General features: G+C 45.5%; 1 long non-coding RNA gene across 2 annotated transcripts; it reads right to left on the bottom strand.

Annotated features, from left to right (window-relative positions):
- Positions 1-45250: 45250 nt before the first annotated feature.
- Positions 45251-55279, bottom strand: LOC123058295 (uncharacterized). 2 transcript variants are annotated; one of them, XR_006427127.1, is made up of 3 exons: positions 53739-55279; positions 53417-53592; positions 45251-45311 (listed from the first exon to the last, which is right to left on the bottom strand). It is a non-coding gene; the product is annotated as an uncharacterized lncRNA (long non-coding RNA). The 2 variants fall into 2 exon arrangements; XR_006427126.1 differs by lacking the exon at positions 45251-45311 and having other exon boundaries at positions 53243-53592.
- Between the last annotated feature and the right edge of the window lie 16810 nt (positions 55280-72089).

Here is a 72089-nt window from a genome sequence, read left to right as displayed (position 1 = left end):
GAGGAGAACTGCTGTGGACTACAGGTTTCACACTAAGGAATAGCAGGACTTCTATGAGACAGTGTTGCTTGACAAGAATCCCATTGTATGTGACATGAAATGGGTGGACTGGGAATACATCTAGAAGAATGAAGATCACTATCCTGGAGTGTATGAAAGCTTTAAGGCATGTGGAGTTGATGAATTCGTTGCACAAAAGCTCACCAAGTGGAATGATGAGCTGATCATGCAGTTCTACTCCACTTCCCATTTCTATCCAGATGGGAAGATCATTTGGATGTCTGAGGGTACCAGGTACCAGTCGACTGTTGATGAATGGGCTCAGCTGATCAATGCCCCTACTAAGCATGAGGATGACTTGGATGTATATGCTGAGAAGAAGAAAGACCACAACACTATGGCCAACATGTACAAAGAGATCCCAGATGCTGCTTTGGATACACATAAGTTTGGATATGTCCACTACTTATTGTCTGGTATGCCTACCATAAACTGGATCCTCGGACACACACTGCTACCCAAGTCAGGTGATCACAAGATGATCAGAGGACATGTTATAAACTTGTTGCACATATTTGATGCCCGGCAGAAGTTCAAGGTCATGAGCTTGATTGTTGAGACAATCAAGAGGACGGCTATTGACCAGAAGAGAAGTTGTGGGTATGCCCCATAAATTCAGGAGCTCGTCAACTCAAAGATGGGCACAGGCACATACCTTTTGGATAAGGAGCACCTGCCCATCTACCCTGATTTTGAAGACAATGTTGTTGTAATGACTGAGGAAGATCCATCATCTATGCAAGCACATGAGAAGAGAGGGAAGGCAAGGGCAGAGAAAGCTGCAAGAATGCCAACTGCTAAAGTGGCATCTCAGATTTTCTTGAAGACCAAGAAAGATCAGCTTGGATATCTAATCCAATCCACCCTGAGGATTGAGAAGTGCTTGGCCACCCTGACTAAGAACCAGGAGAGCTTAGAGAGGATTGTTGAGCAGAAGTTCTATGATCTTGATGTCAAGGTAACTGAGATCCAAACTGCAGTTGAGCAGCTACAGGAGGAAGCAGAGGAGAAGAAGGGCAAGTCTACCACTGATGCTTTCAAGAGAGTGCCATGAGGTCCAAGGTCTGTTGCAGTGCCAGTGTTAGATACTAGAGCTTCAGTGTCAGCACCCGCAGCCACAGCTCTAGTGCCACCTCCAGCACCCACTCCATCAGCTCCAACTACTTCATCATAAGCCTTTGTCCTTGGAGTTCTCTCTACACCACCTCCCGAAGATCAAGCCTGAGAGTCATTTAGCACTATGCATTTTTGAACTTTTTGGTAACTTGTTGCCAAAGGGGGAGAAAAATGTATAGATCATAGGCTTCGAGAGAGAGTGTTGCCCTTTTTTATCTCTCTTGCTATTTTGGTTGAACTTCTTTATTGTGTGCTTGTGTGAGATACTTTATGTCCTTGTGAGATACTTATTGATCATGTGTTTGATCATATGCTACCCTTAATGTTTGGTTGAATGATGCTATCCTTTATATTCCTTATATGATCATTCACTTTCTTGGTGATGAGTGCATGCTTTTAATCTCTATCATTTTGAGTGCTCCACCAAGATGTATGTGACATGGAAGAGTAACCCATGATACTAATCGATTGTGCATTTGCATTCAAAAGCAAATTTTAAATAATGCACAAATTTAGGGGGAGCTCTTGCTTAGCACATATTTCTCAAAGCGACGATGCTTTTTAATCTTATTTATCATTTGTCGAAGCTTTGATCTATATGTTGTCATCAATTACCAAAAAGGGGGAGATTGAAAGTGCAACTATCCCTGGGTGGTTTTGGTAATTCCTAACAACATATAACTCATTGAGCTAATGCTACTTAAAGATAAACATTTCAGGAAAGCTCAGTGATTGGCATGGCATGGATGAGAAAAGTGGATCCCTCAAAATTCTAAGGACAAAGGATTGGCTCAAGCACAAAGCTCAGGACTCTATATCTTTTCATTTTAAGTGATCCAAGATCACATTGAGTCCATAGGAAAAGCCAATACTATTAAGAGGGGATGAGGTGTTGCCTAATGACTTACTTGCTCAAAATGCTTAGTGATATGTTCCAAAAGCCCTCAACTACTTTCTCACATCCACATATGTCCCAAACCAAAAGTCAAACTCGGCCCCATCGAAACTTTCTATCTGGCGCCACCGAGTTCAGTTGACATAGCCACTGCCAGAAACCCTAGTCTTTTCGGTCTCACCGAGATGGGATTGTAATCTCTCTGTTTCCCTTCGGTACGTTTTGGTCAAACCGAGATGAGCGATCGGTCCCACCAAGATTGCAATGTAAACTCTCTATTTCCTTTTTGTAACGTTTCGGTCCAACCGAGATGAGTGAATCGGTCCCACCGAGTTTGCCTGACCAACTCTCTGTTAGTCCATTACCAAAATCGTTCTCAATGAGTTTGTTTAATCGGTCTCACCGAGATTATATTATGCCCTAACCCTAATCAAATTGGTCTCATCGAGTTGACATGTCGGTCCCGCCGAGAATCCTAACGTTCACATTTTGAACTAAGTGGGTCTGACCGAGTTTCATGATTCGGTCCCACCGAGTTTGGTGATTTGTGTGTAATGGTTAGATTTTGTGTGGAGGCTATTTATACCCCTCCACCCACTCTTCATTATGGAGAGAGCCATCAGAACATGCCTACACTTCCAACATATATTTTCTGAGAGAGAACCACCTACACTTGTGTTGAGGTCAAGATACTCCACTCCAACCACATAAATCTTGATCTCTAGCCTTCCCCAAGTTGCTTTCCACTCAAATCATCTTTCCACCAAATCCAAATCCTATGAGAGAGAGTTGAGTGTTGGGGAGACTATCATTTGAAGCACAAGAGCAAGGAGTTCATCATCAACACACCATTTGTTACCTCTTGGAGAGTGGTGTCTTCTGGATTGGTTAGGTGTCACTTGGGAGCCTCCATCAAGATTGTGAAGTTGAACCAAGGAGTTTCTAAGGGCAAGGTGATCGCCTACTTTGTGAAGATCTAACCGAGTGAGGCAAGTCCTTCGTGGGCGACGGCCATGGTGGGATAGACAAGGTTGCTTCTTCGTGGACCCTTCGTGGGTGGAGCCCTCCGTGGACTCGCGCAACCGTTACCCTTCGTGGGTTGAAGTCTCCATCAACGTGGATGTATGATAGCACCACCTATCGGAACCACGCCAAAAATCTCCGTGTCTACATTGCGTTTGCTCCCTCCAAACTCCTCCATTTACCTTCATATGCAATTGTTTTACATTCCGCTGCTATACTCTTAGAATTGCATGTGTAGGTTGATTACTTGTTTGTGCTAAGTTGCTAAAATCTGCCAAGACTTAAAATTGGGAAAAGGCTAGATTTTTATTTGGTCAAGTAGTCTAATCACCCCCTCTCTAGACATACTTTCGATCCTACACCATTGAAATCCGTTGTGGTTGACTTTCTCATCCTATTGATTCAACATGTGTGTGAATGCATGCACTCATAAGTTCATCCTTATAAAATTCATCCTTTTGGCTTAGACGTCAGTTCAAACATAAGCTGGTTCTCGGCAAATCAAACCTTGATTGATTGTCGATCTATGTCGATTCAACTCAATTATCTTTTGACCAGAGCCTCTGCTTCTGATCCCCCGATTTTGAAATCATAATTCCTTTGTATTTAAGTTTTGAAATTATCCAGATATTTCTATAATCTGATGCCTTTGCACTATTTTCTCTTCTGGTTGAGCATCGATACTCACATTAGATTCTTTGTGGTCCGCCATATCCTTTGGTGGATTATTATCTGACCGTTCCTACCTATTCTCAAATCCTTGAGTTCTTCCCCCGATACATAATGCCTTTGGTAAATTGTATCCCCTGCTTTTTGATAGCCATGCTCTACTTCCGAGCTTGAGTTAATTACTTCTGAAGATTGTGGTATATGTTCCTAAGATGCCCCGATGGGTTGAACCTATGCCTTCCCTAATCTGTGTGAACCCAAAATATTTCAAGGGTCATACTTATCTGGTATTGCACTAGGTAAAACTTTCAACAACTAATGTCATTTTCGAAAGAGAAGTGAATGGGAGGTTATACTTTGGAGAAGTGGGAGTCGACCTTGAACTTTGTGTTCATGCCCATGGACCCAATGTGGAACTTATCATGGCAGCTTCTTGTAATAATAATAATCCCCTTGTTATAAGTTCATCTGGTATCTATGTTTGGTTCTTTGCAACCGTGGTTCCGACCATGATTGTTCCCCTTTGATTCCATTTCTCGGAAAAGTTATTGTACTTGTCTTCTGCAGATCCCTTCACCTGCCCAACCTTTATTCTAATCTACATTCGAGTATTACCCTCTAGTATCTCAAGAATAACGCGGAACTACATAACTTCTTATGAGTTCTTCATCAACTATTATTTCTCACTGATTTCATATTTCCCCTGGGTTCTTAGTTATTAAGTCACTCGAGAACACCGATAAGTGAATCGATTCCGCACTTCGATTCAATAACTCTAAGTAACTTTCATTTCTTACGAGTTTAATAATCCTTCATGTCATTCCTATCTTGAACGGTTATATCATTATCATGCTAAATTTTAGCTGTGCTACCTGGTCCTTCTCCCGGAGCATAACTTTCAAGGATGAGCTAAGATTACGTCGATCTTCCTCGTCATATCACTTCCCCTTGAATAGCAAGCTTGATTTTGAGTTTGCGTAGTACCCGTGGTTCCAATAACCTTTCACTTCATCATTCCTTTGACTTTATGTCATCGCTGATCGATTACATCTTCATGAAATCTCTCGACAAATGTGTCGTGATCATCATCAACATTCTGAGTTGTTCTAGGATATCAATCGAATTCGTGATGAGAAATACCATCCTTACCCCTCGATGATTTGTGTTATCATCGACAACATTCTTGCCTCACCGCCAACACAAACTTGTTCATATAAATTTTGGAAATACATCCTTTGCGACATGTCAATGGATTGCTGTTGAACCCATCGGCTACCTCCTCATATTTTTCCTGATAAAATTGCATGAGGTCTTCTAGTAATTCCCGATGGATCCTCTGTGTTCCCAAGGTCCGGCCTTTACCTGATGACCATGTCAATGCTATCCCGAAGCAAGATTGTGATACTCCGAACATCATTAAGAACCTTGTAGGCGCAATGCTAAATGTTTCTTGATCACTTATCCAAACACTATTGTATGGGTAACGTCATGAACTTTCCTCTCCCCTTTACCTAAATGGAAATCTACTTACTATCCTCTCATGGATGTCATCCTCTGCTTGTCCTTTGGAAGGATATACTCTTAATATTTGTGTTTAAACACATTTCCTTTCCATTGATCTGATTAAATTAATAATCACATTTTCCTTTCCATTGTTTTGTTTAACCTTTCTCATGATCTATATGGTATAAGCAGTAATATTTCCCTACTTATGTAAACACCTCAGTGTACAACTCTGTCAGTAAGACCCTGTTACTATTGTTGATGACATTCTGGTAACCACCGATGGACAAGAAGTTTGCCTATTGGTCCGCCTCGTTCCAACGAGCAGGAAAATGGTTCTCTTTGTCCCTCACCTTTGGTACCAACGTTGATGCCAACATAACTGAGAGGCTACCTGTGACATGCCTTGCTATCATATCCGTGCAACATGTCGCAGCTCTTCCTACTCTGAACACACAAGGTGGTACCATAACCCACAGTTCCACAGGATCAAAACCTAACTCTCCTGTACAACCTTGATTCTGAAATATTCTTTGCACTTGGCTTCGTTTTAATTCACGAGCTAACTTCCTCACCATGATTCATTCCGGTATCAGAGGCAACATTATTCATCATTGCTCTGAACCCCTACATCACCTGTTATAGGCATCAGCTTGATGCCTACCTGGTTGAAACTTGTTGAACCTCCTTATAGCACACTCGATTTGTTTCTTGGTGCTTCAAAATCTCCTTCCTTGAGATAATTATCGGATGCTAATCCTTTCAGACACCCGTCCTTATAGTTTTCCGCTTATACCCTATTCGTAAGTACGATGGAGTTTCTGAAGAAAGGACGAGGACTTCATCATGATGCCCTGATGCAGCGACATGAAGACATCAACGTAAGGGATCAACTTATTTGAGAAGACCAACCAAGAACGAGAAGATTCGTTAGAATTTCGTAACCAGAACTTTCCCCTTACTCCACCTCTTAAATCTCGGGACGAGATTTCTTGTAGTGGAGGAGATTTATAGTGGAGCAAACTCCTATTAATGGTGCCACATCATCATAATTAAATTTTGCTAATCATCACTTTGTCCCAAACCGACCTCAAATTCAAATTTAAAAGACAAGTCAAAATTATTTCTCCTCAAGCTATAAAACTAAAATGTTCAAATAGTTCTATACAGTTTCTGTGATCAATGTCATGTTGAAACCAACTTGGTTTGACTCACAAATAAATTCCTAGAAAATTAATAAGTGGTCCAAAAGCATTTAAATTAGCCTTTTCAAAATAAGCAAATATTTATAATTTTCCAAATGATGTGAAACATTGTGTGTGGTCTCAAAATATTGCAATACTAATTATGTGGCCATCTACACTTTTTACAAAACTCTTTTGCTAACAAATTAATTTGCAAAACAGAGTTATAAAAATTAGAAAACATAAAAGGGAGAGAGGTGCTACTGGGCACTTTGGACCAGCTAGCTACACAAAAGGCCCAGCCCACAGCACCACTTGCCTCCTACTCCAGGTACAGTTACAGGGGGAGCCGTGGCGGCCCCCCCCCCCCCTCCGGTCAGATAAGAGCATCGTCGAGACCCCCTCTTGATCCCCTCTGAACCCTAGTTCCATTCCCCTCTCCCTCCCACTCGCTCTCTTCGCTCGAAGCCATCTCCCGAACTCATCCGCTTCCGCGCCGTTGACGTGCTCTAGAGCCACCCCGGGCCTCGCGGACATGTCCATGAGTCGCGCCTTCGTTGTCTACGTCGACTACAATGATCAGATCAAGCAACACCGCATTGAGCCAACCTAATCGAGACACTCCATCGCCTTTGGTCACCGTCGTCCGCTAATTCGATTCATCGCCTGCCTGCCTTCTAAGCCTCCCAAGAGCCTTCATGTGCTCCATCGGTGAGCCCTGCCCCCTTAGCCTCTCTTCCCGAGCTCCGGCTCCTCCCCTAGCAAGAAACCTGCAAGCTCCGACAGCACCGTCTACCATGGCCATCGAATACGACGAGGCCGTGCTCACCTGCTCCTTTTGATTGTGTGTGCGTGCATGAGGCACCCGGTATATGCCGCCTAACCCGTTGCCTTGCTCGTTTCCGAGCTCATGTGCTATTCTGGCCGAACACCGCGGCCACGCACTGCTCATTCGCTGCTTGTTGTTCCTTGCCGCGACATGCTCGGCTGCTGCTAGCGCCCCTGCCCATGCCCTCATGCATGTGCGCGCGCGGCCTCGCCTCCACATGCTGCTTGTTGTTGCGTGTTGCGGTTGTCTCCCCTTGCTGCCACTTGTTCTCCTGCTGCTGCCTACCCCTACTACTACTCTGCTGCGTAGCTGCCGCCGCTGCACTAGCTGCTCGTGGACGCTTGCTATTGCTGCTCCTAGATGCTGCTGGAGCCGCTACTAATGGCCATGGTCGTGGCCATGGACGAGCATATATTCTTTGTGTATGTGTGTACAGCCACCAGTGGCCGGCCCATGCAAATTAGATTAGGGTATAATTTATACTAGTTAGTTTAACTGCTAGCCAATGACAGTGGCCCCCACTTTTAGTTAATCTAATTTAATTAAAGTCTAGTTAATCATAACAATAACATGTGGGACCTGCCTACACTATGTCCTTTGACCGGTCAAGCTTTGACTGAGTCAACCTAGTCCCCTGGCCCCACATATCAGCCTCTCTGGCTATGTACACTGTAGCTATGGGTACACATAGCAGTTTTCCTATTTAATTCAAATTAATAGTAATTTCATAAAATACTAAAATCTTTGAAAATCATAGAAAAATAACCATAACCAAGATGAAAATAATTTATACATGAAAGTTGCTCAGAAAAATCAAGTGAATCCGAATATGCCCTCTGTTCATCTGTCACGTGCCTCTGGCATGACGAACACGGAACCTTTTCCCCTCTTTCATCTGTCCGGAAAATGCCAAACTCCGGGAAAACATTCCTGGGTATTTTTCCCCTTCGCCCGTATCGAGTACTACCGCGTTAGGTCACCCCTAGCACATCGTTTTACCATGTTATGCTTTATGATGGTTCGTTTATTTTATATTTATTGTTTGTTCGCCCTCTTCTCTTTGGTAGACCCCAAGACCGATGTTGCCCCTATGATCGACTACGTCTCCGACGACCCTTCTTCCTTTGCAGCAAAGCTTCCAGGCAAGCCCCCCCCCCCTTGATCATTTCGATATCGCCATTCTATTCTCTTGTGCTTGCATTAGATTTTGCTACTGTAATTGATTGCTCTTGTTCTGATCCATAGCCTGCTTTTGTACCTACTGTCACACCTTACCTACTTATTCTAAACTGCTTAGTATAGGCTACTTAGAGATCCATCAGTGACCCCCATCTTGGCCCAGTTGCCCTACTTTATGTTTGATGACTCGATCAACGTGATCGACGTCCAGGCCCCGACACCACACATCACCCCCCCCCCTTAGTTGTACGACTCTGCGGAGTTGTGATACGTCTCCAACGTATCTATAATTTTTTATTGTTCCATGCTCTTATATTATCTGTTTTGGATGTTTAATGGGCTTTAATATGCTCTTTTATATTATTTTTGGCACTAACCTATTAACCGGAGGCCCAGTGTCAGTTTCTGTTTTTTTGCCTATTTCAGTGTTTCGCGGAAAAGGAATATCAAACGGAATCCAAACGGAACGAAACCTTCGCGAGGATCTTTCTTGGAACAAACGCAATCCAGGAGACTTGGAATGGAAGTCAGAGATGCAACAAGGCAGGAGGGCGCGCCCAGTGGGGTAGGCGTGCCCCCACCCTCGTGGGCCCCTCGTAGCTCCACCAACGTACTTCTTTTGCCTATATATACTCTTATACCCTAAAAACATCCAGGAGAGCCACGAAACCACTTTTCCACCGTCGCAACCTTCTGTACCCGTGAGATCCCATCTTGGGGCCTTTTCCGGAGCTCCGCCGGAGGGGGCATTGATCACGGAGGGCTTCTACATCAACACCATAGCCCTTCCGATGAAGTGTGAGTAGTTTACCTCAGACCTTCGGGTCCATAGTTATTAGCTAGATGGCTTCTTCCCTCTCTTTGGTTCTCAATACAAAGTTCTCCTTGATGTTCTTGGAGATCTATTCGATGTAATATTCTTTTGTGGTGTGTTTGCCGAGATCTGATGAATTGTGGATTTTTGATCAAGTTTATCTATGAACAATATTTGGTTCTTCTCTGAATTCTTATATGCATGATTTGATATCTTTGCAAGTCTCTTCGAATTATCGGTTTATTTTGGCCTACTAGATTGATCTTTCTTGCAATGGGAGAAGTGCTTAGCTTTGGGTTCAATCTTGCGGTGTCCTTTCCCAGTGACAGTAGGGGCAGCAAGGCACATATTGTATTGTTGCCATCGAGGATAAAAAGATGGGGTTTATATCATATTGCTTGAGTTTATCCCTGTACATCATGTGATCTTGCCTAATGTGTTACTCTGTTCTTATGAACTTAATACTCTAGATGCATGCTGGATAGCGGTCGATGTGTTGAGTAATAGTAGTAGATGCAGAATCATTTCGGTCTACTTGACATGGACGTGATGCTTATATTCATGATCATGCCTAGATATTCTCATAACTATGCGCTTTTCTATCAATTGCTCGGTAGTAATTTGTTTGCCCACCGTAATACATGCTATCATGAGAAGCCACTAGTGAAACATATGGCCCGCGGGTCTATTTTATATCATATAAGTTCCCGATCTACAATTCTAGCTTACTATTTATTTTATTTTGCAATCTTTACTTTTCAATCTATACAACAAAAATACCAAAAATATTTATCTTATTATCTTTATCAGATCTCACTTTTGCAAGTGGCCGTGAAGGGATTGACAACCCATATATCGTGTTGGTTGCACGGTTCTTGATTGTTTGTGCAGGTATTAGGTGACTTGCGTGTAATATCCTACTGGGTTGATACATCGGTTCTCAAAAATTGAGGGAAATACTTATGCTACTTTGCTGCATCACCATTTCCTCTTCAAGGGAAAACCAATGCATGCTCAAGAGGTAGCAAGTTGCTACCAAGTGCCGAGGGTGATGAAGGAAATATGCCCTAGAGGCAATAATAAAGTTGTTATTTATATTTCCTTATATCATGATAAATGTTTATTATTCATGCTAGAACTGTATTAACCGGAAACTTAGTACATGTGTGAATACATAGACAAAATAGAGTGTCCCTAGTATGCCTCTACTTGACTAGCTCGTTAATCAAAGATGGTTAAGTTTCCTAGCCATGGACATGTGTTGTTATTTGATAAACGGGATCACATCATTAGAGAATGATGTGTTGGACAAGACCCATCTGTTAGCTTAGCATAATGATCGTTCGGTATTATTGCTACTGCTTTCTTCATGACTTATACATGTTCCTCTGACTATGAGATTATGCAAATCCCGAATACCGGAGGAACACCTTGTGTGCTATGAAACGTGACAACGTAACTGGGTGGTTATAAAGATGCTCTACAGGTGTCTCCGATGGTGTTTGCTGAGTTGGCATAGATCGAGATTAGGATTTGTCACTTCGTCTATCGGAGAGGTATCTCTGGGCCCTCTCGGTAATGCACATCACTGTGATCCTTGCAAGCAATGTGAATAATGAGTTAGCTGCGGTATGATGCATTATGGAACGAGTAAAGAGACTTGCCGGTAACAAGATTGAACTAGGTATTGAGATACCGATGATCAAATCTCGGGCAAGTAACATACCGATAACAAAGGGAACAACGTATGTTGTTATGCGGTTTGACCGATAAAGATCTTCGTAGAATATGTAGGAGCCAATATGGGCATCCAGGTTCCGCTATTGGTTATTGACCAGAGAGATGTCTCAGTCATGTCCACATAGTTCTCGAACCCATAGGGTCGCACGCTTAATGTTTGTTGACGATATAGTATTATATGAGTTATGTATGTTGGTGACCGAATGTTGTTCGGAGTCCCGGATGAGATTACGGACATGACGAGGAGCTCCGGAATGGTCCGGAGGTAAACATTGATATATAGGATGATATGGTTCGGCCAAGGGGTGAAGTCCACGAGGCTTTAGATCGATGCAAAAGGAGTTTTGTGGAGGCCAGGGGGCAAACGCCGAAGACCCTGGCGTCTGGCCCTGGGCCAGATGTCGAGGCCCCTGGCGTCTGGGCAAGACGCCAAGGATTGTGGTGTTTGGTCCTGGAGTCTGAGTGGGACTCTTGCCTTTCGGGCAAAACCGACTTTGAGGAGGTTTTGCTCCAAGTTTCGACCCCAGGGCTCAACATATAAATAGAGGAGCAGGGCTAGCACCAAAGACACATCAAGAAACACCAAGCCGTGTGCCGGCAACCCGTCCCCTCTAGTGTATCCTCCATCCTAGTTTTCGTAGTGCTTAGGCGAAGCCCTGCGAAGATTGTTCTTCACCAACACCGTCACCACGCCGACGTGCTGCCGGAACTCATCTACTACTTCGCCCGTCTTGCTGGATCAAGAAGGCGAGGACGTCATCGAGCTGAACGTGTGCTGAACGCGGAGGTGCCGTACGTTCGGTACTTGATCGGGACGGATCATGAAGGTTTACGACTACATCAACCGCGTTGATAAACGCTTCTGCTTTCGGTCTACGAGGGTACATAGACACACTCTCCCCTCTCGTTGCTATGCATCACCGTGATAGATCTTGCTTGTGCATAGGAATTTTTGAAATTACTGCATTCCCCAAGAGTGGTATCAGAGCCAGGTCTATGCGTAGATGTTATATGCACGAGTAGAACACAAAGGAGTTGTGGGCGTGGGTATATACATATTGCTTGCCGTCACTAGTTGATTCTTGATTCAGCGGTATTATTGGATGAAGCGGCTCAGACTGACATTACGCGTATGCTTACGCGAGACTGGTTCTACCGACGTGCTTCGCACATAGGTGGCTGGTGGGTGTTAGTTTCTCCAACTTTAGTTGAATCGGATTCAATGAACAGGGTTCTTTCTGAAGATCAAAAAGCAATCACTATACCGCGTTGTGGTTTTTGATGCGTAGGTAAGAACGGTTCTTGCTCAGCCCGTAGCAGCCACGTAAAACTTGCAACAACAAAGTAGAGGACGTCTAACTTATTTTTGCAGGGCATGTTGTGATGTGATATGGTCAAGGCATGATGCTAAATTTATTGTATGAGATGATCATGTTTTGTAACAGAGTTATCGGCAACTGGCAGGAGCCATATGGTTGTCGCTTTATTGTATGAAATGCAATCACCATGTAATTGCTTTACTTTATCACTAAGCGGTAGTGATAGTCGTAGAAGCAATAGTTGGTGAGACGACAAAGATGCTTCGATGGAGATCAAGGTGTCAAGCCGGTGACGATGGTGATCATGATGGTGCTTTGGAGATGGAGATCAAAGGCACAAGATGATGATGGCCATATCATATCACTTATATTGATTGCATGTGATGTTTATCCTTTATGCATCTTATTTTGCTTAGTTCGGTGGTAGCATTATAAGATGATCTATCACTAAATTTCAAGGTACAAGTGTTCTCCCTGAGTATGCACCGTTGCGACAGTTCTTCGTGCTGAGACACCACGTGATGATCGGGTGTGATAAGCTCTACGTTCACATACAACAGGTGTAAGCCAGTTTTGCACATGCAGAATACTCGGGTTAAACTTGACGAGCCTAGCATATGCAGATATGGCCTCGGAACACTGAGACCGAAAGGTCGAGCGTGAATAATATAGTAGATATGCTCAACATAGTGATGTTCACCATTGAAAACTACTCCATCTCACGTGATGATCGGACATGGTTTAGTTGATATGGATCATGTGATCACTTAGATGATTAGAGGGATTTCTATCTAAGTGGGAGTTCTTAAGTAATTTGATTAATTGAACTTTAATTTATCATGAACTTAGTCCTGGTAGTTTTTGCATATCTATGTTCTAGATCAATAGCTCGCGTATAGCTCCCCTGTTTTATTTTTGATGTGTTCCTAGAGAAAACTATGTTGAAAGATGATGGTAGCAATGATGCGGACTAGGTCCGTGATCTGAGGATTATCCTCATTGCTGCACAGAAGAATTATGTCCTTGATGCATCGCTAGGTGACGGACCTATTGCAGGAGCAGATGCAGATGTTATGAACGTTTGGCAAAGCTCGATATGATGACTACTTGATAGTTTAGTGCACCATGCTTTACGGCTTAGAACTGGGACTTCAAAATGTTTTGAAATGTCATGGAACATATAAGATGTTCTAAGAATTGAAATTGGTATTTCGTACTCATGCCCGTGTTGAGAGGTATGAGACCTCTGACAGTACTTTGCCTACAAGATGGAGGAAAATAGCTCAACCAGTGAGCATGTGCTCAGATTGTCAGGGTACTACAATTGCTTGAATCAAGTGGGAGTTAATCTTCCATATAAGATAGCAATTGAAAAAAGTTTTCTAGTCACTATCACCATGTTACTAGAACTTAGTGATTGTCGGCATTCTGGGAACGGGGGTCCCCAGACTTGCCTGCTTGCGGCCCATGGCGTGGATCTGCGAGCGGGCCCGTACGGCCCATCTTCACCAACAAGTATTCAAGACCCTCGCGAGGGGCTAAGCCTCATGAGGCGGACGACACAAGACCTCCTCAGGAGCGGCCTCACCAGGCTGGCTCGCGAGGAGCGAAGAGATCAAGGCCAGGCAAACCTCGCGAGGTTCCAATGATGTGAGCCATGACGATCGAGACCAGGCGGGCACCAGCATGCACAGTGTCCTTGTTTCCTCTTTGGTGCTAAGGAGGCAAGCGCAGATGAAGAGTACTGAGGCGTCAAGCAAAGGTTTCCATATCGGTGGAACAAGACCAAGACCATCAGGACGGCAAGACGGAGGTGACCATAGAGCCCAAGGCGGCATCACCACCAGAGCCTTTGGCAGGCGAAAACTGCTTTTGTCAGGATAACTTGTACTAGTTGTCCCCTTTCAAATTGGTCGTTGTTGGCTCCCTTCCCGCTCAATTTATTGGGAGAGGACCAGGACCTCTATAAATAGGATTAGCCACCACAGTAGGTGGGACGAATAAAGGAACGAGGGGGCGAACAAACAGAGCCTCAGCCATCTCATCTTGGATTAGATCCAACCCATCCTCACACCCACCAAGCACAAGAACACCTCTCCTCAGGAGGCTGTTCTTCCCCTTGTATTGTTCATCCTCAGCCCAAGAGGCACTCCACCACACCACACTGGAGTAGGGTATTACACCACAATGGTGGCCCGAACTAGCATAAATCTTGTGTCTCTTGTGCTGCAAGTTTGTCGAGCTTGCCTTTGAGATCGTGGCAAGGTTGAGGGCGTGAGTTGGTAGGGGGAGATCTTCGTGCGCACCCCAGTGTTTGAACCTTGAGGTTTTGCCAGAACCCGAAATCCGACATTTGGCACGCCCGGTAGGGGTGCGCCGAAGCTTTCCTTCCGTCGCTCCGCGTCCTGTCGCTTAGTCACCTCCATGGCGAACGCTCGCCGAGCTCGCGCGGAGCGCCAGGCCGCTCTCGCCGCCCGTGTCACTCAGACGGCCCCAATAGGCGGGCCTCCCCATCGTTCTCCGTCACCCGCCACCAACACCGTCACCAGTCCGGCGGCAAACGAGCGGCAAGCCTCTTTGCTGCATCCCTCTGTGCGCCGTGACGGCCACACTACCACCCCGTCGCTGACTCCGGCCAGCTCGTCATCTCACGCTCGCCGCGCACCCATGGATGCGCAGGCCACGCTGCTCATGGCACGCGAGCTCCTACACTACCATCAAGTCGACGACCTCTACGAGGACTGGCTGGACCGCATCACCAAGCTTGTCAGCGCCGCTGGAGGCTCTCATGCGCCGTCCCTCTCGCTACCTCGCCCGCCCCCAGCTGCGGGTGGTGTGGCTCATGGAGCGCCTCCGCCTCCTCCGCAACAAGATAGCACCCTTGTGCCGAGGCGTGTGGCTCAGGGAGCACCTCAGCCTCCCCCATGTCAAGACGGCGTCCTCGCTCCAAGATGCGCGGCCTAGCGGCACGACCCACCACGCCACGTGCCAGTGCACAAAGAAAGAAGCTGCCAAGAGATTCCCTGTCCACAAGGAAACGCTCCGAGCTCCGCTACGCCAGGATTGCTTGCTGCGACAGGGCCATGCGTCGCATGCCGCAGTGACGCAGAGGCACCACAACCAAGCTCTGCCTCCACGACGACCCGCGGTGGCCACGGCGGGCTGCCGCGCTTACACCCCCGAACTGCGTAGTGTCGCCTGGCCAGGAAAGTTCAAGCTAGACCTGTCTCCGCGCTACGATGGCACCCCCGACCCCGCGGAGTTCCTGCAGCTCTACAAGCTGAGCATCGAGGCGGCCAACGGCGACGAGAAAGTCATGGCAAACTGGTTCCCCATGGCTCTCAAGGATGGCGCACGCTCGTGGCTCCTGAACCTGCCTCCAGGCTCCATCTCTTCCTGGAATGAGATGCGCGACTGTTTCGTGGCCAACTTCCAGGGCACTCGCGACCGCCCTCCGGCCGTGGGTGACCTGCATCGCGTCAAGCAACAACTAGGGGAAACCCTCCAGAAGTACATCCAGCGCTTCAACAACGTTCGTCTCAAGATCCCCAAGGTGACGGACGAGGCCATCATCTCTGTGTTCTCCGATGGCGTCCGCGACATCAAGATGAAGGAGGAGCTCGCCATCCATGAGGAGTTGTGCACATCCCTGGAGTTGTTCAACCTGGCGACCAAGTGCGCAAGGGCTGAGGAAGGGCGTCTTTCCCTTCTCGAGCCCCCAGCTACCGACCTAGAGGAGAAGAAAGCTAAGGCCAAGGACGTGAAGTGCAAGGGAGCGGCCGTACTCGCTGCAGAGCCGGACACAAAGCGCGGCAGGGACCAGCCTGAGTCATCCAAGGGCAGATGATCGTTCTTCGCCTTCCACAACATGCACTGCCACAACACCAATGATTGTCAAGAGCTCAGAACCATGCGCGATGGATGCTTCGGTCGACGCCCTGAGCGCAACGACCGAGGCTACGGCCCAGGGGGAGAATGCGGCGGAGGACGCTGGGATGACCGGGGCCTACAACATGAGTGGCACGACCGGCCTCGTGAGGACCGCTGGCAGGATCAGCCTCGCAAAGGTGCCTGGAGGGATCAGCCTCGCGAGGACCGTCCTCAGGGCAATGTTGGGCTTCCTCCACTGCCGCCACCGCCAAGAAGGAACGACGACCACCACCAAGATGAGGGGGCTGGGGGCTTCTAGGAGCCGCGTGCTATCGCCTGCATCTTGGGCGGATCTCAAGCACCAGCCTCACAGCGTATCTTCAAGAAGTTTGCCCGCGAGGTGAATGCAGTCCTCCCTAAGGTCGAAGCTACACGCCCGCTCAGGTGGTCCAAGTGTTCTATTACCTTTAGCTCAACAGACTAGCTCAAGTGTGCGGCCACCGCTGGCGCTCTCCCGATGCTCTGCTCACCCGTCATCAGCAACGTGCAAGTAACCAAGACTCTCATCGATGGCGGCGCAGGGCTTAACATCCTGACCGTCGAGATGTTCGACAACCTTCAAGTGCCCTACGACCAGCTTCAGCCTACCAAGCCTTTCTCAGGAGTGACCGACGGCTCCACCACCCCGATAGGTCGAGTCCGCCTCCCAGTCACCTTCGGACAGCGCGACAACTACCACACCGAGCTCATCGACTTCGACATCGCCCACATCCGTCTGTCGTACAATGCCATCCTCGGGTATCCAGCCCTGGCTAAGTTCATGGTGGTGACCCACCATGGCTACAACGTCCTCAAGATGCTAGGAAGCGGCAGAATCTTCATGGTCCCCTACAAAGAAAGAGACGCGGTGTGCTCCCTCAAGCGTGCCTTCCAAGCTGCAGCAATCAGCGACCCCGACAGCAAGGGCGAGTACCCTCCTGAGGCCATCCCAAGAAGAAGAAGTAGCTACTTCGTCCTGGGCCTCAGGAGAACGGCGCCGCAAGTGTCGCCATGTCAGGATCAGCGCCCACACCTGGGGCGCCTCCCTCTGTCGCATAGGAAGGTGCGCCCGATGCCCTCCTCAGGCAGGGCTCAGGGGCTCTCTTCTGGAGGGCCTCATACCTTCCCAACATTACGAGGGAGGCACTCATGCACCACGTGGAGGCATGCTTCGCGGCACGTTTCCCTCAGGAGGGCGCCAGGCGAAGAGCACCTGGCGCTCAGGAGTTCGTCGACGAAGCCACTCAGGAGCTTCAGGAGGCGAGAGCAATTCGCGGTAACCACCGCCCACCTAGCGCTGCTCCCCACCCCGGTGAGGGTGGTGAGATGCGCGCCTGCATCGACATCCCACGGCTCAACCGGGCCACATCTCAGGAGCGCTTCTGGCCTTCACATGCTGGACGCTGCGAGGGTCCACCGCACAGCTACGTTTGCATGCCATTCGGCCTGCCGAGCATGGCTGCTGCCTTCCAGCGCAACCTGCGGAGCGTCATGGCGGGTCAGGAGGTTAGGCATCACGTAGTCCTGGCGGAGATGGCAATGGTCCTCAAGGAACCGCCTGGACCTCCAGAGCCTCCCGGGGCTCGGGGCCCCGGTGGCTCGTGAGGAGCAACCCCTTCGTCGCGTACCTTCAGCTGCCTTAACACTCCTTCGGCAACCAAACCAGGTGACATTTTCCAAGTTTATTCAGCTGGGGGTGCCCTCAAGGCTGCATCATTCCCAGGCCGTGTGGGTCCGTCCCTGTGGCATGTATCCCTTCTTGTTTATGTCTTTATCTTACCTTGCTGGGGGCGCCCCACGGGCTGCATCATCCCCAAGCCGCACGGGCCTGACCCAGTGGCATGTTGCTTTTCATGCGTAATCTATCTATGGTTATCACTTGCTTGATTGTAACCCACCACGGGAGCCGTGCGCCGACCATATTTCTTCAGGACCCTTCGCGTGAGAAGGTTAGGCACGACGTCTGTGCTCGGGCCCGTCCCAGCAGCGTCGATAAATCCAACGAATGAGCTCTGTCTGGCGGGCCGGTCCCGTTCACGTCACCTCTTGGGGCTGTTGGTGCTAGGCCTCCTCACGCGATAACCTCAGGAGATTCGTCCGGCGCAGGTTGTCTAACCACCTCGCAGGACCACCATAGCGAACAAGAATCAAGATCAGGCGCAACCCGCCTTGAGGTAGGGCCTCGTGAGTCCCACGTTGGCTCAGGAGTGCCCAGACACACCTCGTCTAGCCCTGTCGTGGAAGCCACATGTCAGGGCGGGGCTGTACACGCCCGGGGGGCTCTCCGCAGTAGGGAGTCCCCTCCCACGTACAAGTGGAAGCACCATGCTCCGTGCTGGCAGTCGACACTGCCGAGGAGCGGCTATGCCCGTGCAAGTGCAGAAGCGCTATGGTCCGTCCTGGTGATAAACAACTAAGGGCGGCCTCATGGTTGTATCAACCTCAGGGAGCCTCCGGGCTCGGTGTCTGGCCTCATCGCAACGCCTCCCCTCGGGAGAGCCGCACAAGAGGGCTGGGCACGGGGGCTGCGCTCGGGTCACGCCCAAGCATACACCACCCTGCCAGGTCTCGCGGACCTGGTTGTCGCACGCCCTCCCAAGCGGAGCCAAGGTATGAAGGTCGTTTGAACGTCAAGGGGAACTCCTGAGCGTCGCGACTCAGGAGCCTAACTGACCACATAGCCCCTCACTCCTTGGCTCGTCCTGGTGATCCGGTCGGACCAATGGCGGCTGAGGTATGCGCGGGGTCGGGCCCTGCCGACGTAGAACACTAGACCTACCATTGCATCTCCTTTCCACAAGCTGTTTGCGTGTCAAGGGGGACTCCTAAGAATCGAGACTCAGGAGCCTAACTCACCATGTAGCCCCTCACTCCTTGGTCCGTCCTGGTGATCCAGTCAGCCCAACAACGGCTAAGGTATGCGCGGGGTCGGGCTCTGCCGACGTAGAACGTAAAGCAAATGGGAAGGAAATCGCAAAATCTCAAAGCAAATATTACAAGACATATTGTTCTCCGAATATCAAACACAAGTTTAAACGCCTCCACGAGGCACGCTACATGCTACAGGAGTTTCAACAGGGAAGGAGACACAAGCCAGTCATCCCTGGATACCGCCGGCACCCGCAAGAGGCGCCCCCTCCTGGGTGGCATCGCCTTCACCTGCACCACCGGTCGAAGGCGCAGGGGCAAAGGCATCAAACTTCTTCAGCAGGGCTTCCACCTGACCTTTTACAGCTGGGGCGGCGGCTGCACAGTGTTCATCAGCCATGGGCTCCAGCAGCTCGTCAAGGGGGGAAGCAGGATCACGAAGATGGAGGCGGCTGAAGACGCGCATCAGCGCGGCTGAAGAAAGGACGCGAGCCTCTTCCTCTGCCATGGGACCGATGCCGCTTACGACATCCTCAAGCGCCTCGACCAAGTAGGGAAGCAACTGGGCGGGGCCGTCCTCATCGGTGGCCAGCGGCTTCTCCAAGCCCTTCTCATAGAGTGCCTTCAGAGCCTTGCGAGACCTCTTTTCGCGAAGCGCGAAGGCCGCGCGGTCCTTGGCCAGAACCTTTGTCTTGGCGTCAAGTTCGGCTTTCTCCGCCTGCATCTTCTGCTCCAACTCCTCTAGCCGGCCGCGCTCAGCGGCCTGCGCCTGCGCCAGCTGCTCCAACTCGGCGTTGTGACCCTTGACGGCGTCCTCCCGGGCCTTTATCCTCTCTTCCTCCGCCTTATGGCCATGGGCATCTTCGGCACGCTCATCACGCAGGATATTCAGCTCGGCCACCAGCACCTGGCAGCGACCTTGGGTGGCCTCGGTGTCCTTCAGCACCGCCTCGCGAGCAACTGTTGCCTGAGTTGCGGCTCGCTTCTCCCCCTCAGAGGTCGCTGCGACCTGGCTCAGCGCCGCCTGAACGGACACGTCAGAATGAAGCCAACCAGAGACCAGCTCCAGGCGCCCAGCCGCCAGGAGCGGTTCGGTGCTTTGGAGATCTTCTCGCAGCCGGGCCATCTCAGAAAGGGCCCGCTCCAGGACGTCAGGAGAAGCAGAGGAACCTGGGGCCAACAACACGGCAGAAGGAGGAGCAAGAGGCGTCGTCTTCACCATGGCCCGGGAGGTTGGAGGCTACTGAGCCTCTTGGACCTCAGCACCCAAGCCGGACCCTGGCACCTCCCGAGTCAGCGGGGCCTCGGGGGCTGACTTCTCCCGAGGATGCTCCACCCAGCCTCACGAGGATGATCGGGTTGGAGAAGCACGAGCACCTTCCCCACCTTTGCTCATGGAGAGCGGCGCAGCCGCAGGAGGCGACCTGGGCTCAAGCAGCACCACCTCGCCCTCCCTTCTCCTCTTCGCCGCAGGTGTCGGCCTAGTTACACAACAAGGAAGAAGAGTCAGAAACAAGCATCAGCAGCAAGAACAAAGCAGGATGAGAACACTTACCGATCCACTGTGACGTAGTCCCTCCGCGTCAGGAGCTTGAAGCTGGAGAGCTTCGTGACCCGAGGCGTGGGCGCGCCAGCTCCAGAAGCAGAAGCAGGAGCAGTAGCTGGGCCGGGAGCGGCTCCAGGCGGCGCCAGAGCAGAAGCAGCATCCCAGCAGATCAGCGCCAATCGGTCCCTCGTCGGGATTATGGGCGGCTCTCCCTTCTCCTGGCGAGTGTCAGCCTCATTGTCGTCAGGAAGGGTGCAGAGGAGGTCAGCTTTTCTCAAGGGGGAGGTCTCCCCCACCCCTTCAGGGGTCACCTCCGATTCTTCCTCCTCCTCCTCCTCCTCCTCCTCCTCATCCTCCTCTTCCTCCCTGTAGGACTCACCAGAAGACAGCTCCACCGGCGTCGACGCCGCAGGGCCCCCGGTGGGCGCCAGTGGCACTAGCCCGTGCCCGTCAAAGGTTGGCCTGGCGGCCACAAACTGCGCCCCATCCTTGCGGAGGAACAAGGGAGTGAAGACACTCGGCGGGTACTCCTAGTCATCCCCGATCAGGAGGCGGAGAGCAGCAACCAGCTCACCGTCGGACAAGGCTTCCAGGCTCAGGCGAACCTTGTCCTCTTCGTCCCCAAGCTCCCACAAGGGGCGCGTACGCACCTGAAGCGGGGCTATGCGGAGCATCAGGAATTCCCTCAGAAGCATGGCCCCTGTCACCTTTGCCGCCTTCACGTTGCCCGGCTTCAGGTCGGTGTTCATCTGCTCCAGCACCAATGTCGCCCGCTCATCAGTGAGCTTCGCACAGGACCACCCCTTGTCGGACTGGGGCATCTCCGTTGGCAGCATCAAGTGTGGGTGGACGCACTTGGGGTCCATCATGGCCCACTTGCTCCTAAAGCCGTTGGCCTTCTTCCCAGTCTTCAAGATTGAGTTGGCCTTGCTGGCCGCGAAGAAATTGGCACACCCGGAGGTATGACCCTCGCTACCTCTTGAGCACTTGTGTTGGTTTCCCTTGAAGAGGAAAGGGTGATGCAGCAAAGTAGCGTAAGTATTTCCCTCAGTTTTTGAGAACCAAGGTATCAATCCAGTAGGAGGCCACGCACGAGTCCCTCGCACCTACACAAATAAATAAATCCTTGCAACCAATGCGATAAGGGGTTGTCAATCCCTACACGGTCACTTACGAGAGTGAGATCTGATAGATATGATAAGATAATATTTTTGGTATTTTTATGATAAAGAGAAATAAAAGATGCAACGTAAAATAAATGGCAAAGGAAATAACTAAGTATTGGAAGATTAATATGATGGAAGATAGACCAGGGGGCCATAGGTTTCACTAGTGGCTTCTATCAAGACCATAAGTATTCATAGTGGGTAAACAAATTACTGTTGAGAAATTGACAGAATTGAGCATAGTTATGAGAATATCTAGGTATGATCATGTATATAGGCATCATGTCTGAGACAAGTGCACCGACTCCTGCCTGCATCTACTACTATTACTCCACACATCGACCGCTATCCAGCATGCATCTAGAGTATTAAGTTCAAGAGAATAGAGTAACGCTTTAAGCAAGATGACATGATGTAGAGGGATAAACTCATGCAATATGATATAAACCCCATCTTGTTATCCTCGATGGCAACAATACAATACGTGCCTTGCTGCCCCTACTGTCACTGGGAAAGGACACCGCAAGATTGAACCCAAAGCTAAGAACTTCTCCCATTGCAAGAAAGATCAATCTAGTAGGCCAAACCAAACTGATAATTCGAAGAGACTTGCAAAGATAACCAATCATACATAAAAGAATTCAGAGAAGATTCAAATATTGTTCATAGATAAACTTGATCATAAACCCACAATTCATCGGTCTCAACAAACACACCGCAAAAGAAGATTACATCGAATAGATCTCCACAAGAGAGGGGGAGAACTTTGTATTGAGATCCAAAAAGAGGGATGAAGCCATCTAGCTAATAACTATGGACCCGAAGGTCTGAGGTAAACTACTCACACTTCATCGGAAGGGCTATGGTGTTGATGTAGAAGCCCTCCGTGATCGATGCCCCCTCCGGCGGAGCTCCGGAAAAGGCCCAAAGATGGGATCTCGTGGATACAGAAAGTTACGGCGGTGGAATTAGGGTTTTGGCTCTGTATCTGGTAGTTTGTGGGTACGTAGGTATATATAGGAGGAAGGAGTACGTCGGTGGAGCAACAGGGGGCCCATGAGGGTGGAGGGCGCGCCTAGGGGGAAGGCGCGCCCCCTACCTCATGGCCTCCTCGTTGATGTCTTGACATAGGGTCCAAGTCCTCTGGATCATGTTCGTTCTGAAAATCACGTTCCTGAAGGTTTCATTCCGTTTGGACTCCGTTTGATATTCTTTTTCTGCGAAACCCTAAAATAGGCAAAAAAACAGCAATTTTGGGCTGGGCCTCCGGTTAATAGGCTAGTCCTAAAAATAATATAAAAGTGTATAATAATGCCCAATAATGTCCAAAACAGAATATAATATAGCATGGAACAATCAAAAATGATAGATACGTTGGAGACGTATCAAGAATTCCCAAGCTTAATTCCTGCTCGTCCTCGAGTACGTAAATGATAAAAACAGAATTTTTGATGTGGAATGCTACTTGGCATAATTTCAAGTTAATTCTTCTTAATTGTGGTATGAATATTCAGATCCGAAAGATTCAAGACAAAAGTTCAATATTGACATAGAAATAATAATGCTTCAAGCATACTAACTAAGCAATTATGTCTCTTCAAAATAACATGGCCAAAGGAAGTTATCCCTACAAAATCATATAGTCTGGCTATGCTCTATCTTCACCACACAAAGTATTTAAATCATGCACAACCCCGATGACAAGCCAAGCAATTGTTTCATACTTTTGGTGTTCTCAAACTTTTTCAATCTTCACGCAATACATGAGCGTGAGCCATGGACATAGCACTTTAGGTGGAATAGAATGGTGGTTGTGGAGGAGACAAAAAGGGGAAGATAGTCTCACATCAACTAGGCGTATCAACGGCTATGGAGATGCCCATCAATAGATATCAATGTGAGTGAGTAGGGATTCCATGCAACGGATGCACTAGAGCTATAAGTATATGAAAGCTCAACAAAAGGAACTAAGTGGGTGTGCATCCAACTCGCTTGCTCACGAAGACCTAGGGCATTTTGAGGAAGCCCATCATTGGAATATACAAGCCAAGTTCTATAATGAAAAATTCCCACTAGTATATGAAAGTGATAACATAGGAGACTCTCTATTATGAAGATCATGGTGCTACTTTGAAGCACAAGTGTGGTAAAAGGATAGTAGCATTGTCCCTTCTCTCTTTTTCTCTCATTTTTTTATTTGGGCCTTTCTCTTTTTATGGCCTCTTTTTTTCGTCCGGAGTCTCATCCCGACTTGTGGGGGAATCATAGTCTCCATCATCCTTTCCTCACTTGGGACAATGCTCTAAAAATGATGATCATCACACTTTTATTTACTTACAACTCAACAATTACAACTCAATACTTAGAACAAAATATGACTCTATGTGAATGCCTCCGGCGGTGTACCGGGATATGCAATGAATCAAGAGTGACATGTATGAAAGAATTATGAACGGTGGCTTTGCCACAAATACAATGTCAACTACATGATCATGCAAAGCAATATGACAATGATGGAGCGTGCCATAGTAAACGGAACGGTGGAAAGTTGCATGGCAATATATCTCGGAATGACTATGGAAATGCCATGATAGGTAGGTATGGTGGCTGTTTTGAGGAAGGTATATGGTGGGTGTATGATACCGGCGAAAGGTGCGCGGTATTAGAGAGGCTAGCAATGGTGGAAGGAAGAAAAGTGCGTATGATCCATGGACTCAACCTTAGTCATAAAGAACTCATATACTTATTGCAAAAATCTACAAGTTATCAAAGCAAAGTATTACGCGCATGCTCCTAGGGGGATAGATTGGTAGGAAAAGACCATCGCTCGTCCCCGACCGCCACTCATAAGGAAGACAATCAATAAATAAATCATGCTCCGACTTCATCACATAACGGTTCACCATACGTGCATGCTACGAGAATCACAAACTTTAACACAAGTATTTCTCAAATTCACAACTACTCGACTAGCATGACTCTAATATCACCATCTCCATATCTCAAAACAATTATCAAGTATCAAACTTCTCATAGTATTCAACACACTCATAAGAAGAAGAAAATTAATCTTGAATGCCTAACATAATTAAAGCAAATTACCATGCTATTTTGTAGGACTCTCAAAATAATCTAAGTGAAGCATGAGAGAACAATAGTTTCTATAAAACAAATCCACCGACGTGCTCTAAAAGATATAAGTGAAGCACTAGAGCAAAAACTATATAACTCAAAAGATATAAGTGAAGCACATAGAGTATTCTAACAATTTCCGAATCATGTGTGTCTCTCTCAAAAGGTGTGTACAGAAAGGATGATTGTGGAAAACTAACAAATAAAGACTCAAATAATACAAGACGCTCCAAGCAAAACACATATCATCTGGTGAATAAAAATATAGCTCCAAGTAAAGTTACCGATGGAAGTAGACGAAAGAGGGGATGCCTTCCGGGGCATCCCCAAGCTTTGGCTTTTAGGTGTCCTTAGATTATCTTGGGGTGCCATGGGCATCCCCAAGCTTAGGCTCTTTCCACTCCTTGTTCCATCATCCATCAAATCTTTTACCCAAAACTTGAAAACTTCACAACACAAAACTTAAAGTAGGAAATCTCGTGAGCTCCGTTAGCGACAGAAAACAAAACACCACTTCAAGGTACTATAATGAACTCATTATTTATTTATATTGGTATTAAACCTACTGTATTCCAACATCTCTATGGTTTATAAACTATTTTACTAGCCATAGATTCATCAAAATAAGCAAACAACACACGAAAAACAGAATCTGTCAAAAACAGAATAGTCTGTAGTAATCTATAGCTAACGCAAGATCTGGAACCCCAAAAATTCTAAAATAAATTTCTGGACGTGAGGAATATATCTATTAATCATATGAAAAAAAATAATTAACTAAATATCACTTTCCAAATAAAAGTGGCAGCAATTCTCATGAGCACTAAAGTTTCTATTTTTACAGAAAGAATAAAGAGACTTTCCCCAAGTCTTCCCAATGGTTCTACTTGGCACAAACACTAATTAAACACAAAAAACACAACCAAAACAGAGGCTAGATAAATTATTTATTACTAAACAGGAGCAAAAAGCAAGGAAAAAATAAAATTGGGTTGCCTCCCAACAAGCGTTATCATTTAACGCCCCTAGCTAGGCATAAAAGGCAAGGATAGATCTAGGTATCTTTAGTTGGTAATTCTTTAATGAGACATCTATCACCTTTAAGAGTTTCTTTACTTTTATCAATAATCAAACTTCTAGGCACAAGATTGAAAAAATCATTAGTGGCAAATGGTTCCTTAATGATAGCAAAAAGATTAGGATGAATACTTATAGAATTGAGATCCGCAGTTTCTTTGCTAGAGGATTCACCCTTATTTTTAGGAACATACATAAGCTTGGCAATTTTAGTTGGAGGACTTGGACTATTCTTTACGGAAGAAATGGCGGTTCCCAAGTTGGTAATGATACCCTCAAGTTTATCGATTCTAGTGGAATCATGATTTATTCTTTCATTAACTATAGGTTCCTTCTCTTTAATATTTTTCAAAGTTACTCCTACTTTAGATCCATATTGGGTAATTTGGTTGTGGATCTTTTTATCGAAATTTTCAATTAACTCAACGGTAGCAACTTTATTTTCAATAATTTCAAGTTTTTGCATTACATGCTCCAAAGTTAACATAGTTCCATTAACCAAGAGAGGGGGTGAGCCAAATAAATCTATCATAGCATTATAGGAATCAAAAGTGTGGCTACCCAAGAAGTTCCCTCCGGTAATGGTATCAAGGACATATCTGTGCCAAGGAAGTAGCGCCTACATAAAAATTGCGAAGAAGAACGGAAGTAGATTGCTTCCTGGTAGATCTATTTTCAGCATTGCAAATTCTATACCAAGCATCTTTTATGTTTTCTCCTTCCCTTTGCTTAAAATTAAGAACTTCATTTTCAGGAGACAACGGAGAAGATAGGGGATTAGCCATAATGACAAGCAATCAATCCAACACACAAGCAAACAAGAAACGGGTAAAAAGAGGCAAATAGAGAAAGAGAGGGAGGATGGAGAGAGAGAGAGTGAATAAAACGGCAAAGGTGAAGTGGGGGAGAGGAAAGCGAGAGGAAAATGGCAAATAATGTAATGCGGGAGATAAGGGTTTGTGATGGGTACTTGGTGTGTTGACTTTTGCGCGAACCTCCCCGTCAATGGCGCCAGAAATCCTTCTTGCTACCTCTTGAGCACATGCGTTGGTTTTCCCTTGAAGAGGAAAGGGTGATGCAGCAAAGTAGCGTAAGTATTTCCCTCAGTTTTTGAGAACCAAGGTATCAATCCAGTAGGAGGCCACGCACGAGTCACTCGCACCTACACAAACAAATAAATCCTCGCAACCAACGTGATAAGGGGTTGTCAATCCCTACACAGTCACTTACGAGAGTGAGATCTGATAGATATGATAAGATAATATTTTTGGTATTTTTATGATAAAGAGACATAAAATATGCAAAGTAAAATAAATGGCAAAGGAAATAACTAAGTATTGGAAGATTAATATGATGGAAGATAGACCCGGGGGCCATAGGTTTCACTAGTGGCTTCTCTCAAGAGCATAAGTATTCACGGTGGGTAAACAAATTACTGTTGAGCAATTGACAGAATTGAGCATAGTTATGAGAATATCTAGGTATGATCATGTATATAGGCATCACGTCCGAGACAAGTAGACCGACTCCTGCCTGCATCTACTACTATTACTCCACACATCGACCGCTATCCAGCATGCATCTAGAGTATTAAGTTCAAGAGAACAGAGTAACGCTTTAAGCAAGATGACATGATGTAGAGGGATAAACTCATGCAATATGATATAAACCCCATCTTGTTATCCTCGATGGCAACAATACAATATGTGCCTTGCTGCCCCTACTGTCACTGGGAAAGGACACCGCAAGATTGAACCCAAAGCTAAGCACTTCCCCCATTGCAAGAAAGATCAATCTAGTAGGCCAAACCAAACTTATAATTCGAAGAGACTTGCAAAGATAACCAATCATACATAAAAGAATTCAGAGAAGATTCAAATATTGTTCATAGATAAACTTGATCATAAACCCACAATTCATCGGTCTCAACAAACACACCGCAAAAGAAGATTACATCGAATAGATCTCCACAAGAGAGGGGGAGAACTTTGTATTGAGATCCAAAAAGAGAGAAGAAGCCATCTAGCTAATAACTATGGACCCGAAGGTCTGAAGTAAACTACTCACACTTCATCGGAAGGGCTATGGTGTTGATGTAGAAGCCCTCCGTGATCGATGCCCCCTCCGGCGGAGCTCCGGAAAAGGCCCCAAGATGGGATCTCATGGATACAGAAAGTTACGGCGGTGGAATTAGGGTTTTGGCTCCGTATCTGGTAGTTTGGGGTACGTTGGTATATATAGGAGGAAGGAGTACGTCGGTGGAGCAACAGGGGGCCCACGAGGGTGGAGGGCGAGCCTGGGGGGGGGGTAGGCGCGCCCCCTACCTCGTGGCCTCCTGGTTGATGTCTTGACATAGGGTCCAAGTCCTCTGGATCATGTTCGTTCCGAAAATCACGTTCCCGAAGGTTTCATTCCGTTTGGACTCCGTTTGATATTCTTTTTCTGCGAAACCCTAAAATAGGCAAAAAAACAGCAACTCTCGGCTGGGCCTCCAGTTAATAGGTTAGTCCCAAAAATAATATAAAAGTGTATAATAAAGCCAATAATGTCCAAAACAGAATATAATATAGCATGGAACAATCAAAAATTATAGATACGTTGGAGACGTATCAAGCATCCCCAAGCTTAATTCCTGCTCGTCCTCGAGTAGGTAAATGATAAAAACAGAATTTTTGATGTGGAATGCTACTTGGCATAATTTCAATGTAATTCTTCTTAATTGTGGTATGAATATTCAGATCCGAAAGATTCAAGACAAAAGTTCAATATTGACATAGAAATAATAATACTTCAAGCATACTAACTAAGCAATTATGTCTCTTCAAAATAACATGGCCAAAGAAAGTTATCCCTACAAAATCATATAGTCTGGCTATGCTCTATCTTCACCACACAAAGTATTTAAATCATGCACAACCCCGATGACAAGCCAAGCAATTGTTTCATACTTTTGGTGTTCTCAAACTTTTTCAATCTTCACGCAATACATGAGCGTGAGCCATGGACATAGCACTTTAGGTGGAATAGAATGGTGGTTGTGGAGGAGACAAAAAAGGGGAAGATAGTCTCACATCAACTAGGCGTATCAACGGGCTATGGAGATGCCCATCAATAGATATCAATGTGAGTGAGTAGGGATTGCCATGCAACGGATGCACTAGTGCTATAAGTATATGAAAGCTCGACAAGAGGAACTAAGTGGGTGTGCATCCAACTCGCTTGCTCACGAAGACCTAGGGCATTTTGAGGAAGCCCATCATTGGAATATACAAGCCAAGTTCTATAATGAAAAATTCCCACTAGTATATGAAAGTGATAACATAGGAGACTCTCTATTATGAAGATCATGGTGCTACTTTGAAGCACAAGTGTGGTAAAAGGATAGTAGCATTGTCCCTTCTCTCTTTTTCTCTCATTTTTTTATTTGGGCCTTTTCCTTTTTTTATGGCCTCTTTTTTTTCGTCCGGAGTCTCATCCCGACTTGTGGGGGAATCATAGTCTCCATCATCCTTTCCTCACTTGGGACAATGCTCTAAAAATGATGATCATCACACTTTTATTTACTTACAACTCAACAATTACAACTCAATACTTAGAACAAAATATGACTCTATGTGAATGCCTCCGGCGGTGTACCGGGATATGCAATGAATCAAGAGTGACATGTATGAAAGAATTATGAACGGTGGCTTTGCCACAAATACAATGTCAACTACATGATCATGCAAAGCAATATGACAATGCTGGAGCGTGTCATAGTAAACGGAATGGTGGAAAGTTGCATGGCAATATATCTCGGAATGGCTATGGAAATGCCATGATAGGTAGGTATGGTGGCTGTTTTGAGGAAGGTATATGGTGGGTGTATGATACCGGCGAAAGGTGCGCGGTATTAGAGAGGCTAGCAATGGTGGAAGGAAGAAAAGTGCGTATGATCCATGGACTCAACCTTAGTCATAAAGAACTCATATACTTATTGCAAAAATCTACAAGTTATCAAAGCAAAGTATTACGCGCATGCTCCTAGGGGGATAGATTGGTAGGAAAAGACCATCGCTCGTCCCCGACCGCCACTCATAAGGAAGACAATCAATAAATAAATCATGCTCCGACTTCATCACATAACGGTTCACCATACGTGCATGCTACGGGAATCACAAACTTTAACACAAGTATTTCTCAAATTCACAACTACTCGACTAGCATGACTCTAATATCACCATCTCCATATCTCAAAACAATTATCAAGTATCAAACTTCTCATAGTATTCAACACACTCATAAGAAAATTTTATTAATCTTGAATGCCTAACATAATTAAAACAAATTACCATGCTGTTTTGTAGGACTCTCAAAATAATCTAAGTGAAGCATGAGAGAACAATAGTTTCTATAAAACAAATCCACCGACGTGCTCTAAAAGATATAAGTGAAGCACTAGAGCAAAAACTATATAACTCAAAAGATATAAGTGAAGCACATAGAGTATTCTAAAAATTTCCGAATCATGTGTGTCTCTCTCAAAAGGTGTGTACAGAAAGGATGATTGTCTAAAACTAACAAATAAAGACTCAAATAATACAAGACGCTCCAAGCAAAACACATATCATGTGGTGAATAAAAATATAGCTCCAAGTAAAGTTACCGATGGAAGTAGACGAAAGAGGGGATGCCTTCCGGGGCATCCCCAAGCTTTGGCTTTTAGGTGTCCTTAGATTATCTTGGGGTGCCATGGGCATACCCAAGCTTAGGCTCTTGCCACTCCTTGTTCCATAATCCATCAAATCTTTTACCCAAAACTTGAAAACTTCACAACACAAAACTTAAAGTAGAAAATCTCGTGAGCTCCGTTAGCGAAAGAAAACAAAACACCACTTCAAGGTACTGTAATGAACTCATTCTTTATTTATATTGGTGTTAAACCTACTGTATTCCAACTTCTCTATGGTTTATAAACTATTTTACTAGCCATAGATTCATCAAAATAAGCAAACAACACACGAAAAACAGAATCTGTCAAAAACAGAACAGTCTGTAGTAATCTGTAGCTTACGCAAGATCTGGAACCCCAAAAATTCTAAAATAAATTTCTGGAAGTGAGTAATTTATCTATTAATCATCTGAAAAAATAATTAACTAAATATCACTTTCCAAATAAAAATGGCAGCAATTCTCGTGAGCGCTAAAGTTTCTGTTTTTTACAGCAAGATTAAAAAGACTTTCCCCAAGTCTTCCCAACGGTTCTACTTGGCACAAACACTAATTAAACACAAAAAACACAACCAAAACAGAGGCTATATAAATTATTTATTACTAAACAGGAGCAAAAATCAAGTATTAAAAATAAAATTGGGTTGCCTCCCAACAAGCGTTATCGTTTAACTCCCCTAGCTAGGCATAAAAAGCAAGGATAGATCTAGGTATCTTTAGTTGGTAATTCTTTAATGAGACATATATCACCTTTAGGAGTTTCTTTCCTTTTATCAATAATCAAACTTCTAGGCACAAGATTGAAAAAATCATTAGTAGCAAATGGTTCCTTAATGATAGCAAAAAGATTAGGATGAATACTTATAGAATTGAGATCTGCAGTTTCTTTGCTAGAGGATTCACCCTTATTTTTAGGAACATACATAAGCTTGGAAATTTTAGTTGGAGGAGTTGGAGTATTCTTTATGGAAGAAAAAGCGGTTCCCAAGTTGGTAATGATACCCTCAAGTTTATCGATTCTAGTGGAATCATGATTTATTCTTTCATTAACTATAGCTTCCTTCTCTTTAATATTTTTCAAAGTTACTCCTACTTTAGATCCATATTGGGTAATTTGGTTGTGGATCTTTTTATCGAAATTTTCAATTAACTCAATGGTAGCAACTTTATTTTCAATAATTTCAAGTTTTTGCATTACATGCTCCAAAGTTAACATAGTTCCATTAACCAAGAGTGGGGTGAGCCAAATAAATCTATCATGGCATTATAGGAATCAAAAGTGTGGCTACCCAAGAAGTTCCCTCCGGTAATGGTATCAAGGACATATATGTGCCAAGTAATAGCACCTACATAAAACTTGCGAAGAAGAATAGAAGTAGATTGCTTCCTGGTAGATCTATTTTGAGCATTGCAAATTCTAAACCAAGCGTTATTTAGGTTTTCTCCTTCCCTTTGCTTAAAAGTAAGAAGTTCATTTTCAGGAGATAACGGAGAAGATAGGGGACTAGTCACAATGACAAGTAAGCAATCCAACACACAAGCAAACAAGAAACGGGCAAAAAGAGGCAAATAGAGAAAGTGAAGGAGGATGGAGAGAGAGGGCGAATAAAACAGCAAGGGTGAAGTGGGGGAGAGGAAAACGAGAGGCAAATGGCAAAGAATGTAATGCGGGAGATAAGGGTTTGTGATGGGTACTTGGTGTGTTGACTTTTGCGCGAACCTCCCCAGCAACGGCGCCAGAAATCCTTCTTGCTAACTCTTGAGCACTTGCGTTGGTTTCCCTTGAAGAGGAAAGGGTGATGCAGCAAAGTAGCGCAAGTATTTCCCCTCGGTTTTTGAGAACCAAGGTATCAATCCAGTAGGAGGCCACGCACGAGTCACTCGCACCTACACAAACAAATAAATCCTCACAACCAACGCGATAAGGGGTTGTCAATCCCTACACAATCACTTATGAGAGTGAGATCTGATAGATATGATAAGATAATATTTTTGGTATTTTTATGATAAAGAGAAATAAAAGATGCAAAGTAAAATAAATGGCAAAGGAAATAACTAAGTACTGGAAGATTAATATGATGGAAGATAGACCCGGGGGCCATAGGTTTCACTAGTGGCTTCTCTCAAGAGCATAAGTATTCATGGTTGGTAAACAAATTACTGTTGAGCAATTGACAGAATTGAGCATAGTTATGAGAATATCTAGGTATGATCATGTATATAGGCATCACGCCCGAGACAAGTGGACTGACTCCTGCCTGCATCTACTACTATTACTCCACACATCGACTGCTATCCAGCATGCATCTAGAGTATTATGTTCAAGAGAACAGAGTAGCACTTTAAGAAAGATGACATGATGTAGAGGGATAAACTCATGCAATATGATATAAACCCATTCTTGTTATCCTCGATGGCAACAATACAATATGTGCCTTGCTGCCCCTACTGTCACTGGGAAAGGACACCGCAAGATTGAACCCAAAGCTAAGCACTTCTCCCATTGCAAGAAAGATCAATCTAGTAGGCCAAACCAAACTGATAATTCAAAGAGACTTGCAAAGATAACCAATTATACATAAAAGAATTCAGAGAAGATTCAAATATGTTCATAGATAAACTTGATCATAAACCCACAATTCATTGGTCTCAACAAACACACCGCAAAAGAAGATTACATCGAATAGATCTCCACAAGAGAGGGGGAGAACTTTGTATTGGGATCCAAAAAGAGAAAAGAAGCCATCTAGCTAATAACTATGGACCCAAAGGTCTGAGGTAAACTACTCACACTTCATCGGAAGGGCTATGGTGTTGATGTAGAAGCCCTCCGTGATCGATGCCCCCTCCGGCGGAGCTCCGGAAAAGGCCCCAAGATGGGATCTCATGGATACAAAAAGTTACGGCGGTGGAATTAGGGTTTTGGCTCCGTAGCTGGTAGTTTGGGGGTACGTCGGTATATATAGGAGGAAGGAGTACGTCGGTGGAGTAACAAGGGGCCCACGAGGGTGGAGGGCGCACCCCCCCTACCTCGTGGCCTCCTGGTTGATGTCTTGACATAGGGTCCAAGTCCTCTGGATCATGTTCGTTCCGAAAATCACGTTCCCGAAGGTTTCATTCCGTTTGGACTCCGTTTGATATTCTTTTTCTGCGAAACCCTAAAATAGGCAAAAACAGCAATTCTGGGCTGGGCCTCCGGTTAATAGGTTAGTCCCAAAAATAATGTAAAAGTGTATAATAAAGCCCAATAATGTCCAAAAGAGAATATAATATAGCATGGAACAATCAAAAAATATAGATATGTTGGAGACGTATCAACCCTCGTTGATGCGGAGGAAGAAGAAGTGGCATAGCAGAGCCACGGACGGCATCACGCCGAGGTACGCCTGACAGTAGTAGGCGAAGATCGACAAGAGAATGATAGAGTTGGGATGAAGATGCAGCACCTGCAGCCCGTAGTGGCCAAGGACCTCATAGAAGAAGTCAGAGAAGAGGGGAACCTGCCCTGCGACGATGCTGCTCGTGAAGAAGGGGAAGAAGGTGCTTCCCTAGGGCTCCGGCACATGAGCCATGACGATCGAGACCAGGCGGGCGCCAGCATGCACAGTGTCCTTGTTTCCTCTTTTGTGCTAAGGAGGCAAGCGCAGACGAAGAGTACCGAGGCGTCAAGCAAAGGTTTCCATATCGGTGCAACAAGACCAAGACCAGCAGGACGGCAAGACGGGGGTCACCATGGAGCCCAAGGCGGCGTCACCACCAAAGCCTTTGGCAGGCGAAGACTGCTTTTGTCAGGATAACTTGTACTAGCTGTCCCCTTTCAAATTGGCCGTTGTTGGCTCCCTTCCGGCTTAATTTTTGGGGAGAGGACCAGGGCCTCTATAAATAGGATCAGCCACCACAATAGGGGGGACGAAGAAAGGAACAAGGGGGCGAACAAACAGAGCCTCAGCCATCTCATCTTGGATTAGATCCAACCCATCCTCACACCCACCAAGCACAAGAACACCTCTCCTCAGGAGGCTGTTCTTCCCCTTGTATTGTTCATCCTCAGCCCAAGAGGCAATCCACCAAATCAACTTGAGTAGGGTATTACACCACAACTGTGGCCCGAACCAGTATAAATCTTGTGTCTCTTGTGTTGCGAGTTCGTCGAGCTTGCCTTTGAGATCATGGCGAGGTTGAGGGCGTGAGTTGGTCAGGGGAGATCTTCGTGCGCACCCCAGTGTTCGAACCTTGAGGGTTTTGCCAGAACCCGAAATCCGAAAGTGATGAACTATAATATGCAAGGGATGACGAAAGTAATTCCCAAACTCTTCGCGATGCTGAAATCGGCGAAGGTAGAAATCAAGAAATAGCATCAAGTGTTGATGGTTAACAAGACCACTAGTTTCAAGAAAAGGGCAAAGGGAAAGAAAGGTAACTTCAAGAAGAATGGCAAACAAGTTGCCACTCCCATGAAGAAGCCCAAAGGTAGACCCAAGCCTGAAACTGAGTGCTTCTACTGCAAAGGAAATGGTCACTGGAAGTGGAACTACCCTAGATACTTGGCGGATAAGAAGGATGGCAAAGTGAACAAAGGTATATTTGATATAGATGTTATTGATGTGTACTTTACTAGTGTTTATAGCAAACCCCTTGGTATTTGATACTAGTTCAGTTGCTAAGAGTAGTAACTGGAAATGGGAGTTGCAAAATAAACAGATACTAGTTAAGGGTGAGGTGATGATGTGAGTTGGAAGTGATTCCAAGGTTGATAAGATCACCATCACACACTCCCTTGACCTTCGGGATTAGTGTTGAACCTAAAATAAATGTGATTTGGTGTTTGCATTGAGCATAAATATGATTGGATCATGTTTATTGCAATATTGTTATTCATTTAAGTCAAAGAATAATTGTTATTCTGTTTACATGAATAAAACCTTTTGTGGTCATACACCCAAGGTGAATGGTTTATTGAATCTCAATCTTAGTGATACACATATTCATAATATTGAAGCCAAAAGATGCAAAGTTAATAATGATAGTGCAACCTATTTGTGGCACTGCCATTTAGGTCATATTGGTGTAAAGCGCATGAAGAAACTCCATATTGATGGACTTTTGGAATCACTTGATTATGAATCACTTGATGCTTGCGAACCATGCCTCATGGGCAAGATGACTAAGACTCCGTTCTCCGGAACGATGGAGCGAGCAACTGACTTATTGGAAATAATACATAGTGATGTATGCGATCCGATAAGTGTTGAGGCTCACGGCGGGTATCATTATTTTCTGACCTTCACGGACGATTTGAGCAGATATGGGTATATCTACTTAATGAAACATAAGTCTGAAACATTTGAAAAGTTCAAAGAATTTCAGAGTGAAGTGGAAAATCATCGTAACAAGAAAATAAAGTTTCTACGATCTGATCGCGGAGGCGAATATTTGAGTTACGAGTTTGGTCTTCATTTGAAACAATGTGGAATAGTTTCGCAACTCACGCCACCTGGAACACCACAGCATAATGGTGTGTCCGAACATTGTAATCGTACTTTATTGGATATGGTGCGATCTATGATGTCTCTTACTGATTTACCACTATCATTTTGGGGTTATGCATTAGAGACAGTTGCATTCACGTTAAATAGGGCACCATCTAAATCCATCGATATGACACCATATGAACTATGGTTTGGCAAGAAACCAAAGCTGTCGTTTCTTAAAGTTTGGGGTTGCAATGCTTATGTGAAAAAGTTTCAGCCTGATAAGCTCAAACCCAAATCGGAGAAGTGTGTCTTCATAGGATACCCAAAAGAAACTGTTGGGTACACCTTCTATCACAGATTCAAAGGCAAGATTTTTGTTGCTAAGAGTGGATCCTTTCTAGAGAAGGAGTTTCTCTCTAAAGAAGTGAGTGGGAGGAAAGTAGAACTTGATGAGGTATTTGTACCGTCTCCCGAATTGCAAAGTAGTTCATCACAGCAATCAGTTCCAGTGATTCCTACACCAATTAGTGAGGAAGCTAATGATGATGATCATGAAACTTCAGATCAAGTTACTACCGAACCTCGTAGGTCAATCAGAGTACATTCCGCACCAGAGTAGTACGGTAATCCTGTTCTGGAAGTCATGTTACTAGACCATGACGAACCTACGAACTATGAGGAAGCGATGATGATACCAGATTCCGCAAAATGGCTTAAGGCCATGAAATCTGAGATGGGATCCATGTATGAGAACAAAGTATGGACTTTGATTGACTTGCCCGATGATCAGTGAGCCATTCAGAATAAATGGATCTTCAAGAGGAAGACGGACGCTGATAGTAGTGTTACTATCTACAAAGCTTGAATTGTCGCAAAATGTTTTCGACAAGTTCAAGGTGTTGACTACGATGAGATTTTCTCACTCATATCAATGCTTAAAAGTCTGTCCGAATCATGTTAGCAGTTGCCGCATTTTATGAAATCTGGCAAATGGATGTCAAAACAGCATTCCTTAATGGATTTCCTAAAGAAGAGTTGTATATGATGCAACCAGAAGGTTTTGTCAATCCTAAAGATGCTAACAAAGTGTGCAAGCTCCAGCGATCCATCTATGGACTGGTGCAAGCATCTTGGAGTTCGAATATACACTTTGATGAGTTGATCAAAGCATATAGTTTTATACAGACTTGTGGTAAAGCCTGTATTTATAAGAAAGTGGGTGGGAGCACTACGGCCTTTCTGATAAGTATATGTGAATGACATATTGTTGATCAGAAATGATGTAGAATTTTCTAGAGAGCATAAAGAAGTGTTTGAAAGGAGTTTTTCAAAGAAAGACCTCGGTGAAGCTGCTTACATATTGGGAATCAAGATCTATAGAGATAGATCAAGACGCTAGATAAATTTTTTAATGAGTACATACCTTGACATGTTTTTGAAGTAGTTCAAAATGGAACAATGAAAGAAGGAGTTATTGCCTATGTTGCAAGGTGTGTAGTTGAGTAAAGACTCAAAACCCGACCACGGCAGAAAATACAAAGAGAATGAAGAAGTCATTCCCTATGCCTCAGTCATAGATTCTATAAAGTATGTTATGCTGTGTACCAGACCTATTGTATACCTTAGCATGATTTTGTCAAGGGAGTACAATAGTGATCTAGGAGTAGATCATTGGACAGCAGTCAAAATTATCCTTAGAGGACTAAGGAAATATTTATCGGTTATGGAGGTGATAAAATAGTTCATCGTAAAGAGTTACATCGATGCAAGCTTTTGACACCGATCTGGATGACTCTAAGTCTCGATCTAGATACATATTGAAAGTGGGAGCAATTAGCTAGAGTAGCTCCGTGCAGAGTATTGTAGACATAGAAATTTGCAAAATACATACGGATCTGAATGTTGCAGACCCGTAGACTAAACTTCTCTCACAAGCAAAACATGATCACTCTTTGGGTGTTAATCACATAGCGATGTGAACTAGATTATTGACTCTAGTAATCCCTTTGGGTATTAGTCACATGGAGATGTGAACTAATCACATAAAGATGTGAACTATTGGTGTTAAATCACATGACGATGTGAACTAGATTATTGACTCTAGTGCAAGTGGGAGACTGAAGGAAATATGCCCTAGAGGCAATAATAAAGTTGTTATTTATATTTCCTTATATCATGATAAATGTGTATTATTCATGCTAGAATTGTATTAACTGGAAACTTAGTACATGTGTGAATACATAGACAAAACAGAGTGTCCCTAGTATGCCTCTACTTGACTAGCTCGTTAATCAAATATGGTTAAGTTTCCTAGCCATGGACATGTGTTGTCATTTGATGAACGGGATCACATCATTAGAGAATGATGTGATGGACAAGACCCATCCGTTAGCTTATCATAATGGTCGTTCAGTTTTATTGCTACTGCTTTCTTCATGACTTATACATGTTCCTCTGACTATGAGATTATGCAACTCCCGAATACCGGAGGAACACCTTGTGTGCTATCAAATGTCACAACATAACTGGGTGATTATAAAGATACTCTACAGGTGCTCCGATGGTGTTTGTTGAGTTGGCATAGATCGATATTAGGATTTGTCACTCCGTCTATCGGAGAGGTATCTCCAGGCCCTCTCGGTAATGCACATCATTGTGAGCCTTGCAAGCAACATGAGTAATGAGTTAGTTGTGGGATGATGCATTACGGAACAAGTAAAGAGACTTGCCGGTAATGAGATTGAACTAGGTATTGAGATACCGACGATCGAATCTCGGGCAAGTAACATATCGATGACAAAGGGAACAACATATGTTGTTATGTGGTTCGACCGATAAAGATCTTCGTAGAATATGTAGGAGCCAATATGGGCATCCAGGTTCAGCTATTGGTTATTGACCAGAGAGATGTCTCAGTCATGTCTACATAGTTCTCAAACCCGTAGGGTCCGCACGCTTAATGTTCGTTGATGATATAGTATTATATGAGTTATGTATGTTGGTGACTAAATGTTGTTCGGAGTCCCGGATGAGATCACGGACATGACGAGGAGCTCCAGAATGGTTCGGAGGTAAAGATTGATATACAGGATGATATGGTTCGGCCAAGGGGTGAAGCCCACGAGCCTTTAGGTCGGTGCAAAAGGAGTTGTGCGGAGGCCAGGGGGCCAAACGCCGGAGACCCTGGCGTCTGGCCCTGGGCCAGACGCCGAGTCCCATGGCGTCTGGGCCAGACGCCAAGGACTGTGGTATTTGGTCCTGGAGTCCGAGTGGGACTCTTGCCTTTCGGGCAAAACCTACTTTGAGGAGGCTTTTTCTCCAAGTTTCGACCCCATGGCTCAACATATAAATAGAGGGGCAGGGCTAGCACCAAAGACACATCAATAAACACCAAGCTGTGTGCTGGCAACCCCGTCCCCTCTAGTTTATCCTCCGTCATAGTTTTCATAGTGCTTAGGCGAAGCCCTGCGAAGATTGTTCTTCACCAATACCGTCACCATGCCGTTGTGCTGCCGGAACTCATCTACTACTTCGCCCGTCTTGTTGGATCAAGAACGCGAGGACGTCATCGAGTTGAACATGTGCTGAACGCGGAGGTGTTGTGCGTTCGGTACTTGATCGGGACAGATCGTGATGGTGTACGACTACATCAACCGCGTTGATAAACGCTTCTGCTTTCGGTCTACGAGGGTAAGTAGACACACTCTCCCCTCTCGTTGCTATGCATCACAATGATAGATCTTGCTTGTGCGTAGGAAATTTTTGAAATTACTGTGTTCCCCAACAGGTGATACCTCATCAGCACTTCTGATGTTAACCCTGTAGTGTAGCTATTCGGTCGTGGTCGCCGAGGGTGATTCCTCCTTGACCACTCCCGGTAATGACTCTGTCATGCAACCTCTCAAGTGTGGACCAACGAGGGTGATTCCTCCAAGTCCACCTTGATGGTTACATCAAGTGGAATCCGTCAAGGGTGATTCCTCAGGTTTCCCCCTTGGTGTTAGACACACGGTTACTATGGTTACTATGACTTTACCCTGAATCATGTTACTAAAGATGGGTCAACCCCGAGGGGTACCCGCGCGAGCTTAATTGCGAGTGATGTGGAGCCGGGTTGACCTGGAAGGTGCCCGCGAGATAATTATGAGGCGTGGCCGGGCATTCTTAGCCCTTGCTGTGAGTCCTCGAGATGGGGCAACGGGGTCGCCTCGATTGTGAGTCTCTGCTCGTTACCGTGCGTTCCTAATCCACTACGATTTGGTTATTTGATCCAAGGGGCCTCTGGCCTGATAGCACTAACCATCACGCGGGAATAAGTATGGGCACTCTGCATCATATGTATCAGCCGAAAGCTCAACGGACGTCAGCAATGGAGTGGAGTGCGCCGGGTTGGACAGGAACGCCTCGCCTTGTATAAGGGGGACTAGGTCTGCTCACCTGCCGCATACGCAACATGCAGGAGTGCAAAGGGCGATGGGCCCAAGACCCATGTGCGCTTAGGATGTAGACCAGCATGTTGGCCTCTCTGACGAGCCTAGGTAAGATTGCGGTGTGTTGATCAACCAAGGGCGGTCATGATCTGATGGTGTGTCCGGCCGGAGTTGATCGAGCGTGGTGGGTAAGTTGGTGCACCCCTGCAAGGAAGAAAACATCTATCGATAGCCTATCCTACGGTAACGGACACTCGGAGTTGTATCTCGATCGATACAACTAGAAGTGGATACTTGAGATGAGAAGTGGATAGTATGGCTCTGGGATTGCTTTCTTGCTGGGAGTCGAGGAAGGATCTATGGGCGAGGTTGATGACACTACTACTACTTTACTTTATGCTAGTTTGCACTCTTCTATGCTGCAAGACCGCTGAAGATGCTGAAGATGATAGTCTTCGATAGGACTAGGCTCTCCCTTCTATTCTGGCATTTCTGCAGTCCAGTCCACATATACAGCCTTCCTTTGATAATGTTGCATCTGTAGTGTAGATCCTTGCTTGCTGAGTACTTCGGATGAGTACTCACGTTTGCTTTGCTTTCTTTTCCCCCCATTTCTGTTTGATGCAACCAGATGACGGAGCCCCTGAGACCGTTGCCCCCACCGACGACTACTACTACTACCCCGAGGGTACCTACTACTACGTGACGGACACCAGCGACCAGGAGTAGTTAGGAGTTTCCCAGGAAGGAGGCCTTGCCTTTTCGACCATAAATGCTTTTGTGCTGGCCTTCTTAAGGCAAACTTGTTTAACATATGTCTGTACTCAGATATTGTTGCTTCCTCTGACTCTTGTGTATTCGAGCTTATGTATTCGAGCCCACGGGGCCCCTATCTTGTAATATAAAGCTTGTTTTATTTTGATTTGTATCTAGAGTTGTGTTGTGATATCTTCCCATGGGTCCCTTGTCTTGATCATACACAGTTGCGTGTATGATTAGTGTACGATTGAATCGGGGGCGTCACAAGTTGGTATCAGATCTGACTGCCCATAGGTTAGCCCCCTTTCCAACTCCTTGGCCGAAGTCGAGTCTAGTCACTACAAAACTTTTACTAACATGGTTGTGTGTCTTACGGGCCCACATCGCCATTGGGTGGTATTATGATCTCTTATTCCTCATCTTTACTCTGGAATTCTGATCTCTCTTCTATTCGGGTTAAAGATTTTGCTAACTCTAAATCTACGTTCTCGTAACTGCTTCCTCCCGGAGAGCCCCTCAATCCAGATGATCGCCTACTTCACCAGAAGATTCTGAAGATACTTTTCGTTGTTTTTTCGAGACCCTTGTGCCCATCTCTTTTGCAATTCCCTTCCATCGATAAACCCCTATGGATAACTACATACACTTGATGTTCATACAATCATTCCCAGTTGCTCTTGTTATTACAAGATACATCAAATTATTCTCCAACTTTTTAAGAATCCTTTGAGCTACTGCCTTGCAGCTCCTTTCCACATCAATACACCTACGAGTAATTCCTCACACTTATTGAGGATTCGATCATCCCTAGTTGTTCTTGTGTTTCACAAAATTCTTCAAAATACTATTCGATCTCCCGAAATCCTCGGTAGCTTATTGCTCTTGTTTTTCACTTCTTGCTTGCATTATGGTTAATTCCATATGTCTAGCAATATCCACTGAAATCCATTGTGGTTGACTTTCTGATCCTATTGATTCAACATGTGTGTGAATGCACGCACTCATCAGTTCATCCTTATAAAATTCGTCCTTTTGGCTCAGACGTCACTCCAAACATGAGCTGGTTCTCGGCAAATCAAACCTTGATCGATAGCCGATCTATGTCGATTCAACTCAACTATCTTTTGACCAGAGTCTCTGCTTCTGATCCCCCGATTTGGAAATCATAATTCATTTGTATTTAAGTTTTAAAATTATCCAGATATTTCTATAATCCAATGCCTTTGCACTATTTTCTCTTCTGGTTGAGCATCGATACTCACATCAGATTCTTTGTGGTCCGCCATATCCTTTGGTGGATTATTATCTGACCGTTCCTGCCTATTCTCAAATCCTTGAGTTCTTCCCCCGATACATAATGCCTTTGGTAAATTGTATCCCCTGCTTTTTGATAGCCATGCTCTACTTCTGAGCTTGAGTTAATTACTTCTGCAGATTGTGGTATATGTTCCTAAGATGCCCCGATGGGTTGAACCTATGCCTTCCCTAATCTGTGTGAACCCAAAATATTTCATGGGTCATACTTATCTGGTATTGCACCAGGTAAAACTTTCAACAACTAATGTCATTTTCGAAACAAGAGAAGAGAATGGGAGGTTATACATTGGAGAAGTGGGAGTCGACCTTGAACTTTGTGTTCATGCCCATGGACCCGACGTGGAACTTATCATGGCAGCTTCTTGTAATAATAATAATGCCCTTGTTATAAGTTCATCGGGTATCTATGTTTGGTTCTTTGCAACCGTGGTTCCGGCCATGATTGTTCTCCTTTGATTCCATTTCTTGGACAAGTTATAGTAGTTGTCTTCAGCAGATCCCTTCACCTGCCCAACCTTTATTCTAATCTACCTTTGAGTATTACCCTCTGGTATCTCAAGAATAACGTGGAACTACATAACTTCTGATGAGTTCTTCATCAACTATTATTTCTCACAAATTTCAAATTTCCCTTGGGTTCTGAGTTATTCAGTCACTCGAGAACACCGGTAAGTCAATCGATTCCGCACTTCGATTCAATAACTATAAGTAACTTTTATTGCTTACGAGTTTAATAATCCTTCATGTCATTCCTAGCTTGAACGGTTATATCATTATCGTGCTAAATTTTAGCTGTTCTACCTGGTCCTTCTCTCGGAGCATAATTTTCGAGGATGATCTAAGCTTACGTCAATCTTCCTCGTCATATCACTTCGCCTTGAACAGCAAGCTTGATTTTGAGTTTGTGTTGTACTCGTGGTTCCAATAGCCTTTCGCTTCATCATTCCTTTGACTTGATGTCAACGCTGATCGATTACATCTTCATGAAATCTCTCGACAAATGCTTCATGATCATCATCAATATTCTGAGTTGTTCCAGGATATCAATCGAATTCATGATGAGAAATATCATCCTTGCCCCCTCGATGATTTGTGTTATCATCGACAACATTCTTGCCTCCCCGCCAACACAAACTTGTTCATATAAATTTTGGAAATACATCCTTTGTGACATGTCGCTGGATTGCTGTTGAACCCATTGGCCACCTCCTCATCTTTTTCCTAATAAAATTGTTGTAGCGACCCGACCTCAAATGGTCAAGTCTCTGTGCTTCAGTGTCATCCCTGGATCGGTAATGCTTACACATACAGTACCCGAAGGATTTATAACAGAGTAGCAATCACACACTTATTACATCGAAAGTCTCAAAAGAGAACTTATTACAATAATATGGCTTAAGGACAAATAACACGATAATAGCGGAAGGCTTGGAAGATAAAGTGAGTCCATCAACTCCAACAGCATGGCTGAGCTGCACGGCAACGACCTAACGAACCTTACTCCTCGTCTGAAAAGTCTGCAACATAATACGTTGCAGCCCGAAAACGGGTCATCACATGGAATATGCTGACAAAGTAACACAGTAGAGCAAGAACATAATAATGCTATCACTACATGCATATTTGGCTGGTGGAAAGCTCTATGGTTACAGTTTTGCGAAAAGCCAATTTTTCCCTACAACAAAGGAATAGATTTTAATTTAACTATCATGGTAGCTGAAACATCATTGTGAAGGTTCCTCCAACTCAATCCCAATTAAGGTAATTATCAACCCAACAATATTAATTTAGAGTGATGAGATACTTAAGATAATCCAAGTACTAGATACTCAAGATTGTCCATAACCGGGGACACGGCTAACCGTGATTAGTTTGTACACTCTGCAGAGGTTTGCGCACTTTTCCTCACAAGACTCGATCGCCTCCGTTAGATTTTTCGCACTGCATGATGTTTGAGAAACGGATGACCGAGACACAGTCTTTCAGAAACATTAACTCTCTACTCCGGGTAGACCATACCAAACCTACAAACCCACTACCTGCTGATCTACCTCTTCAAGAGCTTCACGTAACTTACTCAACTATGCTAGAGCCCATAATAGCTTGTGGCTGCACACGGAAGTTTATAGCATGAATAATCTCAGTTCCCTTTGAGCCTGGGTGGCAGTCCAAAGGAAGATCACACGGGTACTCCGGGATTTCCAAAAATACAGGCAACACTGGGTACTCCATGTGCCTCAATCCACCCAGATGTAAATTTAAGTTGCCACCTTAAGTTGAACCATTAATTAACAATCTCACATTTGTCATGGATTTCACTCACCCAAACCATGTCTATGAGCATAGCATAGCAATATAAGCAACGCGTAGAAGTAACTCCCAAAGGTTTGAATGTAATAGGGCAATAGGTTCTACCTCATCAACTACTTCCCAACCCACAATTTAATGTCATCCTAATCATGCAATGTTTGAGAATTGGAACTAATGCATAAAAACTGGATGATAAAGGGGCATGATCAAAGTGTTACTTGCCTTGCTGACGATCCGCATAACCTAGAGACTCCAAATAACACGCTTCGCACTCCGGGAATTCTATCGCAAACAAACAATAACATACATAAGCAACTAACAAAGAAGCATGGGTAAAACTGAAATAAGAAGATTTAACCGGAAACTTCAACTTAAGAACTCCGGTTTGCAAGAAGAAACAAACCAAACGGAGCAACGAAACTCAAACGGCGAAAGAAACAAGATCCGTTTACTAATCTGAACTAGGGTCAAATTTTACAGTACCAAAATCTTGTTCAAGTTGGTTAAGCGGAAAGAGGGTCTCGAGACGAAGATCTAGGCACTTGAATCGCCTGATTCCGAATAACAAGCGAAAAGAAAAACTAAAACGAAAATCGGATCAGAAATCGCGATCAAGAATAATCGCGGAAAAATCCGATAAAAGAAAACTGACGAATAGGCTAACGAACGAGCGTTCGTTATCTGTAACTAACGAGTGAAAACCGTTCATTGAAACAAACATTCGGACGAACGTCCGCTAAAAAGAAAAACCGAAAAGAAAACCGGCGAACCGAAAAAAACGACTAGGGTTTTCTAACGAAAACCGAACCGGTTTTCTAAAAAACCAAACGGCGCTAACCTCGGCGAGGTCCGGCACGGCAGGGCTCCGGTGAGGGGCGGTGTGGCGCGGGGCGGCGGCAGCGCGGGCAGTAGGCGGCGGCGGCGGCTCGCGGCGAGGGCAGCGCGGCAAGGCGGCGGCGGCGCGGCGGCTCGGCAGCGGCGTCAGGCGGCGCGGCGGCTTTGGCGGCGGGGCGGCGGCTCGCGTTGGGGTGGGGCTCCAGGGCGGCGGGGTGGCTGCGGCTTTAAAGGGGGGGCGGGGTGGTGCCTTGGGGGAGGGGGCAAGGCGGGGACGAGGAGTCCGAGTCGGACTCCTGTCGGCGGCGGCGGCGGCGCGTCTCCTACCAGGAGACGGCGACGCGGGGCGAGGTGGGCCGGTGGTTGGGCTTCGGCCCAATCAGCCTAGGCGCGCTCCTTTTTTTAAAACAATTCCGCCGAACTCAGAAAAATCCTAGGAAATAAAATAAAATTTTAAAAATGCCAAAACAAATTTTCGCCGTCTAAGTAAAATATTTAGAACAAGATGAGCATTTTCTTGGCCCTAAAATGCAATTTTGAAAAACGAGCAATTTTTCTAATTGCAAATAAAATCCAAATAAAATCAAATAAATGATTTTAATATTTTTCCTCCAATATTTCAATTATTTTGGAGAAGTCATATTATCTCCTCTCATATATTTTATTATGAAATATTTTTCGGAGAGAGAAATAATCAAAATCAAAAGTCCTCATTTCATTATTTGATAAAAATCAAATATGAACATCGGGAAATCCCCAACTCTCTCCGAGGGTCCTTGAGTTGCTTAGGATTTTGAGGATTGCGGAACGAAAATGCAATAAAATGTGATATGCATGAACGATCTATGTATAACATTCCAAATTGAAAATTTTTGGGATGTTACAAACCTACCCCCCTTAAGATGAATCTCGCCCTCGAGATTCGGGTTGGCTAGAAAATAGGTGTGGGTGGTCTTTGCGAAGATCATCCTCCCGTTCCCAGGTGGCTTCATCCTCGGTATGGTGGCTCCACTGAACTTTGCAAAACTTGATGACCTTGTTGCGGGTGACTCGGCTAGCAAACTCAAGCATCTTAACTAGCTTCTCCTCATAAGTCAAATCACTGTCCAACTAAATCGTCTCCAAGGATACTATATCTCTTAACGGTATATCGGCCATCTCAGCATGACACTTCTTCAACTGTGAAACGTGGAACACGTCATGAACTCCTGACAGTCCTTCAGGTAACTCCAACTTGTAGGCAACTTCTCCCATCCGTTCCAAAACACGATACGGTCCTATAAATCTCGGGGCTAACTTTCCTTTAACTCCAAAATGTTTCACTCCTCGCAAGGGGGATACTCGCATATATGCTCTATCTCCAATTTCATAGGTTACCTCCTTGCGTTTCGAATCTGCATAACTCTTTTGCCTGGACTGTGCAATCTTCAGTCTATCACGAATCAGTTCAACCTTCTTCTCAGACTCTTTGATCAAGTCTGGTCCAAACAACTGTCGGTCTCCAACTTCATCCCACATCAACGGTGTTCTGCACCTTCGTCCATACAGGGCTTCAAACGGTGCCATCTTCAAACTGGCTTGGTAGCTATTGTTGTATGAGAACTCTGCGTAAGGCAAATTGCCATCCCAACTAGTTCCATAATCTAGCGCACAGGCTCTCAACATGTCCTCTAGAATCTGATTGACTCTCTCAGTCTGTCCATCCGTATGTGGGTGAAATGTTGTACTTAACTCCAATCTCGTACCCAAAGTCTGGTGTAACTGATGCCAAAATTTTGAGGTAAACTGTGTCCCTCTATCCGATACGATGGTCCTTGGAACTCCATGCAGACATACGATCCTATATATATCTTGGCCAACTTCGCACTTGTATAAGTGGTTTTCACTGGGATAAAGCGAGCCACTTTGGTCAAGCGATCAACTACTACCCATATGGAATCATATCCTGATTTGGTCCTGGGCAATCCGGTGATAAAGTCCATGCCAAGTTTATCCCACTTCCATTTGGGTATCGGCATAGGCTGTAACAATCCTGCCGGCTTTTGATGCTCTGCCTTCACCCTCTGACATACATCACATACGGCTACATACTCGGCAATATCCTTCTTCATACCTATCCACTAGAAACTTTCCTTCAAATCCAAATACATCTTGGTGTTTCCGGGGTGTATCAAGTATGGTGAGTCATGAGCCTCCTATAGTATTAACTTCCTGATCTCTGTGTTATTGGGCACGTATATCCGGTCCTCAAACCATAAGGTATCGTGCTTATCCTCACGAAAACCTTTGGCCTTTCATTTGCTCATCTTCTCCTTTATCTCGGCAATCTCTTTGTCATCCTTCTGAGCTTCTCGAATCTTCCCCAACAATGTAGACTGAACCTCCATTGTTCCAACAAAACCTCTAGGAATAATCTCTAATCGAAGTTCCACGATATCCTCTGCTAACTCCTTTGGCACTCCCTTACTCGCAACGATATTAGCATAACTCTTCCGGCTCAAAGCGTCAGCTACGACATTGGCCTTTCCTGGATGATAGTGCAGCTTCATGTCATAGTCCTTTATAAGCTCCAACCATCTCCTTTGCCTAAGGTTCAGTTCCTTCTGTGTGAAGATGTATTTCAAGCTTTTATGATTCGTGTACACATCACAACGGTTTCCAATAAGGTAATGTCTCCAAGTCTTCAATGCATGCACTACTGCTGCTAGCTCCAAATCATGAGTGGCATAGTTTAACTCGTGAGGTTTTAGTTGTCGTGAGGCATACGAAACAACTCTTCCGTCCTGCATAAGCACACTTCCAAGTCCTAAGCGAGAGGCGTCGCAATACACTTGGAAATCCTTATGTATATCTAGTAATGTCAGCACTGGGGCTATAGTCAAATGTTTCTTCAACTCCTGAAAACTTGCCTCGCAATCTTCCGTCCATTTAAACTTAGTATCCTTCTTCAATAGCTCCGTCATTGGTTTCACAATTTTGGAAAAATTCTCAATGAATCTCCGATAGTATCCTATGAGTCCAAGAAAACTGCGGATCTTGCTAACTGAAGTGGGTGCTAACCATTTAGTGACTCATTGAACCTTGGTGGGGTCTACTGCTATACCTTCTCATGATATAACATGTCCAAGGAATCCGACTTCCTTCAACCAAAACTCGCATTTGCTGAACTTGGCATACAACTGGTGTTCCCTGAGTTTCTCGAGAACTAATCGCAAATGCTCCTTGTGCTCCTCTTCATTCTTCGAGCATACCATAATATCATCAATGAACACCACAACAAACTTGTCCAAATATTCCATGAATACCTTGTTCATCATGCTCATGAAATAGGCAGGGGCATTGGTCAGTCCAAACGACATGACCGTATACTCATATAATCCGTAACGCGTGGTGAATGTTGTCTTTGGTATATCTTTCTCTCGAATATTCAACTGATGGTATCCAGATCACAAATCGATCTTTGAAAACACCTTAGCTCCTTGCAGCTGATCAAACAGATCATTGATCATCGGCAGTGGGTACTTGTTCTTGATCATTACTTCATTCAAGGCCCGATAATCAACAACCATTCTTAGGGATTTATCCTTCTTCTCAACCAAAAGTATTGGGGCTCCCCAAGGTGATGAACTCCTTCAAATGTATCCTTTCTCCAACAACTCCTTGATCTGTTTCTTAATTTCCTCTAGATCATTCGCGGGCATCCGATAGGGTCTCTTGGATATTGGCCCGGTCCCTGGCAATAGCTCTATCAAAAACTCGATGTCTCGATCCGATGGCATGCCTGGTAACTCCTCTGGGAAAACATCCAGGTAATCCTTTACTACAGGCACTTCCTCCTGAACAACTCCCGTGAGGGCATTTACTTGGCTACTTCTTGGTGCATGCCTATATACATACTTAATCCTTTTTCCCTCCGGGGTGGTGAGATAAATCGACTTACTAGCACAGTCAATACTTCCTCCATACTTTGACATCCAGTCCATGCCTAATATCACATCCAATCCTTGTGACTCCAAGATAATTAGGTCGGACGGAAAAACATGGGTGCCAATGGTTAGGGGTATCTGGTCACACCATCGACTAGCCATATACTCTGCTCCAGGTGAACTCAATAAGAGAGGGGTCCTAAGGGTTTGGGTTGGTAGTTTAAACTTATCCACAAATCCCCTTGATATGTATTAATGCGATGCACCAGTATCAAATAGAACAAGAGTGGTAAATGACTTAACCAAAAACTTGCCTATTACCGCGTCCGGCTACTCTTCAACCTCCTCCACGTTAACGTGGTTCACTTGTCCTTTGTTGAATGGATTGGGCTTCTTCCCGGCGCTCCCATTTCCGTTTCCATTCTTTCCTTCAGGGCACTCCGTGGCATAGTGTCCAGTCTTCCCGCACTTGAAACAAGTAACGTGACTTAGATCTCTTTTGGCGGGTGTGGCTGGATTGGGGCGGTTCTGATTGTTATTGGCTCTATTCCCATTCCCATTCTTAGAACCATTGTGATTATGTGATCCTCCTCTAGTGTGGTTATGACCTCCATGGTTATGAACAAGTCCTCCTGAGTTCGGGGTTACGCGAGGCTTCTGCTGAGATCCTGAGCTATACCTCCCTTGTCCATACTTCCTCTTACGGCTCTCAATCTGATGTTGCTTCCCTTCAATCATAAGAGCCTTATCTACCAACTCCTGGTAGTTGTTGAAGGTGGCTACCATCAACTGCATACTCATCTCATCATTCAGCCCTTCCATAAACTTCTCCTGCTTCGCGGCATCTGTGGCCACATTGTCAGGGGCATAGCGAGATAGCTTGCTAAACTCATCCACGTACTGAGCCACAATACGGTTCCCCTGGCATAAGTTGCGAAACTCACGCTTCTTCATACTCTTAGCTCCAGTGGAGACATGGGATGTGTGGAAAGCTTGCTGAAATTGGTCCCATGTCACCGTGGCTATGGGGTAGGTGACAGTGTAATTCTCCCACCATGATGTTGCTGGTCCATCCAACTGATGTGCGGCAAAACGCACCTTCTCAGCATCAGTGCATCCTGCAGTGGTTAACTCCCTTCCAATCCTGCGGAGCCAATCATCTGCAACTATAGGCTCAGTGCTACTGGAAAACACCGGTGGTTGTAACCTTAGAAAACAAGCTAGGTTGTCCACTGGCGGCGGGTTGTTGTTGTTGTTGTTGTTGTTGTTGTTGTTGTTGTTGTTACCCTGGTTCTGAACTAGCAATTGCATCAAGGTGTTTTGTTGCTGGATCAACTGAGTGAGCTCTAGTGGAAAGGCAAATCCGGGGTCACGTCTCGGAGGCATCTGATGGGTTTAGAGGGAAGAGGTTAGAATAGAATGATGTCTAATGAGAAGGCACTACCCATATGCACATGAGACAAACACAATCATTTCACTCAATCAATCAAGCAAGGCATACGATCGGTCTAGAACTATCGCAAAAGTGCTCAACTACTACTGAATACATGGGGGAATACTACTAATCATTGGGTGGTCATCTAGAAATTTTGATCGGTGGAAGATTCCATGATATCTGCTCTAGCTTTGTCTTCATAGTCATCATCACTTGGGTCGGAGTCGGTGTCGTCAATGATGATGTAGTCCTCCGGACAAATCTCCTTGGGTTCTTCATCTTCTTCTACTCGGGGATCCCCGTGCGCTACAGCATCTGCTCGCCCCCAACATAACAAGACCAGAATCAACAGAAGCAAACCACGGAGTTGCTGGCCAAAATAATTTCAAACAAAATGAAAGCTGACAAGGGAGGAGAGGACCTGCGTCATGTTTTTCTGCTTCTTGATGAGGGGGTGAGGAGGGGCCTGAAGAGCGGGGACTCGAGGAGCATACCCAGTACGCCTTGGCGGCGAACGGAATCCCCTTCCTCCTCCTTTGAGGACTGGCGCACGGCCGAGGCGGCGACCGGCGCGTAGGCCCACGCACACCCGAGGTGGCGCAAGCGCAGCGCGAGACACTGCTGCTTTCCCCGTGCCTCCTCCGGCGTCGGGGGCAACGAGGAGGAGGTGTCGCCGCAGCGCGCAAGCAGGAGACGCAGCGGGAGGAAGAAGAAACAACTTTGGGGGTGAAAGAGGGGAGATTTGGGAGGCAGGCAAGGGGGCCAGGGGAGCTGCGCGAGGCAGGAGGGAGCGGTGGCGTAGGCGTCCCCGGCGGCGGAGGAGGACGTGCGGGAGAGTAGGGGAGCAGCACGGTGAAGCTGAGCAGGGGAGCTCCGGCGTCGATGCGCCCGTGTCGGAGCGGTGGGGTGTGTCGATTGGAGAAGACGAGGAGTGCGATAACATGCTCTCGGTTCGGTCACGGGCGGGTCCATCGACGCAGGCGAGGGCAAGGGATTCCATGGTCGTGGTAAGGCCTCAAGGGACTCCCAATCAACAGCTTGGTAGAGGATGGACCACGACCATGGGAGGGCGGGTGCTTGGTGGAGGAGGACCGAGGGGAGCCCATCGACGCAGGCGCCGCAGCGGGGATGGCGTGGCGATTTTTTCAGCAGATAGATGGGATGGGGAGGAGCGAGGAGGTTGCTAGCAGATAGGGGCGTGAGACGTGTGTGCCTGGTCGTTGCTTTTCGCATGCCATGTTGTGCGGGTTACCGGATCGTGGGGTAGAGGTTCATTGAACCGGTTCGTTTGTTCTCTGGGTTTTTTCCGCGTGTATCACACGAGATGGAGGAGTAGCTAGCGAACAAGGCGTGCGGGTGGATTGTTTTCCTAGCGATTTCCTCGGTGCGGGATCGAGGTCGAACCATCGAGAGGAGGTCGAACCATCACAACGTTCGATCCTCCTTTAATAGTAGAGATAAATGACCAAGGGGGGAATATTTATGGAGCTGAGCTTCAAACTCATGGGTTTATCCAATGCATTGTACGCAAGTTCGTAAATAATGAAATGACCTTCTGGACCAACAATCTTCTCCTTCAGCAACACATGAGATCTAACCAGGTACTAAAGAATCAATCCAGAAGCTAATTGTCACTGAGCACTTGACTGGCTTTAGCAAGCTTGCTGTTAAATCCAAATATCATCCCAGCCCCCTTATTGGTTTAGATTTACATTTTCCCTCAAAATTATTTTCCTTTTATTTTTCAAGATTAAGTAGTTGTGAACCAAGATGTGCGTTCCACATTTAAAAAATAAGAACATGGCAAATAACTTTGTAGCACAAGGAAATTGGATCAACTATCCTCTCATCTTTGCATGCATGATACATCCTATTTTCCATTGGAACTGAAGATTCCTAAAGCACTGAAAGAACATGAACCCAAAGAATCCATGAGGAAGAGTACATTACCAGCAACAAACATATGTAAACTAAGTGAAAAACAAATGCCGCAGAATGAAAAGGGGGAGATGAACCTCTGCACACAAATACTTAATCAACAGAAAAGGGCAACCATTCATAAATTCATCCTAGCTAAAAAAGCATAATTCAAACTAATCAAGATGCCCTTGAGCGATACAACAATGAATTAAACAAAAGAGAAAACACCAAGATAGCATAAAACCACGTTTGGAGGTGAAGCACAATTATACCTGATGGACCTGAAGGCACACGCAACAAAAAAATAGAGTAGAGGACCGTCGAAATAACGCACTCCATCCATAACCCTGAAGAGCCATGTAGGAGCAGTAAGCATATCAGGGACAAAACCGAGCGATGAACCCAAAGGAACTGTGTATTCTCCCAAAAATTGCAAGCGGACTTGTATCTGATAAAATGAGTCCCAGAAAGCAATTGAGAACAGCATGTTAGTTGTCACAGTCAGCAGTAAGGGTAATAAGGATATAACAGAGAATAGTAAGAAAACTAATCATATCTTTCATAAATCATTAGAATATGGTGGCATGAAATGACCTGCTACTTTGTTGGTTTCCTGAAGTTGGGTACCAAATAGGTAATTTACAGTGCTCTTAAGCTTCTTGCTATAACTGTCATTACAAATGCAAAATATAAGAATCTTGCAATAAGATCAGCAGCTCCACCACTATCACCAGCAGATATACTATCAACCTCAACCATGATGACTTTAGGCTTAGGCTTCTTTATCCTGTGAAATTGATCAACACTTTATACAATGAAAACAAATCAAAGTGCAAAGTTCGTGACATTGTAGTGCTGACTGGTTGTCATTGTAATTCAAGGCAGACTGCTAATAATCATTTGAATTTATGCCGCAAAGATAAATAAAGACTGAGAAGGAAGAGCAAAGTAGAAAACAAAACCAATTAGTAAAAAGCAAGAAATTCTAATCCTCGTCCCAGTTAACAATATAAACACTTCTACCATAAATTTTCAATGCATTGCAGACTGAGATGTCAATCCCAAATTCACATTAAACTTTCTCTAGAGCCATATTTCCCCCAATATTTTTTGGCAACCTGTCATTAATCCAGGTCAAAGTGAAATTACCTAAAGGGCGATGTCATATTCCACAGATGGTGTAATCAACTCCCTGGCAATCTTCGATACATTTTGGAACCCGTAGAAATAGTATCTTGCTTTAAAAAATCAACAAAACATGCAAAAAAAGGACCAAAATTTGTATACCGTGCAAGAACATGGATGTACAAATAAAGGACAACATCTCACATTTGTTAAGCAATTCCTTTACATGGTTTATAAAATGACGGGGTCTTAATAAAATATAATCAGATAGAGCAGCTCAGATGCATCAATAACTTCCCTGCATTTATGAATCAAATTCCCAGGACCCTTGGTATATTGCTATCTCTGGCCGGTATAAATTTACGCTCGCAACATTATTTTGTGAAGTAAAAAAATGATTTGATGCATCCTGGCTGCATAACATGATATATGAAAACAATTTTATTCAAAGCATATGAACCAAGTTCAACCACTAACCAACAGTTGCCGCCATTTTCTGAACTTAATCAAGAAAGTGGCTGCATAGAGCTAAAATTCCAAAATAATCACATAAACAAAGAAAACTATGAGGCTGTAGAAGATGGATGGCATATCTCATCGACGAATCTGGGGTCGAGGGGAGGAGGCCGCATGGAGAGAGGTAGAGAGAGAGATTGGGTGAATCTCACCTCGTTGTTGGTGGCGGATGTGGTCATCGTCGCTCGACGTGCCCTTGGCCTTGACCGCCGCGCCCGCTGCCTCCAAGCCTGCTACACCATGTGTGGCGCTCACCTGCGCTAGCCATCATCATGGATCAGTCAAGGCACCGCCAGGATGCTCGATTTCACATGGGGTTGAAGGAGAGGGTGCGCCCGAGGCTGCGGCGGCAGCGAGGACGCATGGAGGAGATGGAGGTCCTGGGGCTGCGGGGGAGGGGCACGACGGCTGCGGTGAGGAGCGAGGGAGGAGGAAGGAGGGGTCAGGGGTGTGGCGGCTGGGGGCTATGGTTTCTGCCAGTGTGAGCTTTGGCGGAGCGAGGCGTGGATTGGCGAATCCCTTCTTACGTGCCCGACAACTTACCCAGCCAATACCCGCGAGCGATGAGCCCACCGGTCATTGGTGAAGAAAAAGAACCACGAGGTGAATCTAGATTTACTCCCTGGTGAAGATCGGACGGAGGAGAGAAAGCGTTGACCAAGATCCAACGACCATGAATGCATTTCACGAGGGATCGTTGGGGAGCCGAGTTGGCTAGCAACCTTATAGGTTTAAATAATAATGTTGTGTCCAATTTATATTTTCCCTTCTAACCACATTATATATATTTATATTATACTATTATCGTATATTTAATAAAGACTTATATATACATTATAAAAACATCCCACATCTTATTAACTTATAAAGTAAATGTTTAACAGAAATTGGAAAGAAAAATCTTGGTTGTTTTTTACTCTCGGGCAAGAAAAATCCTGATGATTGCGTACAAAAGCTTGTGAAGATTATAAGGACCAATGTAATAATAACGCGCTCATTTTTCTTTTAGCAATAACTTGCTAATTTGTTAATTTTATATATCAAAATGTGTCGCTCCGGTTTATGTTTTGATATTAATTGCTCCTTCTAACCTAACATTATAAACAGAACAAGTTCAGCTAATTCATGTATTTCAAGAAAATGCAAATGGACTGGGATTTCTTAGTAAATATTAAATAGGACGCATTGACGCGAAATTATTTGTTAACCCAACCCAGCAAATGGATTGTAGATTCTAGAAAATATGGGTTAAATATATGCCATATTTTTGCAGTCTGACATGTGGGCCAATAGGTCGAAGCCTACGCAAGTCGTTCTCTACTTAGTCAACAAATGATTCTGACATCCACGGCCATTGGATTTATATCGGCATGCACCTTCAATCTCTCGTCTTCTTCCTCCAGCGTAGCCTGGACCGCCTGCTCCGGCCTCTGGCGCCTAGCGGCTCTGTTTAGCAGGATCCCTCCACACCTCCACACCTCCAGTTATTCTCGACCGACTGCAGCCCCACGCCGCACCAGAACCTATTATAACCCTTGTACTCCTCTTAATCTGCGACTCCACTGCCGTGTCTTCCCATCTCTGGATCGTTCTCGTCCGGGGCCTCGCCGTCGTCCATCGCCTCGCTACGCTCGGCACGGTGTGGTCAACAAACGAGAGTCATTGGAAGAGGAATGTAAGTGGAGAGCCTGACGGCTGGGACCCACGAGGCCCATGGTCGCACGCAAGGAAAGTTCCTCCTTATTAAGCTAAAAAAAATGTTTCCTCCCCCTAACAGCTGGGACCCACTGGCTGTATCTTCACACGGAAGGAAGTGCCTCCTTGTTATGCAAAAAAAAACCATTCCTCCTGATGATAGCTGGGACCCGGAAGATTTGGTGGCTAACTTGTGGGCCTACTAAGCTGACGTGTACGCAGAGCTTTGTCAACTTAATCAACAAATGATTCTAGCAGTTGGACCATTGGATGTTAATCCAACAGGCGTGCTGCTTCTTCAACCTCTGTTCTTGCTCTTGTCTCCCATGGGCGGCAGTGCTGCCGCGCATCCGAACCAGTCAAGTTTCCCACTCCTCTCCATCTGCGACTCCACTGTCGCGTCTTCCCCATCTCCGGGTCATTCCAGTCTGGGGCCTCGCCGTCGTCCACCGGCCTTGCTGCGCTCGGCATGACGTGGTCAACGTGGTCAACAAACGAGAGTCATCTAAAGATGACTGTACATGAGAGGCTGACAGTGGGGACGCACCACGCCCATGGACGCATGCATGCAATTGCATACTTTTTACCCTGAAAATAATGTTTTCTCTCCTGACAGTTGGGACCCACCAGCTACATCTTCGCACGCAAGGAAGTGCGTCCTTATTACAGGCAAAACAAATGATTCCCCCTTGACAGCTAGGACCCAACAGCTATATCCTCGCACACAAGGAAGTGCGTCCTTATCCTCCCTGACAGCTGGGACCCACCCGGTCGAAGCGTATTGATACGTCTCCAACGTATCTATAATTTTTTATTGTTCCATGCTATTATATATTCTGTTTTGGATGTTTAATGGGTTTTATTATACACTTTTATATTATTTTTGGGACTAACCTATTAACCCAAGGCCCAGTGCAAATTGCTGTTTTTTTCCTATTTCAGTGTTTCGCAGAAAAGGAATATCAAACGGAGTCCAAACGGAATGAAACCTTCGGGAGCGTGATTTTTGGAACAAACATGATCCAGAGGACTTGGAGTGGACATCAAGAAACAACCGAGGAGGCCACGAGGCAGGGGGCACGCCTACCCCCCTGGGCGCGCCCTCCCCCTCATGGGCCCCTCGTGGCTCCACCGACCTACTTCTTCCTCCTATATATGTTCATATACCCCGAAAACATCCAGGAGCACCACGAAACCCTATTTCCACTACCTCAACCTTCTGTACCCAAGAGATCCCATCTTGGGGCCTTTTCCGGAGCTCCGTCGGAGGGGGGTCATCAATCATGGAGGGCCTCTACATCAACTCCATGGCCCCTCCAATGATGTGTGAGCAGTTTACTTCAGACCTTCGGGTCCATAGTTATTAGCTAGATGGCTTCTTATCTCTCTTTGGATCTCAATACAAAGCTCTCCTTAATCTTCTTGGAGACCTATTCGATGTAACTCTTTTTGCGGTGTGTTTCTCGAGATCCGATGAATTGTGGGTTTATGATCAAGTCTATCTATGAACAATATTTGATTCTTCTCTAAAATCTTTTATGTATGATTGGTTATCTTTGCAAGTCTCTTCGAATTATTAGTTTGGTTTGGCCTACTAGATTGATCTTTCTTGCAATGGGAGAAGTGCTTAGCTTTGGGTTCAATCTTGCGGTGCTCGATCCCAGTGACAGAAAGGGAAATGGCATGTACTGTAGTGTTGCCATCGAGGATAAAAAGATGGGGTTTATATCATATTGCTTGAGTTTATCCCTCTGCATCATGTCATCTTACCTAATGCGTTACTCTGTTTTTATGAACTTATTTATCTTGATGCATGCTGGATAGCGGTCGATGTGTGGAGTAATAGTACTAGATGCAGGCAGGAGTCGGTCTACTTGTCACGAACGTGATGCCTATATACATGATCATGCCTAGATATTCTCATAATTATTCGCTTTTCTATCAATTGCTCGACAGTAATTTGTTCACCCACCGTAATACTTATGTTATCTTGAGAGAAGCCACTAGGGAAACCTATGGCCCCCGGGTCTATTCTCCATTATATTAATCTCCCGTCAACAAGTTATTTCTATTAGCGTTTATTTTGCAATCTTTACTTTTAATCTTTATCATAAAAATACCAAAAAAAATTATCTTATCATCTCTATCATATCTCACTCTCGTAAGTGACCGTGAAGGGATTGACAATCCCTTAATCGTGTTGGTTGCGAGGTTCTTATTTGTTTGTGTAGGTACGAGAGACTTGCGTGTGGCCTCCTACTGGATTGATACTTTGGTTCTCAAAAATTGAGGGAAATACTTACGCTACTTTGCTGCATCACCCTTTCCTCTTCAAGGGAAAACCAACGCAGTGCTCAAGAGGTAGAAGAAGGATTTCTGGCGCCGTTGTCGGGGAGTCTACGCACAAGTCAAGACATACCAAGTACCCATCACAAACTCTTATCCCTCGCATTACATTATTTGCCATTTGCCTCTCGTTTTCCTCTCCCCCACTTCACCCTTACCTTTTTATTCGCTCTCTTTTTCCGGTCGCTTTTTCTTTCGCTTGCCTCTTGTATCTTGTGTGTCCTCATGGCTAGTCTTTTATCCACTCCTTTATCTCCCGAGAATGAAGTCCTTAATTTTAAACAAAGGCAGGGGGAATCTAAAAGATGCTTGGTATAGAATTTGCAATGCGCAAAATAAATCTACTATGAAGCAATCTACTTCTGTTCTTCTTCGCAATTTTTATATAGGCATCACTCCTTGGAATAGATATATTCTTGATACCATTACCGGAGGAAATTTCTTGGGTAGCCATACTTTTGGTTCTTATAATGCTATGATAGATTTGTTTGGCACACCACCTCTCTTGGTTAATGGAACTATGTTAACTTTGGAACATGTTATGCAAAGGCTCGGAATTATTGAAAATAAAGTTGCCACTATGGAATTGATTGAGAATTTGAATAAAAATATCCACAACCAGATTACCCAATATGGATCTAAGGTAGGAGTCACTCTGAAAAGTTTCAAAGAAAAAGAACTCATAGTTAATGAAAGAATAGACCAAGATTCCACTAGAATTGATAAACTTGAGGGTATTATTACCAACTTGGGGTCCGCTTTTTCTGCCGTAAGGAATACTCCAAATCCTCCTACCACCAAAGTTGCCAAATTAATGTATGTTCCTAAAAATAAAGGTGAAACTTCTAGTAAGGAAAATGCGGATCTCAAATCCATAGGTGTTCACCCCAACTTTCTCGCTATCATTAAGGAACCTTTTGCTACAAATGATTTTCTTGATTTATTGCCTAGGATTTTAATCATTAATAGAAAGAAGGAAACTCCTGAAGGTTATGAGTGTTCTGTTGAAGAATTGAATGCCAAAGATGGTAATACCTTGATCTATCCTTGCCTTTATGCCTAGCTAGGGGCGTTAAACAATAGCGCTTGTTGGGAGGCAACCCAATTTTATTTTTGTTTCTTGCTTTTTAATTCTGTTTAGTAATAAATAATCCATCTAGCCTCTGTTTATATGTGGTTTTATGCTTTTAATTAGTGTTTGTGCCAAGTAGAACCTTTGGGAAGACTTGGGGAAAGTCTTTGCGATCTTGCTGTAAAAAACAAAAACTTTAGCGCTCACGAGATTTGCTGCCATTTTTTACTGAAGAGTGCTATTTAGTTAATTCTTTTTGAAGATGATTAATAGATAAATTCCTCACGTCCAGCAATTTATTTTAGAATTTTTGGGGTTCCAGAAGTATTCGAAACCTACAGATTACTACAGGCTATTCTATTTTTGATAGATTCTGTTTTTCGTGTGTTGTTTGCTTATTTTCATGAATCTATGGCTAGTAATGGAGTTTATGAACCATAAAAAAGTTGGAATACAGTAGGTTTAACACCAATATAAATAAAGAATGAGTTCATTATAGTACCTTGAAGTGGTGTTTTGTTTTCTTTCGCTAACGGAGCTCACGAGATTTTCTGTTAAGTTTTGTGTTGTGAAGTTTTCAAGTTTTGGGTAAAGATTTGATGGATTATGGAACAAGGAGAGGCAAGAGCCTAAGCTTGGGGATGCCCAATTCACTCCAAGGTAAAATACAAGGACAACCAAAAGCCTAAGCTTGGGGATGCCCCGTAAGGCATCCCCTCTTTCGTCTTCGTCCATCGGTAACTTTACTTGGAGCTATATTTTTATTCACCACATGATATGTGTTTTGCTTGGAGCGTCTTGTATGATTTGAGTCTTTGTTTTTTTGTTTACCACAATCATCCTTGCTGTACACACATTCTGAGAGAGAGACACATGAATCGGAATTCATTAGAATACTCTTTGTGCTTCACTTATATCTTTTAAGTTTGATAATTTTGCTCTAGTGCTTCGCTTATATCTTTTAGAGCAAGTTTTATTTTATAGAAATAATTGATCTCTCATGCTTCACTTATATTATTTTGAGAGTCCTTTAGAACAGCATGGTAATTTGCTTTGGTTATAAAATTAGTCCTAATATGATAGGCATCCAAGATAAAAACCTGAAAGTGCATTAAATACTAAGAGAAGTTGGATACTTGATAGTTGTTTTGAGATATAAAGGTGGTAATATTAGAGGTGTGCTACTTGAGTAATTGTGAAATTGAGAAATACTTGTGTTGAAGTTTGCAAGTCCCATAGCATGCACGCATGGTAAACGTTGTGTGACAAATTTGAAGCATGAGGTGTTTTTTGATTGCTTTCCTTATGAGTGGCGGTCAGGGACGAGCGATGGTCCTTTCCTACCAATCTATCCCCCTAGGAGCATGTGCGTAGTGCTTGGTTTTGATGACTTGTAGATTTTTGCAATAAGTATGTGAGTTCTTTATGACTAATGTTGAGTCCATGGATTATACACACTCTCACCCTTCCATCATTGCTAGCCTCTTCGGTACCGTGCATTGCCCTTTCTCACCAGAGTTGGTGCAAACTTCGCCGGTGCATCCAAACCCCGTGATATGATACGCTCTATCACATATAAGCCTCCTTATATCTTCCTCGAAACAGCCACCATACCTACCTATTATGGCATTTTCATAGCCATTCTGAGATATATTGCCATGCAACTTTCCACCGTTCCGTTTATCATGACACGCATCATCATTGTCATATTGCCTTGCATGATCATGTAGTTGACATCGTATTTGTGGCAAAGACACCATGCTTAATTTTTCATACATGTCACTCTTGATTCATCGCATATCCTGGTACACCACCAGAGGCATTCACACAGAGTCATATTTTATTCTAAGTATCGAGTTGTAAGTAAATAAAAGTGTGATGATCATCATTAGAGCATTGTCCCAAGTGAGGAAAGGATGATGGAGACTATGATTCCCCCACAATTTGGGATGAGACTCCGGACGAAAAGAGTCCATAAAAGAAAAAAAGAGAGAAGAAGGCCCAAATAAAAAAATGAGAGAAAAAGAGAGAAGGGACAATGTTACTATCCTTTTTCCACACTTGCGCTTCAAAGTAGCACCATGATATTCATGATAGAGAGTCTCTTATTTTGTCACTTTCATATACTAGTGGGAATTTTTCATTATAGAACTTGTCTTGTATATTCCAATGATGGGCTTCCTCAAATGCCCTAGGTCTTCGTGAGCAAGCAAGTTGGATGCACACCCACTTAGTTTATTTGATGAGCTTTCATATATTTATAGCTCTAGTGCATTTGTTGCATGGCAATCCCTACTCCTTGCATTGACATCAATCGGTGGGCATATCCATAGCCCATTGATTAGCTGCGTAAATGTGAGACTTTCTCCTTTTTTTGTCTTCTCACACAACCTGAATCATTATATTCTATTCCACCCATAGTGTTATGTCCATGGCTCGCGCTCATATATTGCGTAAAAGTTGAAACTTGAAAGAGTTTGAAAAGGCTAAGTATGAAACAATTGCTTGGCTTGTCATCGGGGTTGTGCATGATGAGAGAATTTTGTGTGAGAAATTGAAGCATGGCCAAACTATATGATTTTATATGGATAAGCTTTCTTTTGCTATGTGATTTTGATAGGACATAATTGCTTGGTTAGCATGCTTGAAGTATTATTATTTTAATGTCAACATTAAACTTTTATCTTGAATCTTCGGATCTGAACATTCATGCCACAATAAATAAAATTACATTGAAGAATATGCTAGAAAGCATTCCACATCAAAAATTATGTTTTGATCATTTACCTACTCGAGGACGAGCAGGAATTAAGCTTGGGGATGCTTGATACGTCTCCAACGTATCTATAATTTTTGATTGTTCCATGCTTTATATATTCTGTTTTGGATGTTTAATGGGCTTTATTATACACTTTTATATTATTTTTGGGACTAACCTATTAACCCAAGGCCCAGTGCAAATTGCTGTTTTTTTGCCTATTTCAGTGTTCCGCAGAAAAGGAATATCAAACGGAGTCCAAACGGAATGAAACCTTCGGGAGCGTGATTTTTGGAACAAACATGATCCAGAGGACTTGGAGTGGACATCAAGAAACAACCGAGGAGGCCACGAGGGGGGAGGGCGCGAGGCAGGGGGCACGCCTACCCCCCTGGGCGCGCCCTCCCCCTCGTGGGCCCCTCGTGGCTCCACCGACCTACTTCTTCCTCCTATATATGTTCATATACCCCGAAAACATCCAGGAGCACCACGAATCCCTATTTCCACTGCCTCAACCTTCTGTACCCAAGAGATCCCATCTTGGGGCCTTTTCCGGAGCTCCGCCGGAGGGGTCATCAATCATGGAGGGCCTCTACATCAACTCCATGGCCCCTCCGATGATGTGTGAGTAGTTTACTTCAGACCTTCAGGTCCATAGTTATTAGCTAGATGGCTTCTTATCTCTCTTTGGATCTCAATACAAAGTTCTCCTTAATCTTCTTGGAGAACTATTCAATGTAACTCTTTTTGCGGTGTGTTTGTCGAGATCCGATGAATTGTGGGTTTATGATCAAGTCTATCTATGAACAATATTTGATTCTTCTCTAAAATCTTTTATGTATGATTGGTTATATTTGCAAGTCTCTTCGAATTATCAATTTGGTTTGGCCTACTAGATTGATCTTTCTTGCAATGGGAGAAGTGCTTAGCTTTGGGTTCAATCTTGCGGTGCTCGATCCCAGTGACAGAAAGGGAAATGACACGTATTGTAGTGTTGCCATCGAGGATAAAAAGATGGGGTTTATATCATATTGCTTGAGTTTATCCCTCTGTATCATGTCATCTTACCTAATGTGTTACTCTGTTCTTATGCACTTAATACTCTAGATGCATGCTGGATAGCGGTCGATGTGTGGAGTAATAGTACTAGATGCAGGCAGGAGTCGGTCTACTTGTCACGGATGTGATGCCTATATACATGATCATGCCTAGATATTCTCATAATTATTCGATTTTCTATCAATTGCTCGACAGTAATTTGTTCACCCACCGTAATACTTATGCTATCTTGAGAGAAGCCACTAGTGAAACCTATGGCCCCCGGGTCTATTCTCCATTATATTAATCTCCCATCAACAAGTTATTTCTATTACCGCTTGAAGGAGTCCTGGATTAGGGGGTGTTCGGGTAGCCGGACTATACCTTCAGCCGGACTCCAGGACTATGAAGATACAAGATTGAAGACTTCGTCCCGTGTCCGGATGGGACTTTCCTTGGCATGGAAGGCAAGCTTGGCGATGCGGATATTCAAGATCTCCTACCATTGTAACCGATTCTATGTAACCCTAACCCTATCCGGTGTCTATATAAACCGGAGGGTTGTAGTCCGTAGGCAATCAACTCCATATACGACAATCATACCATAGGCTAGCTTCTAGGGTTTAGCCTCCTTGATCTCATGGTAGATCTACTCTTGTACTACCCATATCATCAATATTAATCAAGCAGGACATAGGGTTTTACCTCCATCAAGAGGGCCCGAACCTGGGTAAAACATCGTGTTCCCTGCCTCCTGTTACCATCCGGCCTAGACGCACAGTTCGGGACCCCCTACGCGAGATCCGCCGGTTTTGACACCGACATTGGTGCTTTCATTGAGAGTTCCTCTGTGCCGTCACAATCAGGAAGGATGCCTCCTCCCGTCTTTAAAGACGGCGCTGTTGCTAAGGGAGCCTTGGCTGTCGGCCAAACCCTCCGGCTAGGTGGTTTCCTCATGACCGCCTGTTTGGCTGTTGCACCGACGGTGACCTCTCGGGTCATCAAAAGCAACCTACACGTCAGCTCGGAGCTCGTCGAGCAGCTAGACCCAATGGAGCTCTCTTCCGTAAACAAGCTCTTGGATCGCATCGCCGCCCTGGGGGTCGCTACGGATTACGACCAGGTTGGGCTTAAACCCGATCTAAGAGAAATTAACTCTCCCCAAGTCACCCACCACGTTGTCGTGGTAGAGACGCAGTGCGGCGACCCTTCATCTATTTTAAGGACTAGCTACGTCCGAATTCCCGACCCCTCCAAGCCGGATACCCGCGGAGGGGGAGATGTAACTCAAGACCTGAGCTTGGGATCAGGCAACAGGCCAGATTCACTGGACAACATCCAAGAATCCGAACTTCAGAGTTCGGAAACTCTTCGGCCTCCGAATCTTGGATTGGGTGAGGTTTCAGATTCAACGACACCCGCCCACCCGATCATAAGCGATCTCTCCCAAATCAGGCAGAGGCCCGAGGAAACAGTACATCATTACTGGGCCAGATTCCTCCTGGTTATGAACAGGATAAAGGATTGCCGCGAGGAAGACGCAATCTCAATTTTCTGCAGTAATTGCACGGACAAGGGAATCCTTAACGCCGTAAGTCGTCGTGATATCACACGCTTCGCTGACTTGGCGTCCATAGTACAAAAATACTGTGCGATGGAAAGCGCCTGGAAAACCGAAATAAATTTTTGGGATAATCCGGCCTTGAATAGTAATCCCGTCCGAACTAAGAGGGTGCATTATCACAGGACACCCGGGATAAACACCAAAAAGCCAAAACCCTCTACAGGGCATGGAACCGTACTGGAAAGATGGCTTGATGGACCCTGTAGAATTCACAGTACAGAGGACGCCACACCAACTCACAGCCTTAGAGCATGTTGGATACTCCGGCAGGTGGCCAAAATCGGCGAGGACCTCTTAATTCCGGAGGCCGCAGAAAGCCAGCCCAAGGACACCAGTACCGTTCTCACAGTCTTCGAGACTTTCGCATCAAACAATGTGCGAAAAAGAACACTCCGCAGCCTCGCCGAAGTCTATCAAGTTGCAACAATAAATCCATGGAGCGACACTGCCATTACCTTCAACGCAAGTGATGAACCTAGATTCCGAACAGCCCGAGCACCAGCCGCATTGGTCCTCAGTCCCATAGTGGACGGCTTTCGCCTCACCAAGGTGCTCATGGATGGAGGCAGCGGACTGAACCTCATTTATGAGGAAACCCTTCAAAAAATGGAAATAGACTGGAACCGCATCGAGCGAAGCAGCACAACCTTTAGAGGAATAATCCCCAGTCGGGAAGCGCGCTGCACAGGAAAAATCACACTAGATGTGGTGTTCGGCACGCCGGATAATTACAGGTCCGAAGAAGTCACGTTTCAGGTGGCCCCGTTCAAAAGCGGATATCACGCTTTACTAGGGCGGGAAGCATTCACAATCTTCCAAGCAATACCCCATTACGGGTACATGAAGCTTAAGATGCCCGGGCCGAACGGAATTATCACTCTAGCTAGTGATCCGGACATAGCACTCCGCGCCGAAAACAAGACGGCCGCATTAGCCCTTGAGGCACTATCCGAAGCCTTAGCGGCCGAGGAACTGACTGCGCTGCGCTCCACGGTTAACAGGGATGATGTGATACTCGACAAGAGATCCAAATCCACATCCTTCAAGCCAGCTGACGAAATAGTCAAATTCCAGGTCCATCCAACGGACCCCAATAAAACAGCTTCCATCGGGGCACGACTGAACCCTGATGTAGACGCCGCACTGCGAGAGTTCCTACGAGAGAACTGGGACATTTTCGCCTGGCACCCTTCAGACATGCCAGGGATCCCACGCAGGCTGGCCGAACACAGCTTAAATATCCTAAAAGGATTCAAACCTGTCAAACAAGCCCTTCGGCGTTTTTCCGAACCCAAGAGACAGGCTATGGGAGAGGAGCTAGCCAAGCTATTGGAGGCCGGATTCATTAGAGACATAAAACATCCGGACTGGCTAGCAAACCTGGTGATGGTACCAAAGAAGGACAAATCCTGGCGCCTGTGTGTCGATTTTAAAGACCTTAACAAGGCTTGCCCAAAGGATCCCTTCCCCCTCCCCCGTATCGATCAAATTATCGATGCCACCGCAGGACACGACTCGTTGTGTTTCCTCGACGCATACTCCGGTTACCATCAAATCAAGATGGCAGAATCAGACCAAGCCGCAACAGCATTCATCACACCATACGGCCCATTCTGCTTCAACACAATGCCCTTCGGGCTGAAAAACGCCGGCGCAACATATCAGCGCATGATCCAGACATGTCTGGCAAACCAGATCGGCAAAACAGTGGAGGCGTATGTGGATGATGTGGTCGTCAAATCAAGACATGTCGAATCTCTAGTAGACGACTTGAGGCTTGCATTCGATAACCTCCGAAAATATGACATCAAGCTCAACCCGGAAAAATGCGTCTTCGGCGTTCCAGCCGGAAAGCTCTTGGGCTTCATTGTATCCGGTAGAGGAATTGAAGCAAATCCAGCCAAGATCCGAGCTTTGTCACAATTGGATATCCCAAAGGACCTCAAACAAATACAAAAATTAACCGGATGCGTGGCGGCTTTAAGCCGCTTCATCTCCCGCTTGGGAGAAAAGGCACTACCCCTCTATCGCCTCCTTCGGCGCACCGAACACTTCGAGTGGACGGATGCCGCCACGGCCGGACTTGATGAAATAAAAGCCATATTGGCAACAAACCCAGTCCTGGCCGCGCCAAACACCGGCGAACCAATGTTATTGTACATTGCAGCAACACATCAAGTTGTCAGCGCAGTGCTCGTTGTCGAGCGGGAAACGGATGGACACAAATTCCCCCTTCAAAGGCCGGTCTACTACGTATCCACTGTCCTCACTCCATGCAAATCACGGTACCCGCATTATCAAAAGATTGCATACGCGGTATTCATGGCATCCCGGAAGCTACGACACTACTTTCAAGAGTGTTCCATAACAGTAGCCTCGGAAGTACCACTCAACGATATTATCAACAACCGCGATGCAACGGGCCGGATTGCAAAATGGGCCATCGAGCTTCTCCCGTTCGATATAACCTATAAGCCACGGCGAGCTATTAAATCGCAAGTTTTGGCCGACTTCGTCGCAGAATGGACGGAGGCCGAGCTCCCTAAAGAGTACGACACATATTCAAACTGGATTATGCATTTCGACGGCTCCAAAATGTTGGCCGGACTGGGGGCTGGCGTCGTCCTGACGTCCCCCACAGGAGACACAGTCCAATATGTGCTCCAGATCATGTACACGGATTCCAACAATGCAGCCGAATATGAGGCCCTCCTACATGGTCTCCGGATAGCAGTATCCATGGGTATCCAGCGCCTAGAGGTACGCGGGGATTCAAACCTCGCGATATCCCAAATAAATGGAGACTTCGACGCCAAGGACCCAAAAATGGCAGCTTACCGCAACGCCGTCCTAAAAATGTCAGCTCGGTTCGAAGGGCTGGAGTTTCACCATATAGCCCGAGAAAACAATCAAGCAGCGGACGTCCTGGCACGCATCGGAGCAAAACGCGATGCAGTCCCCCCCAACATCTTTTTGGAAAGATTGTTCAAGCCATCCATAGCATGGGAGGGGGAACCCGCAAATAACAGCCCGGACCCAGCCGCACCACTCGACGCCGAACAATCTGACACAATTGGAGGCTCTGCCAATGAAATTACACCTTCAGCCCACGTAATAATGGCGGTTATCGCCCCGTGGACAGAACCATTCCTAGCCTACCTTACTAGGCAGGAACTCCCGGAGGACCAAAACGAGGCCCGCTGCATAGTGCGGCGATCTAAAGCCTATAGAGTCCATGAGGGAGAGCTTTATAAGAAAAGCACTACCGGAGTCCTTCAAAGGTGCATCTCCGAAGAGGAAGGGCGGAACCTTCTGGCTGAAATTCATGCCGGACTCGGTGGTCACCACGCCGCTGCTCGGTCCCTTGTTAGCAAGGCTTTCCGTACAGGCTTTTATTGGCCGACGGCCCGGGCAGACGCTCAGGACCTAGTCCAACGATGCGCTGGTTGCCAACTTTTTGCCAACCAAAGCCATATGCCACCCACCGCACTCCAAACTATACCCATCACCTGGCCTTTTGCGGTCTGGGGGCTTGACATGGTCGGACCCCTTAAAGGTGGGACCGATAGGAAAAAATACTTACTGGTCATGGTGGATAAATTCACCAAATGGATAGAAGCCAAGCCTGTTAAAACGGCCGAATCCGGACCTGTGATAGACTTCATATCCGGGGTTGTACACCGTTATGGCGTCCCCCACAGCATCATAACCGATAACGGTACAAACTTTACCGCCGACGAGGTAAAACTCTGGTGCAAAAACATGGGCATCAAGCTCGATTATGCTTCCGTCTATCACCCACAAACCAACGGCCAGGTCGAACGTGCAAATGGTCTTATCATGAGCGGCATTAAACCCAGACTGGTGCGGTCCCTCAAGGAATCTAACACGCACTGGGTAGAGGAGCTCGACTCCGTGCTATGGGGGCTGCGGACCACGCCAAATCGCACCACCGGATACACACCATTTTTTATGGTGTACGGCGCAGAGGCAGTTCTGCCCTGCGACATAATTCATGACTCACCTAGAGTGCGCATGTACGAAGAAAGAGAAGCCGAGCTCGATCGGCAGGACAACTTGGACGCCTTGGAGGAGGAGCGTGACGTGGCAAAAGCCCGTTCCGCATTTTATCAACAGCAGGCCCGAAGATATCAAAGCAGAGAAGTACGGGCCAAAAATTACAATGTTGGCGAACTAGTTCTACGCCTGCCGGATAAGAAAAAGGACAAACTCAAGCCCAAGTGGGAAGGTCCATTCATAATCGACCAAGTCCTGACTGGTGGGGCGTACCGCCTGCGAGATGCGTCGGATAACCGACTCGAGCCGAACCCGTGGAACGCCACCCGTCTCCGAAGATTCTATGCCTAGCGCCGGACTCTGTGTTCGTCTCCTTCCTCTGTCCATTTTTTGCATTTTTCTGTCTTACATTTCTCTCCTTCCCCTCTTTTCTTTTATAGCCCTTAAAGGCTCATCTAGTGACGCGCCACTCGCGCTCATTAAACCTGGGGGCTTCTTTAACAGAAGCTTATTTATACGGGCTTCACGCCCAACACATGCGTCAAACTTCCGCATGTACCTTTTTCTTCACCATTATATGCATCGATATGACTTAAGTTTTGGCCAAGCTGGGTTGCCTGGCTCCTGTGCTTACCCCTACGTTCCCGATTGTTTGGCTAGGCGGTAAAGGGAGCACCTCTGCGATTGTTACTGCCGGGTCAGCCGGATGTGTACCTCAGACTGGGTGAAGCCGAAAGCTAGCGTTCTTAAGGGAATATTCGGTCGGTGAAATAAAAGATGATCTTTTTACTCATTTTATGCGCCCCCAGATGCTTTTTTTTCTGCGTCTCCTCACGCAGTCCGGACATGCACCTTAGGGCATGCCTCCGAGCGAAAGGAACCCTTAACGGAACTATTCTCTCTGGAAGATGTTTCTTACTAACCATGTAATATAACATAACTAGTTGGGCACTTGTCTGATAAAGCACTAATGACCCCTACGCCTGGTCTCCACGCATACCCCGGTTCTTATATAACCGCTAGGGTATTCGGACACACTCCGGACCGTCAGGTCCCGAGGTTGAAGCGAAAAGGTCGGCAACAACAAACGATCTACAATCCGGCTAGAAGGCATTACACATGTCAATTCAAAATTACACAGTCATTCTGACTGATTGTATTCCTCTTCTATACCATCCAACAGGCTGTCTAATTTACAGTCCTGCTGGGAATACTTCGCGGCCAACTCTACTTGGCCGTATACTAAGCTTACAGGGATCTCCTTCCCGTCAGGCCCCACTGGTCCGACCTCGGCCATGTGGTTTGGGTCAGACTTCATAAAACGGGTCTTCACCATGGCCCAGGCCTCCCTAGAGCCTTGTCGGCAGGCCGATATCTTCCACAACTGGAAGCGCCGCCAAGCTCCCTTCAGCTTCTCCGCAAGCTCTCCAAGGCCCTCGGGCACGGAGTGGGCAGGCCATAAGGCTTGGGCAATACCCCGCATCGCCTGCCGAATTCGCCTGTGCAGTTGCAAGAGTTCGGGAAGAAGGTCACCCGTAGAACCGGGCATCTCCTCTGCAGGACGACTTGTGAGCATACCTACAGACATTACTCTGTTAGTCGACTTCCTCGCCGAACTCTTTTTTCAAAGTTCGTTCAAGCACTTACTAAAAATGCCGCGTCGAAGACGCTGATTCTCCTTCGTGGAATCCGACAGCTGGCCACGAACATCTTTAAGTTCGACGTCCAGCTTGGTGTTGGCATCCTGAATATCGTTCTTCTCTCGCCTCACCTTTGTCAACGTACTCTCACCGGCCTTTAGCCGGCGTAAGAGTTGTTGCTTGTCCGGATCGAGCCCGGCGCCATCTGCAAAATGATTTGTCAGATTTGCACCCACACCGCACAATACTAATCTTTCGAAGTGTATCTTACCTGAGGGGGTCTCTTTGGGCTCCCCTGCTGTGGCTAGTGCGGCCTCTAGTTGGGCCTTGCACTTTTCCAGCTCCTGGGACAGTACGGTATTCTTCTCTGTAAGAAGCTGCATATTACATGATCCTTAAATCAGTTGCTCTAACTGCTTCAAGTCTCGGGGGCTACTGGCATATATATGTTTAACCAAAATTTTCTTACCCGTATGTCTTTTACATACTGCTCCGTGGCTCTCGCTAAACCATTTTGAGCGGCACGGAGGTACGCATCTCCCGAATTAAAGGCATCTAAAGCCTCTTGGGAGAAACAAGCGTCGCGTAGAACTGTCCGGTGACGCCTGTGGTTCATGGCACTCTCCACTTCAGAATTTGTGACAGACAGCCTGTCCGCATCCTCTGTCGGAGGAGCGTCCGGTGCGCGCATTGTGCTCGCCTCTGCTTCCTGGCTAGACGTTGGAGCCTGGCTGGTGGAGGCGCGATTGGCAACCTCTCCGGATGTAGTCCGGCGAGGTCTCTTCGTTCTGAAGATAGCACGAGCGTTAATATGCCCTGACAGAATAACACCAGGGAAACAGAGGGTGCACTATACCTTTGCGCCGGCATCTCAGTCCGAACTGCATTCCTTTTTGTCCCACGGGGCCCTGCGGCCCCTCGTTGGCTAGCTGCCGCAGGTTCGGCCTCCTGCCTCGGAAATCTCCCCTGCAAAACACGGTTGTCGTCAGAAACACCGGAATACGTGAGAGTGGAATCTCTCTCAAGGGAATGAGACTCCGGTTTCTGTCACCTAGGAGGCCGGGATTAACCCTGGGTAATCAGCCGTGATGGCTACCAAGGTATTGTCCTTGCT

The sequence above is a fragment of the Triticum aestivum genome, chromosome 3A, assembly GCF_018294505.1.
Source record: "Triticum aestivum cultivar Chinese Spring chromosome 3A, IWGSC CS RefSeq v2.1, whole genome shotgun sequence".
Lineage (NCBI taxonomy): Eukaryota > Viridiplantae > Streptophyta > Magnoliopsida > Poales > Poaceae > Triticum > Triticum aestivum.
The sequence above is the reverse complement of the archived record's forward strand: the minus strand, read 5'-3'. Positions and strand labels throughout refer to the sequence as shown.